This window comes from Vanellus vanellus (assembly GCF_965231255.1).
Source record: "Vanellus vanellus genome assembly, contig: HAP1_SCAFFOLD_53, whole genome shotgun sequence".
NCBI classification, from domain to species: Eukaryota; Metazoa; Chordata; class Aves; order Charadriiformes; family Charadriidae; genus Vanellus; species Vanellus vanellus.
The window spans coordinates 1,073,401-1,144,425 of record NW_028128477.1 but is presented as its reverse complement, the minus strand read 5'-3'; the positions used below and the strand labels follow the sequence as shown (position 1 = coordinate 1,144,425).

Here is a 71,025-nt window from a genome sequence, read left to right as displayed (position 1 = left end):
GTCCTTCTCCTCAGGGCTTCTCTCTATCCATTCTGCACCCAGCCTGTATTTGTGCTTTGGTTGACTTCCTCTTGCAACTCTAAACTTCAAACATTTTTGGTGTTGTTATTCTCTTTGCTTTGTTTTGTCTTGTTTTAATAAGTGATTTCTCAGCGATTTTGTGTGCTGCCTTTGTTTGCAAAGGCAAGTGATCATAAAATTGGGGTGGGATGCAGTGGCAGGGACACGGGAGCGCAGTGCCAGTGTAGGTGCCTGGGACCCTCTGCCCAGGCTCCAGCTGCAGCTTCCCAGGGAGTCTGGTCTCCAGCAGCTCCTCTGGGACAGTGGCCAGGCCCAGGCATGTGCTTCGGAGACACAGGGTCCTCTGGAGGTACCACTGGGTACTGATGGTCAGACAGCGGAGCGCTGCCTGGAAGCCTGAGACATTTTGACATGTGTATGAGCACGACCTCATCAGCTAAAACAAGAGAATAATTTTAATAAACATTTGGTGTTCTCCCATGAGATGTAAATGAGGAGTTTTCAGGATGTCCATTGACAGAAAGACGAGAGCTACTGACCTTTCCCTCTCTTTGCATTGTCAGGACTCTCTCTCAGCCTCTGAATTTAATCTCCCTCATCTTTCACGTATTTCCACCTCTCCTAAACGAAGTGGCCATGTCTGAAGGCACCTTTCCAGCAATGCACGTGCACAGAAGCACTTGCGATTTCTCTCTACATTCCCCTTCCCCTTCCTCTTTCATCATTCAGACACCTCTCAACAATCCCACTGCTGCTTTGAGCTTCAGGCAGTTAAAATTTGACTTTCAGTAGTCTGTTGAATTCTGGTTTTAGGAAACTCTTCATTTGTGCTTATTTCCATAAGAACAGGTTCAACAAGGCTTTAGGTTCAACAAGGTTTCAGGTTCAACAAGGCCAAGTGCCAGGTCCTGCCCTTGGGTCACAACAACCCCATGGACACTACAAGCTTGGGGCAGAGGGGTTGGAAAGCTGCCTGGGGGAGAAGAACCTGGGGCTGTTAGTTGACAGCTGCCTGAATATGAGCCAGCATTGTGCCCAGGTGGCCAAGAAGGCCAATGACATCCTGATTTGTATCAGAAATAGTGTGGTGAGCAGGACTGGGGCAGTGATCATCCCTCTGTACTCAGCACTGGTGAGGACCCACCTCGAGTACTGTGTTCAGTTTTGGGCCCCTCACTACAAGAAGGACATTGAGGTGTTGGAGCGTGTCAAGAGAAAGGCAATGAAGCTGGTGAGGGGTATGGAGGACAAGCCTTATGAGGAGCGGCTGAGGGACCTGGGGTTGTTTAGCCTGGAGAAGAGGAGGCTGAAGGGATACCTTGTTGCTCTCTACAGTTCCCTGAAAGGAGCTTGTAGAGAGGTGGGAGCTGACCTCTTCTCCCTGGTGACAAGTGATAGGACAAGAGGAAATGGGTTCAAGTTATGCCAGCAAGGTTTAGATTGGATATTAGGATTTTTTTTTTTTTTCACTGAAAGGGTTATCAAGCATTGGAATAGGCTGCCCAGGGAGGTGGTGGATTTGCCATGCCTGGAGGTGTTTAAAGAAAGGGTAGATGTGGTACTTGGGGACATGGTTTAGAAGTGGTTCTGCCAGGGTAGGTTAATGGTTGGATTTGATGATCTTAAATGTCCCTTCCAACCTCAACAATTCTATGATTCTGTGATTCTATTCTATGAAATCCATGCTGATGGTTCTTGGACACATTCTTCTGCTGCTGGTGCCCAGAAATGTCACCACGGAGGACTCTGATGGCACAACACTCCTCACCAAAGTGAGCTTGTACAGCCTGTGGCTCCCTGGGTTGCACATTTGGACTCTTTCAAAGACAGGTGCTACACTTGCTTGTCCTCTTTCACCAGAGACCTCTGCAATCCCATGACCTTTCAAAAGGGATATTCCAAAGAAATATTGATCTTCCCCTGTAACCTCATTACCACTCTTCTCCCTGTTACACACTGTGTGTACTTTCTCTAATCTTTCGGATGTATACCCTTCTCCTGAGACAATGTTCATTTCTAAAGTCATCTTTGCAGATGCAGACTCTCTGGGCAAAGGCCCTTTCCATTCTTCGCCAGTTTTCTCCTCCCCTTACTCTTTCTTCGCTCAGATACCTCTCACCTGTGCTGCTGCTTTGACTTTCAAGGAGTTCAAAGCTTGCCTGTCTTTCAACAATCTAATTGTCTCCTCAGCCAACTCCTTAATTGTGTTTATATCTGTCTTGTCTATCTACCTTCCTAAACTTTTTCTCATAAGAACTCCCTTGTAGAAAGGCAGCCTCATTAGAGGTAGCTTGTCCTGAGCGTGTGATTGCGGACTGTGTGTTATTGTTTAGGAAAACTGATTATGCTTTACTTTTCTTTTCTTACAAACAGGAAAAGGTCTCCTGCGCCTGGGTGCAGCCAGGGCTCTGAGGAGCGCAGGTGGGAGATGGGGCAATGGGGCTGTGACATCCAGCTGCAGACTTCAGTGGAGAAGTCTGATGCAAGGACCAGGGGTGCCAGTCCCAGGTGGCCAATGTCAGAAATGGGGAGGGTGGGGAGGTGAGGAGCAAAGCTGTCCTACAGTGTCAGACCTCCAGGGACTGCTTCTCCTCCCTGTCCAGACCCCCTGAAGGGACACCCTGTATCCAGAACAATCAGGGAATGCTTCTATCCTAATCATAAGTGATAATCAGGAGTAATATAGTATATCCTTTAAAATAAAAAAGACATTTTTCTTAGGTGCGCTTTGAAATCTCCTCCTTAACTACACTCTGAAACCTCTCTAATTGGCTGTACAAGTCTTGAAGATTTGAAGAAAATTACAAGAACGATGAACACCTTGTTAGGGCTTTCTGTCTTTTAATGAGCCCCACGGTGTATTTGGTGCTGAGTCCATGAGCCTCAGGCACTGAGAGAAGATTGAACAAAGTGCTCCAGAAGTCCAAGTCAGAAGCAAAGTACCTTGAAGCCTTGATTGGCCCCACGGAGGGTCCTTACTGCCAAAGCCTCCCCAGGGACTCGTTAGAGGAGATAACTGGAGATTGTGGTTGCAGGTAGGCAAAGGCACTGTGCAGGTGGCTGTAATGCTGAGGAACCCCTTGGCTTGGTTTGATGCAGCAGAAAGGCCAACCCCTGACCCCCAGGCCCTGGGAAGGCAGGTCCTGCCCCTCACTGGTGGCTCAGGGCTCTTCCTGGGGGCCGTGGGGTGTGAGGGTGAGCGAGGCTGAGTGTAAGAAAATTCTGTGACACCTCCTGGCCTCCCAAAAAGGGGCAAGGACTAAACAAAATCCAGAGTCCCAAAAGAATCATAGAATCATTTCGAATTGCAAAAGACCTTTAGGATCATAGAGCCCAACTGTAAACCTAACACTGCCGAGTCCACCACTAAACCATGTCCCTGTGTGCCACATCTACACATCCATTAAATACCTCCAGGGATGGTGACTCAACCACTTCCCTGGGCCGCCTGTTCCAGTGCTCGAAAGCCCTTTAGCTGAAGAAATTTTTCCTAATACGCAATGTAAATCTCCCCTGGAGAAACTTGAGGCTATTTCCTCAAGTCCTCTCTCTCATTACTTGGGAGAAGAGACCAACCCCCACCTCGCTACAACGTCTTTTCAGGGAACCGGAGAGAGCGAGAAAGTCTCCCCTCAGCCTCCTCTTATCCAGGCTAAACAACCCCAGTTCCCTCAGCCGCTTCCCACAAGACTTGTCCTCCAGACCCCTCACCAGCTTCATTGCCTTTCTCTGGACACGCTCCAACACCTCAATGTCCTTCTTGTAGTGAGGGGCCCAAAACTGAACACAGTATTTGAGATGGAGCCTCACCAGTACTGAGTACATGGGGACGATCACTTTCCTAGTCCTGCTCACCACACTCTTACTGGTACAAGCCCGGATGCTGTGGGCCTTCATGGCCACCTGGGCACACTGCCAGCTCATATTCAGCCACCAACATCCCCAGGTCCTTTTCTGCTGGGCATCTTTCCAGCCACTCTGCCCCAAGCATGTAGCGCTGCGTGAGGTTGTTGTGACCCAAGGGCAGGACCTGGCTCTTGGCCTTGTTGAACCCCACACTATTTGGGACCCATGGATCCAGCTTGTCCAGATCCCTCTGTAGAGCCTTCCGACACTCAGGCAGATTAACACTCCCACCTTAATTGGTATCATCTGCGAACTTACTGAGGGGGCACTCCACCCCCTTGTCTAGATCGTTGATAAAGATATTAAAGAGAACCGGTCCCAGTACTGAGCCCCGGGGAACATCACTTGTGACCGGCCGCCAAATGCATTGAACTCCATTCAGCACCACTCTTTGGTCCCGGCCGTCCAGCCAGTGTTTTACCCAGCAGAGTGTACACCTGTCCAAGCCATGAGCAGCCAGTTTCTCCAGGAGAACGCTGTGGGAAAAAGTGTCAAAGGCTTTAATGAAGCGCAGGTAAACAACATCCAGAGCCTTTTCCTCATCCACTAAGCCGGTCACCTTGTCATAGAAGGAGGTCAGGTTTCTCAGGCAGGACTTGCCTTTCATAAACTCATGCTGGCTGGGTCTGATCGCCTGGTTGTCCTGTATGTGCTGCATGATGGAACTCAGGATGATCTCCTCTGTAACCTTTCCCAGCACCGAGGTCGGACTGATAGGCCTGTAATTCCCCAGGTCCTCCTTCTGGTCCTTCTTGTAGATGGGCGCCGCGTTTGTTATCTTCCAGTCAACTGGGACCACCCCAGTTAGCCAGGAATGCTGATAGATGATGGAAAGTGGCTTGCTGAGCACTCCCGCCAGTTCCCTCAGTACCCTTGGGTGGATCTCATGCGGCGCCATAGACTTGTGTATTTCTAAGTGATGTAGCAGGTTCCTCACCATTTCCCCTTGGATTGTGGGGGCTTCATTCTGCTCCCCAACCCTGTCTTCCAGCTCAGGGGGCTGGGTACCCAGAGAGCAACTGGTCTTACTCTTAAAGACTGAGGCAAAGAAGGCATTAAGTTCGTAAGCCTTTTCCTCATGCCTGGACACCGTCTTTCCCTCCACATCCAATAAAGGATGGAGATTCTTCTTAGCCCTCCTTTTGTTGATGGTGTATTTACGAAACATTTTTCATTGTCTTTTATGGCATGGCCAGATTAATTTCTAGTTGTGTTTTAGCCCTTCTACTTTTCTCCCTGCATAACCTCATGACATCCTTGCAGTCCAACCGAGTTGCCTGCCACTTCTTCCAACTGTCATAAACCCCTTTTTTCCCCTCAGTTCCAGCCAAAGCTCTCTGTTCAGCCAGGTCTTCTTCCCTGATGGCTCGTCTTTCGGCACATGGTGACAGCCTGCTCCCGTGCCTTTACAAGTTCCTTCTTGATGAATGTCCAGCCTTCCTGGACTCCTTTGCCCTTCAGGACTTCCTCCCAAGGGACTCTGTTAACCAGACCCCTAAACAGGCCAAAGCCCGCCCTCCGGAAGTCCCAGGTGGCGGTTCTGCTGACCCCCCTCCTGACTTCTCCAAGAATTGAAAATTCTGTCATTTCATGATCACTATGCCCAAGACGGCCTCCAATCCTCACATCCCCCACAAGCCCTTCTCTGCTGGCAAACAACAGGCCCAGTGGGGTGCTTCCCTCCTTTGCTCCCTCCCCAGATGTGTCAGGAAGTTATCCTCAACACACTCCAGGAACCTCCTGGGCTGCTTCCTCTCCACTGTATTGCATTTCCAGCAGACATCCAGTAAGTTGAAGTCCCCCACGAGGACAAGGGCTGACTATCGTGACACTTGTCCCAGCTGCTTCTAGAATATTTCATCTGTCTCTTCATCCTGGTTGGGTGGTCTATAACAGACTCCCACCATGACATCTGCCTTGTTGGCCTTTATTTAACACCTCCCAGTACAGACAGGGTCCTGTCCAGTACAAAGTGGGTTATTTTAACGTGTCCCAGTATAGACTGGGCCGAATCCCAGTAGCAGGGGGATCCCCTGATCCCCTCAGAATGCAGACTGGGCACCATCCAAGTACAAACTGCATCTCCTGGCAACCTCCCAGCACAGACTGGGCCCTTTCAAGTCCAAAATGGGTCCCTTTGAACCAAGCCCAAGAAGACTGGGCCTTGTCTCTGTACAAACTGGATCCCCAATCCTGTACAGACTGAGCCTTCTCACAGTATAAACTGCACCCCTTTAACCCCTCCCATGACAGACTGGTCCCTGTCCCACTAGAAAGTGGATCTCCTCAACCCCTCCCAGCAGAGACTGGGCCCTGACCCACTATGAAGTGGATCCCCTCAACCTCTGCCAGAACAGATGGGGCCCTCTCCTAGTACAAACTGGATCACTCGATCCCCTCTTAGTAAAAACTAGTTCCTGTCCCAGTACAAACTCCACCACCTCACCCCCTCCACACAGAAACTGGGTCAGGTGCCAGTACAAACTGGATCCCATGGCCCCCTCCCTGTAACCCCTGGGCCCCATTCCACTAGAAATTTTATCCCTTTAAACCCTCCTGGTATACACTGCGCCCTTCCCAGTACACTCCAAATCCCTTAACCCCTCCCACTACCGACTGGTCCCCGTGGCAGTACGAACTAGATGCTGTGGCCCCCTCCCAGTACAGACTGGGTCCCCTCCTGGTACAAACTGGATCCCGTGCTCCCCTCCCAGTACAGAACTGACTGTCAACAAATAGAGATTACTCCATTTTACCCCTCCAAGTACAGACTGTGTTCTGTCCCTTTATAAACTGGATCCCTTAAACACCTGACAGTAAAGACTGGGCTCCGTCCAAATAGAAACTGGATCCCTTTAACCCCTCCCAGTACAGACTGGGCCAATGCCGAGTCCAAAATGGACTCCCCGGTCCCCACCCACTACCAACTGGCCACCTCTAATACAATCTGGATCCTCTAACTTATGTCAGGACAGACTGGGCCCTGTCCCAGTCCAAACTGCATCCCCTGATTCCCTCCCAGTACAGAAGGGGCCTTGTCCCAGTATGAAGAGAATCCCTTTAATTCCTCCCAGCGGAGAAAGAGCCTCTTCCTAGTCCAAAGTGGATCCCAGCCCAGCTCCCAGTGCAGACTGCTCTGTGTACCAGTACAAAATGGATCGCTTTAACACTGCCCTGTACAGACTGGGCCTCATCTCAGTACAGACTGGATCCCCCACTTTCCTCCCAGTACAGACTGGGCCCTCTCCACGTAGAAACGGGATCCTCTGAGCCAATCCCAGCAGAGTCTGGGCCTCGTCTCAGTACAAACAGACTGGGTCCTGTCCCAGTACAAACTTTATGCCTTTAGACCCTCCCAGGGTACACTGGGCCACCCTCCCAGTCCAAACTGGAGCCCGTGGCCCCTTCCCACTACAGTCTGGGCTCTATCACAGTACAAACTGGGTTGCTTTAACCCCTGCCAGTACAAACTTGGCCCCTCCCACTACAAACTAGTCCTCTTTAACCCCTCCAAGTACAGGCTGAGCACGCTCCCAGTATAAACTGGATCCTCTCATCCCCTCCCAGTACGACTGGGCACTGCCATTTCAAACTGGATTTCATTAAACCCTTCCAGTACAGACTTGGTCCCCTCCCAGTAAAAACAGGCTCTGTTTAGAATCATGGAATGGTTTGGGTTGGAAGGGACCATTAAAGGCCATCTAGTGCAACCCCCCTGCCATGAGCAGGGACACCTTCAACTGGATGAGCTGTCTCCAAGCCCCGGCCAACCTGGCCTGGAATGTTTCCAGGGATGGGGCATCTCCTGTCTCTCTGGGCAACCTGGGCCAGTGTCTCACCATCCTCATTGTTAACAGGTCTTTATATCGAGTGTAAATTTCCCCCCTTTTAGTTTAAAGCCCTCACCCTTTGTCCTATCGCAACAGGCCCTGCTAAAAACTCTGTCCCCAGCTCTCCTGTAGGCCTCCTTTAGGTACTGGAAGGCCCAAATAAAGTCTCCCCAGAGCATTCTCTTCTCCAGGCTGAACAAACCCAACTCTCTCAGCCTTTCCTCACAGCAGAGGTGCTCCAGCCCTCGGAGCATCTTTGTGGCCTCCTCTGGACCCACTCCAATAGGTCCATGTCTCTCTTGTGCTGAGGGCTCCAGAGCTGGAGCAGCACTGCAGGTGGGGTCTCACCAAAGCAGAGCAGAAGGGCAGAATCCCCTCCCTCGACCTGCTGGTAATGCTTCTTTTGATGTATCCCAGGATACCGTTGGCTTTGTGATCTGCGAGCGCACATTGCCAGCTCATGTCCAGCTTTTCATCCCCAAGTATACCCAAGTCCTTCTCGGCAGGGCTGCTCTCCATCCCTTCATCCCACAGGCTGTATTGATATCACAGATTGCCCCAACCCACGTGCAGGACCCTTCACTTGGCCCTGTGGAACCTCATGCTGTTTATACGGGCCCACTTCTTGAGCCTTTCCAGGTCCCTCTGGATGACATCCTGTCCGCTGGGAGTTTCAATTGCACCACTCAGTGTGGTGTCATCAGCATACTTGCTGATGGTGCACTCGATCCCACTGCCTATGTCATTGATGAAGATATTGAACAGTACTGGTCCCAGTACGGACTGCTGAGGTTCACCGCTTGTCACCAGTCTCCATCTGGACATGAGGCCGTTGACCACTACTGGATGGGACCATCAAACCAGTTCCTCATCCACCGAACAGTCCACCCTTCAAATCCACATCTCTCCAGTTTCACAGAATCACAGAGTGGTCAGGGTTGGAAGGGTCTTCTCGAGATCATCTAGTCCAAGCCCCCTCCAAGAGCAGGGTCACCTACAGCAGGTTGCACAGGATGGCAACCAGGCGGGTTTGGAATGTCTCCAGAGTGGGAGACTCCCCCACCTCTCTGGGCAGCCTGTGCCAGTGCTCTGCCACCCTCAAAGGAAAGAACTTCCTCCTCATGTTAAGATGGAACTTCCTACATTCAAGTTTGTGCCTGTTCCCTATAGTCCTATCACTGGGCACCACTGACAAAAGACTTCCCACCCCCCTGGCACCCTCCCTTTAAGTATTTATAAGCATAGATAGGGTCCCCCCTCAGCCTCTTTTTTTCTCCAGACTAAAAAGCCCCAAGTCCCTCAGCCTTTCCTCATAAGAGAGATGTTCCAATCCCCTCATCATCTTCGTAGCCCTTTGCTGGACCCTCTCCAGCAGTTCCCTGTCCTTCTTTAAGTGGGGATCCCAGATCTGGACACAGTACTCCAGATGAGGCCTCACCAGGGCAGAGTAGAGGGGGAGGATGACCTCCCTCGACCTGCTGGCCACACTCTGCTTGATGCACCCCAGGATGCCATTGGCCTTCTCGGCCACCAAGACACATTGCTGGCTCATCGTCATCCTGTTGTCCACTGGGACATGCTGCTGCATGTTCCCGCAAGATCTTCCTTCCTTCCAGCTGGACAAGCCCAGCTTTTTCAGCTTCTTCTCACAGCACAAGTGCTCCAACCATGACCTTGGTGGCCCTCCACTGAACGGGCTCTTTTAACAGTGTCTCTCAGGCATTGCAGCGGGTCAGAACCTGGGGGAGTATTCTGGATCAGTTCTCAAATGTGCGGAGCCCAGGGCGATAATCACTCCCACTGGCTGTGCTCCTGCTCATACTGCCCAGGATGCTTTTGGCGTTTGCAGATGGCTCCATGTTTTGCCTAATGAAACAGAAGTACCACCAGAGCCTTTCCTGCAGTGCTGATACCAACCTAGGCAGTCCCTGCCCTCTGTCACTTCAGGCCCTTAGTCAACCTCAGCAAAAAAACTTTAGATCTGTCTTTGTTGGATAACATGATGTTACTAGTGGCCTGTCCTTGTCTAAGTCCCTTGGGATGGCAACCCTGCCTTCTAATATAGTGTCTGCTCTCCTCATTGAGGTGTCATCTACAAATGGTATAAAAAAAGGATTTTGTCATCTCCTTTGTGTAATTAAAAGCCCTTGAAACATGGTGGAACCCGACTAGATACATCCCTCTGGGCAGAACACTATGCGTTCACCAAGTTCCTTCAAGCCCGAGTACTGATCTCAGTTATTACCCATCTACTTATCCACCCAATCAGACCATAATGTTGTAACTGGACACAAGAATACTGTGGGGAATGAGGCTGATAGCATAGTGTTCGGCGCAGAGTCTAGTTGGAGGCCTGTAAGTAGCAGTGCTCCCCAGGGGTCAGTACTGGCCAGTCTTGTTCAACATGTTAATCAACGTCCTGGATGAGGGCACAGAGTGTACCCTCAGCAAGTTTGCTGACATCTGTTGGAAGGGTAACACAGCAGGGCATAGGCAGTCCAGGAGGTTCTTGGATTGTATTGACAACGTTTTTCTCCCAGTGGTAGAGGAGCAAACGAGGAGAGGAGCTCTGCTGGACCTTGTCCTTACCAACAAGGAGGGGCTGGTAGGCAGTGTCAAGCTCAAGGGCAGCCTGGGCTGCCGTGACCATGAAATGGTCAAGTTTGAGATCATCAAGGCAGCGAGGAAGGTGCGCAGCAAGCTGACCACCCTGGGCTTTAGCAGAGCTGACTGTGTCTTCTTGAAGAATCTGCTCAGTATAGTGCCATGGGATGAAGTGCTGGAGGGAAGAAGGGCCCAAGTAAGCCAGTTAATATTCAAGGCTCACCTTCTCCAAGCTCAGGAGTGATGCATCCCTACAAAGAAGAAGGCAGGCAGAAAAGCCAGGAGGCCTGCATGGATGAACAAAGAGCTCCTGGACATGCCCACAAGTGAAAAGGAGGCCTACAGGGGGTGGAAACAGGGGCGGGAAGCCTGGGAAGAATACAGAGAAATTGTTCAAGCAGCCCCGGATCAGTTTAGGCAAGCTAAAGCCCAGATTGAACTAAATCTGGCCTGGGGCATCAAGACAAACAAAAGTCCTTCTTTAAGTATGTCAGCGAGAAAAGAAAGACTAGGTAAGAGCATGCAATATTTGGATGCTGCCAGTCATCAGGGAGTTCCCTCCCTCAACCTCCATGGCCTTTCAATGATTACGGAGTGTCATTGGACACGCTGGGACATTGGCTTACCCTGTCATCTCCCTCAGCTGCCACCCCTCCTGTCCCATAGACTGGTAAGGATTGTCTTAGTTAAGGTGACTTGGGAACAATCCACTGCTGGTGGCGTTCCTCCAGATTCCTGCCCCTTGTCTCAGAGCCCTGGGAGACCTTGCTGGGGCAGAGTGAGGCAAAGAGGATGTATAGAATCTCCCATATAGCTCCACCCGCTCTCTGAAACTCAGCAGTGGCCACACAGTGGCTTTGTTTCTCCTTGAACACTTCCGGAAGGAGTAAACACTCATTCTGGTGCCCTTGAATTGCCTTTCAGGGTTAGATTGAATTGTGATCTGGACTATAGCTGAGCTTGGAGGAGGCTGTCCTTGAAGACCAGCTGGACTGAGCTCTGCCACCATGTCACAGCTCTGTCTGCCACAGGAACGGCTCCAGCTCGTCCTGTCTGTGCCCCTGGCTGAGATCATTGCTGCACGTTTGGGCTGAAGCCCCCCAGCTGTGGCACCAGTCAGCTGGGGGCTTGTCATAAGGACTCCTGGTACCAAGAATCCAAGAACCCGTGTGTGCTACTGATTGGACAAGAAGAGGGGTTACTCATGGCCAGGTCTTCTTCTGCTGGGAGAAATACCACTGGTGGAAGTAAGTGTCTCTGCGCAGCTGAGGGAGGGAACATCAGAGATTGCATCAGCCTTTTTCACAGGCGGTTCCCCTGGAGCCTCAGGGACACCTCCAGGGAGCCCAGAGGGGACAGAGAGAGTGTCACCGTGGGCTGGTCCTCTGCTGCTGAGCTGGGCCGGGCTGCTGGGCCAGAGGGAGCTCCTGGCAAGCGGGCAGCGCTGCAGAGAGACAGCTCTGCCCAGGAGCAGCTCCTCTGCACGGCACAGCAGGGCTGAGGGCACTGCCTGCAGGCAGCGAGGGCAGAGCAGGGAGGCAGAGAGAGGTTAAGGGCAGTCTGGAGAGGGAGGATGCTGAGAGCTTACTGCGGGAGAAACCTTCATAGCCCGTGACATGGTAAGTCTCTGGGTTAGGGCAATTGCAGCTGCAGTTCTTGGAAAGATGTCCAAAAGCTGCTCCTCCCATGGCCTATGGGATCTTTCAGGAGGACTCTGACACTTCCTCTAGTGTAGAGGTGAAGAATGTGCTCCAGAGGAGGAATGCCCTGCAGTGCCTTCAGAGGGAGAGGGCACGACGGCTGCCTTCTCCTTAGGACCACTGCCATGTGTGATGGTGGGTGTGCAGGCAGGGGTGGGCAGGGCTGTCCTTGCCAGCAGGGTCCCTGCACCCCAGGGGCTTTGTGCTGGGGCAGGGACTCTGCCGCCTGCCAGGGTCAGCTCTCCGCCTGCCCAGGGAGCTCCCACGGAGGTGCTGTGGGGAGAAGGTGTGTGTGGAAGGAGCAACTCCTTGCATGGCAGGGTCCTGGTGTTGCCGAGAGAGAACTGCGTGGGTCAGGGCTGCTCACAGCTGAAGGGCAGTGGCAGAGGAAACTTTTCAAGAAGAACCTCAAGGCAGGGGCTACCTGAAAGCGAAGGAGTTTGTGCTTTCAGTCTTCTGCTTTTTTTTTTTTTTTTTTTGTGTGGGGAGTGAGACGTGGAGATTTGTCTCCCCGTTCTTCAGAAGGCACAGAGCCTCCAAATCTTTTTCACTTAGAGGTGAATAAATCAGGGAGTAAGAAAAATCCATATGCTACAGCTTACAGAGAGCACCCAGCATCACCTTTCCAGCCTTATCAGCGTTGGTCAGATGTTCCTGTCAGAGCCTGCACCCACAGAAATGCTCCTGGGCAGTGTTCTGCTGCCAGGAGGTGTCTGCGGGACAGAGCTGAGCACACAGCATCTGTGATGGGTTCTGTGTGCACTGCCGGCGAGGAGACGCGCTGCCAGAGAAAGAGCTCCCAGCAGGGACAGCTCCAGGCAGCAGAGCCCTGGGCTGGGAAAGAGAGGGAACAGCTCCCATGTGCCTTGGGAGGGTGATTCGGGCACCTTCCTGCCATCTCCTGTAATGAGGGCGCCTTCTACTGGCCTCCTCTCTCGCCCAGCAGAGCTTCTGACATCAAGGCTGTGGGGTTTCTGGCTGAGGTGCCTCCTCAGCAGCCACACACCAAGGAGGAGAAACTCCTTAGTTCTATGGGTCTCTGTCTTCTCTCAGCAGGAGCATTTCTCCACCTTCCCCTCCTGTCCATGCTGCTCTTGTTCTTACATCCATACTCTCTAGTAAGAGGGGGTTCAGGTGTGGCTCACACGCCAACATTGCCATGCAGCTGTGTCCGTGGGACCAAAGTCCTTCAAACCACCCAAACCTGTGGGGCTGTGGAAAATGCAGTGTGGAGCTGGGGGGTGAGCTGGCTCTGCTGAGATCACTGCACTTTGAGCACTTGTGGGAGTTTCCCTGGCATTCTCCTGCTGGAAAATGCTGACCAGCTTGTCTTCATGACACAGGGATTACCGATGAGGCAAACGGCGACTTTCAGAAGCTGCCCCACCTTTCCCAGATGCCCACTGCTGTCGAGCAGGGGTGACTGCTCCGGAGACCATGGGCAGAAGCCTCCTCCTCATGTCGTGTTTGGCCAGCACAAAGCAGAGCTCAGAACTTGGGGTAGTCAAAAGGAAGTCCTAAAAGGAAGGAGGAAGGCAATGTGTGTTTGGGAAGGACAGAGGAGAATGGGACACAGGAATGTGAAGAGATGTGCTCAGAGCAGTCCTAACCTGTGAGTGTGTTTTCCTCCTTTGGCAGAACCTCATGAACAAAGGGATCAGATGTCCAACAGCAGCTCCATCACCCACTTCCTCCTCCTGGCGTTCGCAGACACACGGGAGCTGCAGCTCTTGACCTTCTGGCTCTTCCTGGGCATCTACCTGGCTGCCCTCCTGGGAAACGGCCTCATCATCACCGCCATCGCCTGTGACAACCGCCTGCACACCCCCATGTACTTCTTCCTCCTCAGCCTCTCTGTTCTGGACCTGGGCTGCATCTCCACCACTCTCCCCAAAGCCATGGCCAATTCTCTGTGGGACACCAGGGCCATCTCCTATGCAGGATGTGCTGTCCAGCTCTTTTTCTTTGTCTTTTTCATTTCAGCAGAGTTTTCTCTTCTCACCATCATGGCCTATGACCGCTACATTGCCATCTGCCAACCCCTGCACTACGGGACCCTCCTGGGCAGCAGAGCTTGTGTCCGCATGGCAGCAGCTGCCTGGGCCAGTGGGTTTCTCTATGCTCTCCTTCACACGGCCAATACATTTTCACTCCCCCTCTGCCAGGGCAATGTTATGAACCAATTCTTCTGTGAAATCCCCCACATCCTCAGGCTCTCCTGCTCAGATGCTTACCTCAGGGAAGTTGGGCTTCTTGTTGTTAGCACCTGTTTAGCCTTTGGGTGTTTTGTTTTCATTGTGGTGTCCTATGTGCAGATCTTGAGGGCAGTGCTGAGGATCCCCTCTGAGCAGGGAAGGCACAAAGCCTTTTCCACGTGCCTCCCTCACCTGGCCGTGGTCTCCCTCTTTCTCATCACTGCCATGTTTGCCTATCTGAAGCCCTCCTCTGTCTCCTCCCCATCCCTGAACCTGTTGGTGTCATTCCTGTACTCAGTGGTGCCTCCAGCTATGAACCCCCTCATCTACAGCATGAGGAACCAGGAACTCAAGGATGCTCTAAGAAAATGGATGACTGGTTTCTTTTCAGAAGCAGCAATGAACTGCACATTTTCTTCTACATATCACTCATCATGTAACTCATTACAGGCCCAGACTTTCTTTGCTAGGTTTTTTTCCTTTCATTTCTTTGGGTTTTAGCTTTTCTGGGCTATACTAATGCTGTCAACAAAAGAACAGAGTCATCCTTTATCTTATTTCTATGTCAGGATCTGCCTGTCTTGTTTGATCCAGAGACTTTGTATAAATAAGGAGCTCCTCTCTCTGTGTGTTTAAACAAAATAAAGGACTCTGCACTGAGTTTTGTGTCTGAGATCCCTTCTCTGAGACCTTCTCTGGAGCTGCAGGGGCCTCATCTGTGTGCTGAGGTGGAGGGGGCAGGAGCCATCTGAGCTGGGTCTGCCTCCCAGCCTGACCAGCATGGCCCTGGGCACCACAGCCCCCGGCTCTGCAGAGACGCACCACCAGCTCGGGGGCTGTGGGACGCCTGGGGAGGGGGTGCAGGAGTGGCTGGCCAGGCCAGCACGGATGAGCTCTCTCGGGAAAAGGCTCTGAGGGGAGATGGGCTGTGGTGGGAGAAGAGCAGGGCACCACGTGTGTGCAGGGCAGCCATGGCAAGAGGAACCCTTTGCTGCGGTGGGGCAGCTCGGGGCAGGCTGCCTGTCCCTGGGGCCAAAGGGCCTTCCTGAGGGTGCCCTGGGCCAATTCTCTCATGCCATCCTGGGAGGACGTTTGGCAGCTGGGGCTGCAAGCTGCCTGGGGTGGAGGTCTCCTCAGCATGCCGGCTGGGTGGACAGTCTCACTGGCCTGCACATCCTGCTGTGGGACCATTCCCAATGGGGTTGTCTCTGCTGGTCTGTGCTGGGGAGAGGGCAGGAGGTGGCCAGATTCAGGGAGGGTGTGGGCTGGCGGGGCTGGCAAGTGCCTCAGAGAGGAAAACCCCAGGGAAGAGCTGAAGTGTGGGAGTGTGCAGGGTGGGGGCACACAGCAGTGTCCTGGCGCATCTGGGCTCCTGCGCGAGACATGAGGGACCAGCAGAGCAGGGTCTGGGCTGTGCCTGTGCCCACTGGACGCCCCGGGGAAGTTGCCCCAGGGCCACCATCATGGGCCAGCCAAAAACAACCTCCATTTCCAGCACTGGACTCTCATCCCACCTCAGAGAGGTTCTTTGTCCCTCCACAGAGGGACACCAAAGACAAGGTCCATCTTTGCATTGTACAGATGAGACTTAAGCATGCACATCTTGTGCGTGTGGGGAGATGGACACGTGTGAGCACAAATGCCATCAGCTATTCCTGGGGCTGCCATGAAGGCGTGTGGGACAGACGAGGTCACTTCACTTGGAGTGTAACATCCCCTGGGGAAACAGCTGGATGCAGCACTGGGATGTGCTTCCTTGAACCGAGGTCCCCGTGTCCATTCCTCATGAGGAGTGCAGAGCATGGCGACACACTGCAGGGCTGTGGTGCCTCCCAGCCTCTAGGGTTGACTGCAGGAGGTCAGAGAGACACTGTGACCTCTGCAGTGCATTGCTTCTGCACGGGCAAGGGAAGGACTCGTGTCTCTGATCACCCATGTGTGTATGAGAAGTGCCCGAGGCCAGCTGAGGTGTGGGCACCCGACAGAGCTCTGACATTTCTGTGTGTGACCTCACAAACAAATCCCCACTGTCCCAGGGACAGTCATCTCAGCTGCCGTGGACAGGCTCATTGCAAGTGCTCCTCTCTGCTCCATCACCCTGTCCTGTGACTCTGGATTGTGCCCTCAAAAGTGCCAGAGCAGCCAGACAGGTTCCGGGGTCCTTGGAAAAAGCAGATGTCAAACCCATCTTCAAGAAGGGCAGGGGTGAGGATTGGGAGAATTACAAGGTGGTGTGCCTTCCTCAGTCCCTTAGAAGGTGGTGGGGTATGTCCTCCCGCAGCCGTCTCCAGGCACTGGAAGGAGAAGAAAGGCATTGCTGGACCAGGATGGTTAGGGGAAACAAGGGCATGTTGTGTACCTGGCCTTGTGCACGGCCTTTGACATCATCTCCCACAGTCTCCTTATGGCCAGATTGATGCTCTCTGGACTGAAGCAGTGGATGGTCTGGTAGGAGGGAAGTTGGCTAGATGATCAGGCACAAAAGTCAACAGCGGTACAAAGTCCTGCCTGAAGCCAGTCATAACAAGAATCCCTCAGTGATTAGCATTTGGGCCAACGTTGTTGAATGTCCTTATAATCCCCCTGTACGGTGGAGCCCCATCCAAGAAGAGGACGTGGATGTGGGCTGGCATGTCCCTTCTGCCTGAGTACCTGATGGGACAGCAGCAGGCAGATGGCTTGTTTGTGTCTTTCCAAGAAGCTGAAAGGCCAGCAGTAGTCACATGGTTTAGAAGATCATGGTGAGGTTACTTCTGTCTGGTCAAGTGAAAGGCCACAAGAAGGCTGATGAGTGAGGTCACCTGCCTGGAGGGTGCTTCCTCAGATTTTTGAGCTTTCCTTGGAAGTGGGACAAAGCAGGAGAGAGCAAAACTGCTACAAAGTGCAGCTGGGAAAGTGGAGACTGGACATAAGGAAGAAGCAATTTCCCTGGAAAGGTAGAGCTGTGATGCAAGAGGTCACCCAGAGAGAGCTGGTGTCCCGGTTTGAGGTATAACAGGGACCATTTTCTTCAGTAACTTTGCTTCTTAGCCGGGTCTCTTCTAACTGCTGAAATTAACAGCGTATTGTGCAGACACTATTTGCTCTCATAGTGATCAGACCTTTATAGTTGATGCCCAGGCATGGTGTGCAGAGAGGATCTTGCTTATACTTATTGCTATAACAACCAAGGCCAACCAACGTTGTTATTTGCCCCGTTGGAGGGTCAGAAGTGGAAAAGCGCGGTGGGGTCCAACCAAATATACCAATACCAATACAAAATATACCAGGATTATACTCAGCCAACTATAACCGTAGGAAGCTGTGCACTCCCAGCAGTGGACAGCAAATGTGGGACACTGTGGGCGCTGCGGCTTCAGGAGGAAGGGAAGGGCTCAGGGCTCTGGCACCAGGGCATGAAGTTCTCAGGATGGCAGCCATCAAGGGAGAGAGGGCACTTCACAACAAACTTTATATTGAATGTGACAATGCTCATGGTATGAAATAATCCTGTTGGCAGCTCGGGTCAAGTGCTCGGGACTCGCTCCTCCTCATCCCTGCACCCGGCAAGCTCGAAAACATTGAGACCTTGAAACCCCCACACCATAGTTGGCTATAAAGTATATATATTGACAAATTCAGAACCCAGAGCCTTCTAAAAGTGCAGTCTTCCCAAGTATTAAAAGAGAATTTAGTCCTGTCTCACTCAAACCAGGAGAACGGATCACAAGGTTGACCTCTTTGCTTAATCCAAGGAGAAAGAGGCCTATTTGAGGTGAGCCTCTTCTTGGCACCAGCTTTGAGAGCAGAGCTGAGATTTCAGGCAGTGCACTTGGGAAATCACGTTGTATTACAGACCAACGAAGAGAACTTCAGCTCTTCCACAGTGTTAGATGTACATATATATGGGCTCCAGGTGAGACAGCGTGGGTTCATTCCTTGCTAGAAGTACGCTGAATCTAAACAATTGTGGGGGATCATCATAACCACCGATTATCACAAAAGATTATTCATGGCAAAAATAAAAATGCTGATAATGATAATGAAAATGATGCCAATAATGGCAAGGTAGATAAGGGAAAGGATAAGCCACACAAACAACAAACAGGTCTGGAATGGGATAACCCAGGATTCATTCCTGGACTGTGGGTGAAATGTTACCACTCTTGACAAACATCCGTGAAATCACTTTCCTACTGCCCTGCTTCAGCTTCTCATTCCTCATGCTGTAGAAAAGGGGGTCACAGCTGGAGGTACCACAGAGTACAGGACTGCCACCACCAAATCAAGGGATGGGGAGGGCCTTCTGGTCAGCAAAGTGCTGACAGAGAGAGCACGACCAGGTGGGGCAGGCACCTGTACAAGGCTTTGTGCCGTCCCTGCTCAGAGGGGATCCTCAGCACATCCCTCAAGATCTGCATACAGAAGAAAAGAATGAATATAAAACACCCAAAGGCCATACAGAGGCCATCCACAAGTACCAAAACTTCCCTGAGGCAGGAGTCTGAGCAGGAGAGCTTGAATGTCTGGGGGATGCTCTTACTGCTCCAGGGACAGGGCAGCCTTCCCCAGGCTGGTACAGCCAGAAAGGTGTTTTCACTTCCCATTCCTTCCTGCTGTGTTAAGAAGGGTTCTTAGGCAAAGAAGTTGATGCAAGGTAATTATTATTTTTTTTTTATTAAATGCAATGAGACACTGGATCCCCATTTACAGAAGTCTCTGGGTCAAACAAGATGTGTGGATACGTAAGTAGGAAGAGATTAATAATGACATTTCTTTGAATACAAAATCATCACAAGTGGAAAAAAAATATAAAGAAACAGTCTTATTTGGTCATGACATACAGTGGGAATCCTTTGTAGAAGCACATAGGTAGTCTATGGCTACCGAAAAATTTCCAGTCAGTTTCCTAAGGTCATCCTTGAGCTCCTGGATCCTCACACTCTTGATGAGGGGCTTCAGTGTTGGAGGTACCACCAAATGACAACCAGCCATCACCACATGCAGGGCTGGGGAGGAGATGGAGGGGGACTTCAGGCAAAGATGGCAGTACTGACAGACAAACAGCCAGGTGACAGAGGCATGTGGAGAAGGCTTTGTGTCGCCCTTGCTCAGAGGGCATCCTCAGCACCACTCTCAAGATCTGCACATAAGAAAGCATGAGGGGGAAAAAAAAAAAGGCACCAAAAATAGAAAGGCACTAAAAGCAATAAGCCAACTTCCCTGAGGTAGGAACGTGAGCAGGAGAGCTTGAGGATGTGGGGGATTTCACAGAACTGGTGCAGGGCATTGCCCTGGCAGAGGGGCAGTGAAAGTGTATTGGCCGTGTGCAGCACAGCATAGGGAAAAACACTGCCCCAGGCAGCTGCTGCCATGTGGACACAAGCTCTGCTGCCCAGGAGGGTCCCGTAGTGCAGGGGATGGCAGATGGCAACGTAGCGGTCATAGGCCATGATGGTGAGGAGAAAATACTCAGCTGAAATGAAGAAACTGAAAAGTAAGGTTTGATCAGCACATCCTGCATAGGAGATGGCCCTGGTGTTCCAGAGGGAATTGACCATGGCTTTGAGGAGAGTGGTGGAGATACAACCCAGGTCTATGAGGTAGAGGTTGAGGAGGAAGAAGTACATGGGGGTGTGGAGGCGGTGGTCGCAGGTGATGGCGGTGATGATGAGGCCGTTTCCCAGGAGGGCAGCCAGGTAGCTGCCCAGGAAGAGCCAGAAGTACAATAGCTGCAGTTTCTGTGTGTTCAGGAACGTCAAGAAGATGGAATCTGTCATGGAATTTCCATTGCACATTTGGTCCATCAGGATATGGAGGGCTCTTCATAGAGGAAAACGCATCAATACATTTGGACAGACTTCTCATTTCTCTCTATTCCCTTTGTCATGGGGCTGCTGGATATCAGAGAGATGCCATGGGTGAGCTGTGCTCTTCAGGAGCCCAGCTGGATTCAGCCCAGTAGGACCTCATTGGAAAGAGTGGAATGTCCTAAAGATGGGATGTCCTGAAGGGCGACTTAGCTCATTTGTATCACCCTGACTGTGCAGATTAGGAGGACATTTTACTCCCATGGAAGCATCCGCATAGCAGCAACCACAGATATTTTTCACGGCTGAATCCAACCCAACCCCAGAAACTCCGGTGATACCAACAAGGGGAGCAGAGGCAGAAGGGGAAATGTGGAGAAATGCCAGGAGTGTTTCTGTGAGGAGGCAATAGAAGGACAGAGGGTTGGGCTGTGCTGGGTGGAAGAGGAGACCAGGGCGTTCCTTCAGAGTGGGTGTCTGCGCTGCAGGGGATGGCAGGGAGGGTGCCCAAGTGCCCTCTCCCAGGGTGTTTGTGGGAGCAGGTCCCTCCGACTCCCTGCCCACGTCTCTGCTGCCTGGAGCTGTCCCTGCCGGGAGCTGTTTCTCTGTCCCAACATCTCCTCCCTGCCAGTGCTCACTGACCCCATCCCTCCCGCTGTGTGCTCAGCTCTGCCCTGCAGATCCCTCCTGGCAGCAGGGCACTGCCCAGGGACATCTCTGCATGCCAAGGGGATAAGAAGAGGCTCAGACAAATGCTAACGAGAACTGGGGTCTTTGTGCCTGCTCCAGAGTGGAGAAAACAAATTCCCATCTCCCACTGTCAGGGATGTCACAGTCAGGGATGAGAAGGTAGAGTTGAGGCTCCTGAAAGAAGGGAACAAGGCCAAGAGGGGGACTTCAGGAGAGCAGGCTTTGGCCTTCTGAGGGACCTGATCAGAAGAATCCCATGGGATAGGGCCCTGTGGAGAAGAAAGCTCTTTGCTAGTCAAGGATGGACTCTTGCAGCTCCAGAACAGTCCACCCCATCATATAGGAAGTCTGTCAAAGCTGTCAGGAGCCTGGCATGGGTGAGAAAGGAGGTCCTGACTAAAATGGAGCATGAAGGGGCAGCCCAGAGAAGTTGGACGCTGACTGGTTTCTGGCCTCAATGATTCTTTGACTCTGTGCTGGAGAGAGCCATTTGTGTGAGCATGTGCTTGTCTGTGCCTGAGGTCGAGCAGGGGGACGAGGGGATCCCGGGGCCAGGTTCTGGATACATGGAAGGTGTCAGACCAGCTCTTGGAAGGATCCATTTTTGCTGTGTGTCTATATGGGTAGATATCTTACACTAACATAATACAGCACACAAAGAGCCCACCCTTGTTTCCCTCTCTCCACTGAGCATGGTTTTGATTGCCCTAGAAACCTCTTTGTGTACCACAAGTCTTCCCGTGATGATAATGCATTTGGGGGCGGGGGTGGGTGCAGGGAGGCTGGGTGAGTAGAGGGACGAGGCTGGCTCTGACAGGGGCCATGAAGCAGCTGCCCGGAGGTGACAGCAAGGACATTACAAGGAAGAAACTTATCTCTGTTGACGTCATTGTTTTTAGGAAGGCAAAGCTCCCCTTGAGCCAGTGGTTGCAAGGAAGGTCAAGAGCAGAAAGAAGGGTTACGGGGACCTCCTTGCAGCCTGTCAGAACCTAGGAGGAGGTCAAAAAAATACAGAGATTGGCTCTCCACCTCTGGTGCATATTAAGAGGATGAAAGAGAAGTGTTGGGTGAAAGAGGGGATGTTCAACCTGGAGATAAGGAGAAGATTTTCTGCCAGTGTCAGGGCTCGTCCTGAGCCAGGTGGCCATGAGCCCCACCTGCCCTTCCGTCTGCCATGGTTGGTCAGGTTGCTGTAACAGAGGTGCCCCCAGGATCAGAACCCAGGTGGGCCTCTTCCACCTGCCTCACCCCCTCCCCTCCCCAAGGATGGGGTTCCTCTCGGGTGGGGACTCTGATGCGCTGGATAACCTCAGAATGACTGCTGGCCAGCATGTCTCCTGAGGGCCAACCAGGCTGCTGCTGTGGAAGTGCCCTCAGAATCATCACCATGCCAGCCATCTCCCCTTGGCCTGCCACTCCCCTTTCCCTCTGCCCCTATCTTGGCTCTGCTGGGAAGAGCGGTTTTGTGATAAACCTCTTGTCCCCAAACTGCTGGGGCCAGCTGCTGCACAGTCATGCTCCTACAACTGTAGTGGCCTCACAATCAAGATCAGAACTTGTCTCACCTTTGCCTATCTCTCCCCATCCACTCCCTTGACTCCTCATCTCTGCTGGACCCCACCTTCAACATCCAAACCCCGTTACTGGCTTTTGCCTCTCCTCTGCCCCACGGGTTGCCAGAGACAGGGTGGCACATCTTACATTTAGGATTTGCAGTGCTCATGCATAATTCTTGTGGTAAAGTCAGTACTGAGATCAGACTCTATGGTGTGGAGCAGTTAAAGCAGCAGATTGGCAGTGGTGACCAACCATGTTGGTTTTGCAAGGGGGGGCTTCTGTCTGTTTTAGAAAAGGAAAATTTGCTTTCCCTTATGATGCAGGTTGACTTGATGGGTCTTTTCACATTAATTCCTTTCATTGCCCTGGTTGGAAGATGACATTTTCCCACCTTGGGTCAAGACGATGGGCTCTCTCATAGCCACTCAAAGTGACTATAACAAAGTGACTCTACTCTGGAGTTATTTAGCCTGAGTTTGCCATACATGAAGAGGGTCCGTGCATGTTCATGCGTCCTCTAATAATAGGGCCAAGTTTCTCCTATTCCCAATGGCCACTTCAGCTGTGCGTTATCCCCAAGAATCTGCTGGCAAGCACTCCAGGATCCCTGGTGCCAGCCCACAAGAACCTGGGCCTTCCCAGTAGACCCTATGGATCTTGTCCAAGACATACTCTTGAATTCCCAGACTGAGGGGAGTGCGCTGCATTGATTGTGACTTCTGTTCATGACTATATGTTACTCTGCTGGAAGCTGAGCTGCTGTTCCAGCTTTCTGTAGCTCAGTTTCTAAAACCTTTAGTTCTGTTTCTAAATCTTGTGCTTGTCCAACTTGTAAGTCCAGCTGTTTGATTTGTAACCAGGGTCTATGTCTGTTTACCCTGAGATCTTCCTATCAAACTTTGATTAAGATGATTGTCTTTATTTTGGGAAATTCCTCCTCCTTCAATTTACGGGTGTCTTTTTTTCACATTCTTTACCTCGTCATCCATTTCTCTCAGGAGATCCTGTGAATCATACATGGCACACCACAGGGTTCCAATGGCACCGGCTTCCTTTTTCACTTTGCCATGACTAACGTAAACTTGACAGGCTGGAGAAGTAGGATCTGCTACTTTAAGACAGTGGGATCTCCTAGGGCATTGCCCTGGTTCAATCACCTGCTTATTGAGTTTGTAACATCCTTTTCCTCCTTAACGCATATTTTAGCTCAAGCTGCATGGTCTGTTTTATGCTGTGCACTTCCCATACAGCCTTTACACAGGCAAACACTAACAGGAATTTTGCTGCTCCAAGCGACTCAGTAGAAAAGAGTTTTAAATGTGTTTTCTGTAAGCTCCAATTCCAGATTGACTTTCCTTCAGAGGTCCATTGGTTCTGAGCATCCAGAAAGCCACACCAAAGATGCATTGTGGGTCATTTCAGTCACCACCATCACCCACAAACCTTCCACTTTGACTGCAGGGCTTGCCTCTCCATTTACAGACCACGCAATGAAGTTGGGATGAGGCTGTTCATTAGGAGAGCTTCCCAGACAAAATGCTGTTTGAGCCCAGCCAAGGGTGTGTCAGGGGCAATTCCTCGAGGCAGCCAACCAAATATTAAATGAGCACAGAGCTACTTGTGGCTGGAATTCTGTGTGCAGGAGCAAGGACTGCCTTCATTCCAACAGTGCAGTTCCTTCACCCTTGTCGTGGTTTGGGCCGGCCTGGCCACTGCAACAAACGACAGATGCTCTCCCTCACCTCTCTTTCCAAGGAGAGGAGGGAGAGAGAGAAAGGACTTGTCAGTTTAGATAAGTTAGTCAGTTTTGGGTCACTTCTCATCTCCGCTCCTATCCAAAGGTGTGACCCCTCTACACTTTATGGCTTCCGACCCTCCAACGGGGCATATAACAAAGTGAGCTGCCCTTGGTTGTTATAGCAAAAAGTCTAAGCAAGAGCCTCTCTGCATACCATGCCTTGGCATAAATTATAGATGATCAGGTTTTGTCACTCTGAGAGCCAACAGCTTATGGACAATATGCATTAAATTTCAGAGAGTTCAGTTAGTTCGAGGAGGCTTGGCTGCAAAGTCAAATTACTGAACAGAAAATGGGTTCTGTTTCGCCTCAAACCAGCACAGGTGGGCTGTTCTTTTGGGAGGGCATAAGGAGAATAAAAGAGAAGCACTCGGGATTTCAGGGAATGGAAAGAGAAGCAAAGGATGCTGTTGGCCTTCTTTGCCCCCTGCTCCTGTTTTGCCTAATGAAACTGAAGGACCAGCAGAGCCTTTCCCGCAAAGCTGCCACCCAGCCACACCGCCCCTGCCCTCTGTCATTGCTCGGGGTTAGTGCACCTCAAGGGCAGGACTTCAGAGTTCTCTTTATCGGACATCATGATATTACTTTTGGCCCATCCCTCTGGCCTGTCTATGTCCTTTGGCATGCCAGCCCTTCCCGCCAGAGTAGTGTCTGCAAATCCTATGAAAAAGAACACTTGAGTCTTCTCCAGGTCCTTAAAAACATGATAAACAGGGCAGGTGGCAGGACAGACCCTTGCAGGAGCTTTCAAGCTAGATGCCTCAAGGCAGAGTACCACACATTGACCACACACCTCTGAGCCGAAACAGCGGTCTGGTTAGTTACCCATCTCCTTATGCACCCATGCAAGCCATGACATCCTAATTCGGGCACAAGCATATTGTGGGGGAAGATGCTGAAAACTATGCTGACTTCCAACTTAAAAGACCAGCACTGCTCTCCCTGCGCTGAGCAATCCTGTTCTTCCATCACAGGAAGCAGAGAACGGTGGGACACAAGCTGTCCTGGGTAAATCCAGGGTTTCAGACACCCACAAATGGGTTCTGAGCGGACACACTCTGGGGCACAACTTCCCCTATTTATCGGTTGGCCGTTTTTTTAAAAGAGCATGCAATATTTGGATGCTGCCAGTCATCAGGGAGTTCCCTCCCTCAACCTCCATGGCCTTTCAATGATTACGGAGTGTCATTGGACATGCTGGGACATTGGTTTACCCTGTCATCTCCCTCAGCTGCCACCCCTCCTGTCCCATAGACTGGTAAGGATTGTCTTAGTTAAGGTGACTTGGGAACAATCCACTGCTGGTGGCGTTCCTCCAGATTCCTGCCCCGAGTCACAGAGCCCTGGGAGACCTTGCTGGGGCAGACTGAGGCAAAGAGGATGTAGAGAATCTCCGATATAGCTCCACCCGCTCTATGAAACTCAGCAGTGGCCACACAGTGGCTTTGTTTCTCCTTGAACTGTTCCTGAAGGAGTAAACACTCATACTGGTGCCCTTGAATTGCCTTTCGGGGTTAGATTGAATTGTGATCTGGACTACAGCAGAGCTTGGAGGAGGCTGTCCTTGAAGACCATCTGGACTGAGCTCTGCCACCATGTCACAGCTCTGTCTGCCACAGGAACGGCTCCAGCTCGTCCTGTCTGTGCCCCTGGCTGAGATCATTGCTGCACGTTTGGGCTGAAGCCCCCCAGCTGTGGCACCAGGCAAGCGGTGACTTGCCATAAGGACTCCTGGTACCAAGAGTCCAAGACCTCGTGTGTGCTACTGATGGGACAAGAAGAGGGGGTACTCATGGCCAGCTCTTCTTCTGCTGGGAGAAATACCACTGCTGGAAGTAAGTGTCTCTGCGCAGCTGAGGGAGGGAACATGAGAGATTGCATCAGCCTTTTTCACAGGCGGTTCCCCTGGAGCCCCAGGGACATCTCTGAGGGAGGCCAGAGGGGACAGAGAGAGTGCCACCGTGGGCTGGTCCTCTGCTGCTGAGCTGGGCCGGGCTGCTGGGCCGGAGGGAGCTCCTGGCAAGAGGGCAGCACCGCAGAGAGACAGCTCTGCCCAGGAGCAGGGCTGGGGGCACTGCCTGCAGGCAGAGAGGGGAGACCTTCGAGGCAGAGAGAGCTTAACGGCAGTCTGGAGTGGGGGGCGCTGAGAGCTCACTGGGGCAGAAATCTTCACCGCCCTCTGCGTGGTAAGTCTCAGGGTGCCGGGCAATGCAGCTCCAGTTCCTGGAGGGTTCTCCTCAAGCTGGTCCATCTGAGAGCTCTGGGCTCTGTCAGGAGGACTCTCTCAGTTTCTGTGCTGTAGAGGAGGAGGATGTGCTCCAGAGCAGGGCTTCCCTGCTGCCCGGTGAGAGGGACAGGGCCTGAGGGCTGCCTTCTGCCGGGGATGGTTGTGGAGGTGTGCATAGGGGTGTGCAGGCAGCGGTGGGCAGGGCTGTCCTTGCCATCAGGGTCCCTGCATCCCGTGGCTGTGTGCCGGGGCAGGGACTCTGCCAGGGTCAGCTCTGCACCTGCCCGGGGAGCTCCCACAGAGCTTCTGTGGGGAGAAGCAGTGGGTGGAAAGAGTGATGGCCAGCAAGGCAGATGCCTTCTGTTGCTGAGATGGACCTGTGTGGGTCAGGGCTGCTCCCGGATCCCCATCACCCCCAGGACATTTGCACAGAGTCCTTTTGAAGAAGGACATCGAGGCACCTTTCCCCTGAAGGGGAAGAATTCTGTGCTGTGGGATTTCTCCTCTCGGCTGCTGGGTGAGCAGTGGGGGGTGGGAATGGAGTTCTCCTTTGTGGAGAAGGCACAGAGACCCCCGTTCTCGATAGCACTTCCCTGAAGCCCTCCTGAGCCCCCGCACACCCAGAGACGCCCCTGGGCAGCGCTGTGCTGCCAGGAGGGGTCTGCAGGGCAGAGCTGAGCACACAGCGGGTGGGATGGGCTCTGGGGCACTGGCAGGGAGGAGACCCGTTGGCAGAGAAGCAGCTCCAGGCAGGGGCAGCTCCTGGCAGCCCAGACATGGGCAGGGACAGAGAGGGAGCTGCTGCCAGACATGCCCAAGCAGGGGGAATCCCGGCACCTCCTGCCATACCCTCACCTTCAGACAACTTCTCCGCAGCAAGCCTCTGCTCTCCTCTCCCACCCGCCTCACAGCCAGAGGGTCCAGAGCCCGAGATGCCTTCTCGGCAGCTGCACCTCCAGTCAAGGAGACGTGTGATTGTCCTACAAGTGATGCACAACATAAAAGCAAGTGCCCTGCAGTTTCTCTGTCTGGAGACACTGTCACTGAGGAGAAGGCTTCACTGCACGCCTGTCTGACTCCCTCTCCTCGCTTCCTTTTTTCAGAGCACAGACACATTTCTCCTCTTTCCCCATCCTTCTGTTGAACTCTGCATCTCAGGAGTTGGGAGGGGGTGCGGGTCAGCTTCTCTTCTGCCTCTGACTCTGGGAGTCCTGCCCCAGACGTGTCCTCATGGAAAGTAGGTGTCGAAGTAGTATTTTACCTGATAAGGGAGTGTGTCATTGAGTTTGTGGGGTTGGGAATGAGCTGGGTCATTCCTCATTCAGCTGTGGGAGGGGGATTTCTGTGAGGAATGGCATGGGGATTTCCTCAGAGAAGTCTCCGAGTTTGTCACTGCCTTTTCCTCCTTGGACAGGTCCCCCTGCCCAGAAGCAGCAAATGTCCAATGGCAGTTCCATCACACAGTTCCTCCTCATGGAGTTTGCAGAAACACGAGAGCTGCAGCTCTTGACCTTCGGGCTCTTCCTGGGCATCTACCTGGCTGCCCTCCTGGGAAACGGCCTCATCATCACCGCCATCGCCTGCGACCACCACCTCCACACCCCCATGTACTTCTTCCTCTTCAACCTCTCTGTTCTTGACCTGGGATCCATCTCCACCACTCTCCCCAAAGCCATGGCAAACTCCCTCTGGAACACCAGGGCCATCTCCTATGCAGGATGTGCTGTCCAGCTCTTTTTCTTTCTCTTTTTTATTTCAGCTGAGTATTTTCTCCTCACCATCATGGCCTATGACCGCTACGTTGCCATCTGCCATCCCCTGCACTACGGGACCCTCCTGGGCAGCACAGCTTGTGTCCGCATGGCAGCAGCTGCCTGGGGCAGTGGGTTCCTCAATGCTGTGCTGCACACGGCCAATACATTTTCACTGCCCCTCTGCCAGGGCAATGCCCTGCACCAGTTCTTCTGTGAAATCCCCCACATCCTCAAGCTCTCCTGCTCACACTCCTACCTCAGGGAAGTTGGGCTGATTGTGGTTAGTGCCTGTTTAGTCTTTGGGTGTTTTGTTTTCATTGTGGTGTCCTATGTGCAGATCCTGAGGGTGGTGCTGAGGATCCCCTCACAGCAGGGACGGCACAAAGCCTTTTCCACGTGCCTCCCTCACCTGGCCGTGGTCTCCCTATTTATCATCACTGGAGTGTTTGCCCACCTGAAGCCCCCCTCCATCTCCTCCCCATCTCTGGAACTGGTGGTGTCATTTCTGTACTCGGTGGTGCCTCCAGCAGTGAACCCCCTCATCTACAGTATGAGGAACCAGGAGCTCAAGCATGCCGTATTGAAACTGACCCAATGGACGCTGTTACACCGACAATAACCTGCCACCCCTTCTCTGCACACTGCCCAGGGGTTATCTTAGATCATGAGCCTAATTTTCCTCTTGTCATAACCCTGCTGATTGATATTTTTCTGGGTTTATACTACTTGTTCTAAGGCTTGATCCTACTGTGTCTGACCCTTGCACAACACTGAGTCAGATGTGGCCGGTCTGGTAACAGCTCTTAAATGAAACGGGATGTCTCAGGTAGAATAGCAAGAAAAGGGAAAAGCAGGGAAAAAAAAAAAAAACAACCATGGGCTGAGATAAATATCGTTTAATAGAACAGTAACAGAAAATAAAAGCATTAGCAGTAACAACATCAATAATAATAATAATAATAAGTATATATAGAATAAAGTGATGCAAAATATATTACTGTCACCACCCAATGATCATTTGCCCCGCCTGTCTGGAGAAGTGATCACCGATTCCTTCCCTCAAGCCAACTCCCATTTATATACTGAGCATGACGTCTATGAGATGGAACATTCCTTTGGCCAGCTTGTCTTGTCTGTGCCCCCCCACCTTCTACGGGATGTTGAAAAAGTCCGTGACTTAATATAAGCATCACTCAGCAACAACTAAAACAATATGAGTTAGCAATGTTATTCTCATAGTCAATCCAAAACAGAGCAGCTACCAGGAAGAATATTAACTCTATCCCAGGCAAAACCAGGACAGCGTCCGCCCCTTATTCTATACCATCTACCTCATGCCCAGGTCTTACACTTTTCCATAAATCACCACCATTTTCCTGTCTTTGATATATGTATATATGCACACAGATAACATGCCCTTAGTCCATGGGCCATCCCACTGAAATGTCCCTTGAGTTCATTTAGTCCATGACTTTGGGCTCCATCTCTTGTAACTGTCTTTCCCGGCAGAAGACGTGGTGTGTGATGTTGAATTGTTGCGTGCTGCATCTGGAGCTCGCAGCTGGTGTAGCCGGCAGGGCCCATGCCCATCATCTGTGGGTTGAAGATGTCGATCTCAAGACAATTCCCGAGTGCCAGTTGCTGCAGCCACTTCTGGTTCCATCACTTCTGCACTTTGCTCAGTTTCATCAAAGTTCATTCTTCATTAATTTAGGTCACTTTCACTGCAATGCCATAGATAGAGCATATAGCACCTGTAGTAGTGATGACATAGAGTGGTAATTTAGCAATAAATATCATATAATTTGATTCATTGGCCATTCTCACCAAAATCAAATCCCCTTGAGGAACACATCGATCATCCCCATCCTCCCGCATCACCCACCAAGTGCACTCAGGGCCTTACAAAAAAGCTATCCCACAGATAGTTTTGCCTTTGCTTGTGTCAGGAATAATCCAGACTCTCTTCCCGAACATATTCAGATCCTCAAATGTTCCCTAACCAGGTGGCCTTTGCCAAATGTGTATCCCGACTTTTGAAGGTCCCACCACCCATGGCTCTCAGTGTAGTTTATAACAGACCGTTGTATTGTTTCATTTTCCCGGAGGCTCGTGCATGGTAGGGGATGTGATACACCCGCCCAATGCCATGCTCTTTGGCCCAGGTGTCTATGAGGCCTTTTGGAAATGAGTCCCACTGTCTGACTCAATTCTCTCTGGGGTGCCATGTCGCCATCAGACTTGCTTTTCAAGGGCCAGGATAGTTGTTCAGGGCGGTGGCATGGGGCAGAGGGTGTGTTTCCAGCCGTCCGGTGTTTGCTTCCACCGTTGTGAGCACGTGGCGCTTGCCTTGGCGGGTTTGAGGGAGTGTGATAGAACCAATCTGCCAGGCCTCCCCGTATTGATATTTCAGCCAACGTCCTCCATATCAAAGAAGCTTTAACCGCTTGGCTTGCTTAAATGCAGCACACGTTTCACATTCGTGGATAACCTGTGCAATAGTGAACGTGATCAAGTCCACCCCCTGGTCACAAGCCCATCTATATGTCGCAATCTCTTCCTTGATGGCTTGAGGCGTCATGGGCCCACCAAGCTATGAATAGTTCACCCTTACGTTGCCAGTCCATGTCCACCTGAGCCACTTCAATCTTAGCAGCCTGATCCACCTGCTGGTTGTTTTGATGTTCCTCAGTGGCCTGACCCTTGGGTACGTGGTCATCTACATGATGTACTTTCACAACCAGATTCTCTATCTGGGCAGCAATGTCTTGCCACAGTTCAGCAGCCCAGATGGGTCTACCTCTGCACTGCCAGTTGCTCTGCTCCCACTGCTGTAACCACCCCCACAGAGCATTTGCCACCACCCATGAATCAATATAGAGGTAAAGCACCAGCTGCACGGGGGCTCACAGCCGGTCCTGGGTCACCCCTGCGCCTGTGATTTCACTTTGGGACACATTCCAGAGCCACCAGACAGGCAGGGGTTGGGAGACGGTGTTGGAGGGAGGGCACAGACAAAGTGCTGTAGCACCTCCAGGAGAAGCACCTTCCACTGCCACAGGCTGTGACGTGGGCGATAGCTTGGCTCCCAGCGACACATCCTCACCCAGGGAGAGGAAGATGAGTGCTGTGCTTTGCACCATCTTCAGTGAGCTTTGCCTGGAGGAGAGACTCTTTGATGGGTGGCATTGAGTTCAGTGCTCACAAGAACATCCTCTGTAGCTGCAGTCAATAGTTCAGGTCAGTGCTTGGAACAAGAGGGGATGGGGACACACAGCATTTCCCAGGCTGTGTCACGCTGCCTTAGTGTCTCTCCAGTGTTTCCCTCGGCAGTGAACCTCTTTTCCAGCACTTCCCCACAGTCCTGGTGCCTTCCTGGACACCGGAATTCATCCCCAACCCAAGATCTCACAGCAGCGCTGGAAGCGGTGTCTGACGAACCCCCCGATGCGGTGCAGGGCTGGAGCATGGCCAGCCGGGCTTGTCTGCCGTGGGGCGGGAGGTGTTCCTTCCCCACACAGCGCCATTCTCTGGTGGTCTTGTTGAAGCAAGGAGGGCACTGGCCCTGTGGCTCTCTGTGCACAGCCGGAGGCGGTGACTCCTTGTTAAAACAACCGGCTCGTAACACATGAATTAATAAGCCCCACGGCCTCCCAGCGTGGCTCCTGCGTGTGCCCAAATTGGTGCCCCGGAAAGGAGGCACAGGGGATAATAGGGTCCGGGTTTAATGCAGCAAAGCTGCTTTTTCCCCCAGCACTGCTTTGCTTTTTTCAGGGCTTTGTTTTCCACCCACTGGAGCAATGCCGGGAACGATGTCTATAAAATCCCCGGCACTTCACCTGAAATGATGCGGCTCATTACCAAGTACGCCTACACCGGCACAGTACCGGTCAAGGCCATCAACGTTGAACATTTGCTGATAGCGGCCGACCAGTTCAACGTCATGGGCATCGTCAGACTGTGCTGCGAGTTCTTAAAGTCCCAGCTGTGCTTGGAGAACTGCGTCGGCATCTGGAGATTCACCGAGTATTACTACTGCCTTTATTATTGACTTTATTATTGACCTGCGGGAAGCAGCCCACGCGTTCATCTCCCATCACTTGGAAAGGGTGACCAGGGTGTTGAGAGAGTTTCTGGAGCTCTCCATCAATGACCTCCTGTGTGTCCTGCAGAAGGAGGATCTCCGTGGGAAAGAAGAGGCCGTGTTCAAGGCCGTTCTGCAATGGATGGCTCACGACCCGCAGAACAGGAGGCAGCAGGTTGCAGTCTTGCTGGGCAAGGAAGAGTGGAAGGGGGGACAGAGGGCATTTATTTAAAACAAAGAAAGTCTAGGTTATTCTTACCTTAGAAAAAATAAACTCAGCATTTTTGACAGTAAGGACTTTGCTTGAAACTTTTGAAATCCTGCCTTCACAAGGGTATAAATTTGTAGTTCATATTCACTGGACATACACACCACTCACCCAAATCCCATTGATTGTTAGCACGTGCATGGTTTCCGAAGGCACACACACTGACACTATGGAAATGATCAGGTATGTGTTGTCTATGAGTGCCCAGGCCACAGTTGTGTGAGGCATTGCACAAGCATCGGAAATCCTTGCCCAAAAGAGTTTGCAAACCACCCGTTCCTTTCGACTGGGCTCGAAAGGGGGACCATCTTGCATAGGGGAGGATGGCACATCGCTCTCATGTTCTTGAGGCAGTCCTATTCGAGTCATGGTTTCAGTCAGAGTCCTTCCTGAATGATCATTGCCTGGGAGGACAGCACCATAAAGGCAGTCAAGTGCCTTCTGGGCCACCTCTGGGGACAATTCTCGGCCTTCGAGGATAACATCATGAAAACTTTCCAACTGCCCATGCTGTCCCAGGAGAGAGATTGGGACACAAAGTATGGAATTACACGAGTGATTCTCTGTTCACGAGCACGAGTGGTCCCAGTCAAATTGGGACACCCCAAATGCAGTTTCACACATGGTTCTTATACCTTTAGAGCATTCAGGTACAACACAATTTGAGTGATCGCTACTTAACACGCACACGCAGGCTGCTGTTTGGCAAAGCAACTCTCATGCTGTGGCATCATCATCCACCTGCTGCTCTCCTAATGGAGACGTCCCTGGAGTCGGTCTTGCTGCAGTTCCTTATCTCTGATGCCAGATCAGGGGAGGGTTTCACAGGGGTGTCAGAGGGGCTGGGAGGATGGTGTCATCCGCTCAGTGCTGGAGCATCCTTTCTTCTTCAGGCTGGGGGCTGTCTTCTCCTCCCGACAATGAGCTGGGTCCTGTAGTCATGCTGACTGAACCATGGCTATGCAGTACGCAATAGAAACGCTGTATATCTTAAGACAGTTCATACAATTTCATACTCTAAAGAGTAATTGTTACAATAGTTCTGGAATGAGATTTTCCTAACAGTCCCTCCTTTTCCTTTCACCGTCAGGGTCACACTATACTCTTCATTATTTAAGTCGTAAGTCAAGTTCATAAGGTAATACTACACTGTAAACACACCCATCTAATTAGAAAGCAAAACAAGAGAGTGAATACAACAACCCAAATCCTTTCAGTTCACAGTCCTGTTCCTAAGTCTGGGAGCCAAGAGGTTAGCCACCCAAAGAGATTTAGGGGAGATCCCTGCCCTATTTCGTGTAATATTTTTAAATGAGTCTTTCTCTTGTTTCTCTCAGTTTTGTTTTTCTGATCTTGACTGACATAAAAACCCCAGCAGCTCTTATTCAAGAACGCACCTACTCTGTCCTGTACTTCTAAAGGGTGCTCTAGAGCTAAGCCATTCTATATTACCATTTTTGATAATAATTTGATTTCTTTCTCTAAGGCTGTCATACTGCCTGCCCTCATTAATGGCTTTTTCTAATTCTCTTGGCACATTTGCAGTAGCCCTTTCTAGTTTTGCGGTCCTTCGCTGTGGGATAAAATCTGCTATAGACAGGTGGAACTCAGTGCCACATTATCAAAGGCATTTATGAAAGGCAGGTCCTGCTTGACTAACCTGATCTCCTTCTACAACGTGGTCACGCACTCAGTGGATGAGGGAAAGACTGTGGATGTTGTCTATCTGGACTTTAGTAAAGCCTTTGACACTGTTTCCCACAGCATTCTCCTGGAGAAACTGGCTGCTCATGGCTCGGATGGGCACACGCTTTACTGGGTAAAAAACTGTCTGGAAGGCCGTGCCCAGAGAGTGGTGGTGAACGGAGTTAATTGCAGTTGGCGGGCGGTCAGGAGTGGTGTCCCCCACGGCTCAGTGCTGGGGCCAGTCCTGTTTAACATCTTTATCAATGATCGGGATGAGGGGATGGAGTGCTCCCTCAGTCAGTTTGCGGATGACACCAAGCTGGGTGGGAGTGTTGATCTGCCTGAGGGTAGGGAGGCTCTGCAGAGGGATTCGGACAGACTGGACCCATGGGCCAAGGCAGACTGTAGGAGTTTCAATGAGGCCAAGTGCTGCGTCTCACACTTTGGCCACAACAACCCCCGCCAATGCTACAGGCTTGGGGAGGAGTGTCTGGAAAGCTGCTCAGCAGAGAGGGACCTCTGTTGTTGGTTGATAGCAGCTGAACATGAGCCAGCAGTGTGCCCAGGTGGCCAAGAAGCCCACCGGCTTCGTGGCCTGTATCAGGACTAGTGTAGCCAGTAGGACCAGGGAGGAGATTTCCCCCCTGTACTGGGCACTGGGGAGGCCGCATTTTGAGCACTGTGTTCAGTTTTGGCCCCCTCACCACAAAAAGGACACCAGAGCGTGTCCAGAGAAGGGCAACGAAATGGGTGAGGGGTCTGGAGCACATGTCTTATGAGGAGCGGCTGAGGGAACTGCGGTGGTTTAGCCTGGAGAAAAGGAGGCTGAGGGGAGACCTTATTGCTCTCTAAACATATCTGAAAGGAGGTGGCAGAGAGGTGGGTGTCGACGTGTTCTGTCAGGTAACGGGTGTTAGAACAAGAGGAAATGGCTTCAAGTTGCGCTAAGGGAAGTTTCAACTGGATATTAGGAATAATTTCTTTACTGAAAGGGTCATCAGGCATTGGAATGCGTTTCCCAGGGCAGTGGTGGAGTCCCCATCCCTGGAGGTGTTTAAGGGTTGTGTAGATATAGTGCTGAGGGATATGGTTTAGTGGTGGGCTTGTCTGTGTTAGGATAATGATTGGACTATGTGATTTTACAGGTCTTCTCCAATCTAGGAAATTCTGTGATACTGTGATTCTGTGATGATGGCGCTGGGACAACTTCCCCGGGGTGTCCAGTGGGCACAGGCACAGCCCAGACCCTGCTCTGCTGGTCCCTCATGTCTCTCGCAGGAGCCCAGCTGTGCCAGGACACTGCTATGTGCCCCCACCCTGCACACTCCCACACTTCAGCTCTTCCCTGGGGTTCTCTTCTCTAGGGCACTTGCCAGCCCTGCCAGCACAGACCCTCCCAGAATCTGGCCACCTCCTGCCCTCTCCCAGCACAGACCAGCAGAGCAGCCCCATTGGGACTGGTCCCACAGCAGGACACAGAGGCCAGTGAGAATTTCCACACAGCCAGCATGATGAGGAGATCTCTGCCCCAGGCAGCTTGCAGCCCCAGCTGCCAAATGTCCTCCCAGGATGGCATGAGAGAATTGGCCCAGGGCACCCTCAGGAAGGTCCTTTGGCCCCACGGACAGGGCAGCCTGCCCCGAGCTGTCCCACCAGAGCAAAGGGTTCCTCTTGCCATGGCTGCCCTGCACACACGCGGTGCCCTGCTCTTCTCCCGCCACAGCCCATCTCCCCTCAGAGCCTCTTCCCGAGAGAGCTCATCCGTGCTGGCCTGGCCAGCCACTCCTGCACCCCTCCCCAGGCGTCCCACAGCCCCCGAGCTGGTGGTGCGGGTCTGCAGAGCTGGGGGCTGTGGTGCCCAGGGCCATGCTGGTCAGGCTGGGAGGCAGACCCAGGTCGGGTGGCTCCTGCCCCCTTCACCTCAGCACACAGACGTGGCCCCTGTAGCTCCAGAGAAGTTCTCGGAGAAAGGATGTCAGACAAACAAGTCAGTGCAGGGTCCTTCAGTTTTTCAAAAACGAAGAGAGAACAGTTTCTTATTTACACAAAGTCTGTGGCTCCCACAACACAGATCCTGACATAGCAATAGGATAAAGGATGATTCTTCACTTTTATTGACAGCATTAACAAAACCCAGAAAAGCTAAAAAACAAAGAAATGAAAGGAAAAAAAGTACTAAAGACAATCTGGGCCTGTAATGAGTTACATCATGTGTGATATGTAGAAGATGGGCAGTTCATTGCTGCTTCTGCCAAGATACCAGTCATCAGTTTCCACAGGGCATCCTTGAGCTCCTGGTTCCTCATGCTGTAGATGAGAGGGGTCACTGCTGGAGTCACCACTGAGTACAGAAATGACACCAACAGGTCCAGAGATGGGGAGGAAATGGTGGGGGGGTTCAGGTAGGCAAACATGGCAGTGCTGTTAAACAGGGAGATCACAACCAGGTGAGGGATGCCCGTGGAAAAGGCTTTGTGCCATCCCTGGTCCGAGGGCATCCTCAGCACAGCCCTCAAGATCTGCACATAGGAAAACAGAATGAAAGCAAAAGCCCTGAATGCTAGTAAGACACTAAGCACCAGAAGCCCAACTTCCCTGAGGTAGTCTGAATGTGAGCAGGAGAGCTTGAGGATGTGGGGGATTTCACAGAAGAACTGGTGCAGGGCATTGCTCTGGCAGAGGGGCAGTGAAAATGTATTGGCCGTGTGCAGGAGAGAATTGAGGAACCCACTGCCCCAGACAGCTGCTGCCATGCGGACACAAGCTCTGCTGCCCAGGAGGGTCCCGTAGTGCAGGGGATGGCAGATGGCAACGTAGCGGTCTTAGGCCATGATGGTGAGAAGAGAAAACTCTGCTGAAATGAAAAAGACAAACAGCAAGGCTCGTGTAGGACGTGCTGCATAAGAGATGACCCTGGTGTCCCAGAGGGAATTGGCCATGACTTTGGGGAGAGTGGTGGAGATGGAGCCCAGGTCAAGAACAGAGAGGTTGAAGAGGAAAAAGTACATGGGGGTACCAAGAAGACCAAGTGGATAAGGCCCTCTATAGACAGATTGGAGTAGGCTCACATTCACAAGCCCTGGTCCTCAGAGGGAACTTTAGCCAGCCTGATAGCTGTTGGAAGGAAAGCACAGCAGCGCATAGGCAATCCAGGAGGTTCCTGGAACACCTTAACGATTACATCCTTCTCCAAGTGACAGCAGAGCCAATGAGGAGAGATGCTATGCTGGACTTTGTCCTGACCAAGAAAGAGGGGCCCATGGGGAATGTCATGGTCTAGGGCAGCCTTGGCTGCAGTGACCTTGAGGTGGCAGAGTCTGGGATCTTTAAGGTGGCTAGGAGAGCACACAGTAAGCTCGCTATCCTGGACTTCAGGAGATAGACATTGGCCTCTTCAGGGACCTGCTTGGTGAACTACATTGGGACAAAGCCCTGGAAGGAAGAGGGACCCATGAAAGTTGGCTATTATCCAAGGGCTACCTCAGCCAAGCTCAGGAGCAATACATCCCGGCAAAGAGGAACTCAGGGAAAGACAGCAGGAGGCCTGCGTGGATGACCAAGGAGGTCCTGGTCAATCTCAAAAAGGAAAAGGAAGCCTACAGAAGGGTTGAAGCAAGGACAGGTATCCTGGAAAGAATTGTCCGAGCAGCGAGAGATCAGGTTAGGAAAGCTAAAGACCAGGTAGAAGTGAATCTGGCCAGGCGCATGAGGGCACAGCAGTCCTGGCCTTGGGGTCCCCTCAGGCACCTCATGCGTCTCCCCACTCTCCCCTCCCTGTGCCTGATGAGGCCCTGCTGACTCCCTCGGCACTGCAGCGTCCTTGTGCGTGGACACATTGATTCAGTGCTTTATATTGGTGGACTTCACCTTGGAGGGTGTTTCACCTTCGGAGTCTCCATCCGTTCCAGTCCAAGGGCAAGTGTTGAGTCCCTAATCCCGCCTCTCCTCCCCCCTAAAAAATGCATTTCCAGAATGTCCGGTATATGCCGTCAGTCCTGTCATACATGAAGAAGACTGAGGAGATAATGGGAGCTCATGGACGGTCTCCCCTTCTATTGGGCACCAAGAGCGCTTTTAAATCCAGAATATTTGGTGCAGTGGAACCCAATAGTACCGTGAGCTTGGCTCCAGAAACATTGAAAAAACAAGAACAGACTCCTTAAAATATTGATTCCTTGAACATGTTCTTGGAAGGAACTTTGGAGGAACAGCCCATCCTGCCCTTGGGAGGTGCCCTTTTACTGAAGAGCTGTTATCTGTCAGGCCACACCTGACTCAGTGTTGTGCAAGGGTCAGACACAGTAGGATCAAGCCTTAAGACAAGCAGCGTAAACTCAGAAAATTATCTATAAGCAGGATTATCACGAGAGGAAAAAGCAGAATTGCAGCCTAAGATGAGCCTTTGGCAATGTGCAGAGAAGGGGCAGAAGGTTATTCTCAGCGAAACAGTGTCCATTGGGCCTGTTTCCGTACGGCATCCTTGAGCTCCTGGTTCCTCATGCTGTAGATGAAGGGGTTCATTGCTGGAGGCACCACCGAGTACAGAAATGACACCACCAGGTCCAGAGATGGGGAGGAGATGGAGGGCGGCTTCAGGTGGGCAAACACTCCAGTGCTGATCAAGAGGGAGACCACGGCCAGGTGAGGGAAGCATGTGGAAAAGGCTTTGTGCCGTCCCTGCTCCGAGGGGATCCTCAGCACTGCCCTCAAGATCTGCACATAGGACACCACAATGAAAACAAAACACCCAAAGGCTAAACAGACACCAACCACAAGAAGCCCAACTTCCCTGAGGTAGGAGTGTGAGCAGGAGAGCTTGAGGATGTGGGGGATTTCACAGAAGAACTGGTGCAGGGCATTGCCCTGGCAGAGGGGCAGTGAAAATGTATTGGCCGTGTGCAGGAGAGAATTGAGAAACCCACTGGCCCAGGCAGCTGCTGCCATGCGGACACAAGCTCTGCTGCCCAGGAGGGTCCCGTAGTGTAGGGGATGGCAGATGGCAACGTAGCGGTCATAGGCCATGACGGTGAGGAGAGAACACTCTGTTGACATAAAAAAGAAAAAGAAAAAGAGCTGGACAGCACAGCCAAAGTAAGAGATATCCTGGGTGTCCCAGAGGGAATTGGCCATGGCTTTGGGGAGAGTGGTGGAGATGCAGCCCAGGTCTATGAGGGAGAGGTTGAGGAGGAAGAAGTACATGGGGGTGCGGAGGTGGTTGTTACAGGTGATGGCAGTGATGATGAGGCCGTTTCCCAGGAGGGCAGCCAGGTAGATGCCCAGGAAGAGCCAGAAGGTCAAGAGCTGCAGCTCCCGTATGTCTGCCAATGCCAGGAGGAGGAAGTGGGTGATGGAGCTGCCGTTGGACATTTGCTGTGTCTGGGCAGGGGGACCTGTCCAAGGAGGAAAAGGTAGTGACAAACTGGGACAGACTTCTCTGAGGAAATCCCAATGCCATTCCTCACAGAAATCCCCCTCCCACAGGTGAATGAGGAATGACCCAGCTCATTCCCAACCCCACAAACTCAATGACACACTCCCTTATCAAGTAAAATACTACTTCGACACCTACTTTCCATGAGGACACCTCTGGGGCAGGACTCCCAGAGTCAGAGGCAGAAGAGAAGCTGACCCGCACCCCCTCCCAAACTCCTGAGATGCAGAGTTCAACAGAGGGGTGGGGAAACGAGGAGAAATGCCTCTGTGCTCTGAAAAAAGGAAGTGAGGAGAGGGAGTCAGACAGGCGTGCAGTGAAGCCTTCTCCTCAGTGACAGTGTCTCAAGACAGAGACACTGCAGGGTACTTGCTTTTATGTTGTGCATCACTTGTAGGACACAAACACTTCTCCTGGACTGAAGGTGCAGCTGCTGAGAAGGCATCTCGAGCTCTGGACCCTGTGGCTGTGGGGTTGGCGGGAGAGGAGAGCAGAGGCTTGCTGCGGAGAGGTTGTCTGAAGGTCAGGGGATGGCGGGAGGTGCCGGGATCCCCCCTGCCTGGGCACTTCTGGCAGCAGCTCCCTCTCTGTCCCTGCCTGTGTCTGGGCTGCCAGGAGCTGCCCCTGCCTGGAGCTGCTTCTCTGCCCCCGGGTCTCCTCCCTGCCAGTGCCCCAGAGCCCATCCCACCCGCTGTGTGCTCAGCTCTGCCCTGCAGACCCCTCCTGGCAGCACAGCGCTGCCCGGGGGCATCTCTGGGTGTGCTGGGGCTCAGGAGGGCTTCAGGGAAGTGCTATCGAGAACGGGGGTCTTTGTGCCTTCTCCACAAAGGAGAAATCCACTCCCACCTCCCACTGCCCACCCAGCAGCAAAGAGGAGAAATCCCACAGCACAGACTTGTTCTCTTTCAGGGGAAAGGTGCCTCGATATCCTTCTTCAAAAGGGCCCTCTGCAAATGTCCTGGGGGTGATGTGGATCTGGAGCAGCCCTGACCCACACAGGTCCATCTCAGCAACAGAAGGCATCTGCCTTGCTGGCAGTCACTCCTTCCACCCACTGATTCTCCCCACAGAAGCTCCGTGGGAGCTCCCCGGGCAGGTGGAGAGCTGACCCTGGCAGAGTCCCTGCCCCAGCACACAGCCCCCAGGGTGCAGGGACCCTGCTGGCAAGGACAGCCCTGGCCACCCCTGCCTGCACACCCCTACGCACACCTCCACAACCAACCCCAGCAGAAGGCAGCCCTCGGGCCCTGTCCCTCTCACCGGGCAGCAGGGAAGCCCTGCTCTGGAGCACATCCTCCTCCTCTACAGCACAGAAACTGAGAGAGTCCTCCTGACAGAGCCCAGCAGCTCTCAGATGGACCAGCTTGAGGAGATCCCTCCAGGAACTGGAGCTGCATTGCCCGGCACCCCGACACTTACCACGCAGAGGGCGGTGAAGATTTCTGCCCCAGCGAGCTCTCAGCACCCCCTACTCCAGACTGCCTTTAAGCTCTCCCTGCCTCGTAGGTCTCCCCTCTCTGCCTGCAGGCAGTGCCCCCAGCCCTGCTCCTGGGCAGAGCTGTCTCTCTGCAGCGCTGCCCACTTGCCAGGAGCTCCCTCCGGCCCAGCAGCCCGGCCCAGCTCAGCAGCAGAGGACCAGCCCACGGTGGCACTCTCTCTGTCCCCTCTGGGCTCCTCCTTGGAGGTGTCCCTGGGGCTCCAGGGGAACCGCCTGTGGAAAATGCTGATGCAATCTCTCATGTTCCCTCCCTCCGCTGCGCAGAGACACTTACTTGCAGCAGTGTTATTTCTCCCAGCAGAAGAAGAGCTGGCCATGAGTACCCCGTCTTCTTGTCCCACCAGTAGCACACACGGGTTCTTGGACTCTTGGTACCAGGAGTCCTTATGGCAAGTCACCGCTTGCCTGGTGCCACAGCTGGGGGGCTTCAGCCCAAATGTGCAGCAATGATCTCAGCCAGGGGCACAGAAAGGACAAGCTGGAGCCGTTCCTGTGGCAGGCAGAGCTGTGACATGGTGGCAGAGCTCAGTCCAGCTGGTCTTCAAGGACAGTCTCCTCCAAGCTGTGCTATAGTCCACATCACAATTCAGTCTAAGCCTGAAAGGCAATTCAAGGGCACTAGAATGAGTCTTTACTCCTACAGGAACAGTTTGAAGAGAAACAAAGCCACTGTGTGGCCACTGCTGAGTTTCAGAGAGCGGGTGGAGCTATATCGGAAATTCTCTACATCCTCTTTGCCTCAGTCTGCCCCAGCAAGGTCTCCCAGGGCTCTGAGACTCGGGGTAGGAATCTGGTGGAAGACCATCAGCAGTGGATTGTTCCCAAGTCACCTTAACTAAGACAATCCTTACCAGTCTATGGGACAGGAGGGGTGGCAGCTGAGGGAGATGACAGGGTAAGCCAATGTCCCAGCATGTCCAATGACACTCCGTAATCATTGAAAGGCCATGGATGTTGTGGGAGGGAACTCCCTGATGACTGGCAGCATCCAAATATTGCATGCTCTTTTAAAAATTGGCCAACGGATAAGCAGGGGAACTCAAGGCTGTGCCCCAGAGTGTGTCCACTCAGAACCCATTTGTGGGTGTCTGAAACCCTGGATTTACCCAGGGCAGCTTGTGTCCCACCGTTCTCTGCTTCCTGTGATGGAAGAACAGGATTGCTCAGCGCAGGGAGAGCAGTGCTGGTCTTTTAAGTTGGAAGTCAGCAAAGTTTTCAACATCTTCCCCCACAATATGCTTGTGCCCGAATTAGGATGTCATGGCTTGCATGGGTGCATAAGGAGATGGGTAACTAACCAGACCGCTGTTTCGGCTCAGAGGTGTGTGGTCAATGTGTGGTACTCTGCCTTGAGGCATCTAGCTTGAAAGCTCCTGCAAGGGTCTGTCCTGCCACCTGCCCTGTTTATCATGTTTTTAAGGACCTGGAGAAGACTCAAGTGTTCTTTTTCATAGGATTTGCAGACACTACTCTGGCGGGAAGGGCTGGCATGCCAAAGGACATAGACAGGCCAGAGGGATGGGCCAAAAGTAATATCATGATGTCCGATAAAGAGAACTCTGAAGTCCTGCCCTTGAGGTGCACTAACCCCGAGCAATGACAGAGGGCAGGGGCGGTGTGGCTGGGTGGCAGCTTTGCGGGAAAGGCTCTGCTGGTCCTTCAGTTTCATTAGGCAAAACAGGAGCCGGGGGCAAAGAAGGCCAACAGCATCCTTTGCTTCTCTTTCCATTCCCTGAAATCCCGAGTGCTTCTCTTTTATTCTCCTTATGCCCTCCCAAAAGAACAGCCCACCTGTGCTGGTTTGAGGCGAAACAGAACCCATTTTCTGTTCAGTAATTTGACTTTGCAGCCAAGCCTCCTCGAACTAACTGAACTCTCTGAAATTTAATGCATATTGCCATAAGCTGTTTGCTTACCAGGCCAGGTTGGCCAGGGCTTGGAGACAGCTCATCCAGTTGAAGGTGTCCCTGCTCATGGCAGGGGGGTTGCACTAGATGACCTTTAATGGTCCCTTCCAACCCAAACCATTCCATGATTCTAACCAGAGCTCGTTTTTACTGGGAGGGGACCAAGTCTGTACTGGAAGGGTTTAATGAAATCCAGTTTGAAATGGCACAGTGCAAATCGTACTGGGAGGGGATGAGAGGATGCAGTTTATACTGGGAGCATGCTCAGCCTGTACTTGGAGGGGTTAAAGAGGACTAGTTTGTAGTGGGAGGGGCCAAGTTTGTACTGGCAGGGGTTAAAGCAACCCAGTTTGTACTGTGACAGAGCCCAGACTGTAGTGGGAAGGGGCCAGGGGCTCCAGTGTGGACTGGGAGGGTGGCCCAGTGTACCCTGGGAGGGTCTAAAGGCATAAAGTTTGTACTGGGACAGGGCCCAGTCTGTTTGTACTGAGACGAGGCCCAGACTCTGCTGGGATTGGCTCAGAGGATCCCGTTTCTACGTGGAGAGGGCCCAGTCTGTACTGGGAGGAAACTGGGAGATCCAGTCTGTACTGAGATGAGGCCCAGTCTGTACAAGGCAGCGTTAAAGCAATCCATTTTGTACTGGTACACAGAGCAGTCTGCACTGGGAGCTGGGCTGGGATCCACTTTGGACTAGGAAGAGGCTCTTTCTCCGCTGGGAGGAATTAAAGGGATTCTCTTTATACTGGGACAAGGCCCCTTCTGTACTGGGAGGGAATCGGGGGATGCAGTTTGGACTGGGACAGGTCCCAGTCTGTCCTGGCATAAGTTAGAGGATCCAGATTGTATCGGAGGTGGCCAGTTGGTAGTGGGTGGGGACCGGGGAGTCCATTTTGGACTTGGCATTGGCCCAGTCTGTACTTGGAGGAGTTAAATGGAGTAATCTCTATTTGTTGACAGTCTGTTCTGTACTGGGAGGGGAGCACGGGATCCAGTTTGTACCAGGAGGGGACCCAGTCTGTACTGGGAGGGGACCACGGCATCTAGTTCGTACTGCCACGGGGACCAGTCTGTAGTGGGAGGGGTTAAGGGATTTGGTGTGTACTGGGAAGGGCGCAGTGTATACCGGGAGGGTTTAAAGAGGTAAAGTTTCTCATGGAATGGGGCCCAGGGGTTACAGGGAGGGGGCCATGGGATCCAGTTTGTACTGGCACCTGACCCAGTTTCTGTGTGGAGGGGATGAGGTGGTGGAGTTTGTACTGGGACAGGAACTAGTTTTTACTAAGAGGGGATCGAGTGATCCAGTTTGTACTAGGAGAGGGCCCCATCTGTACTGGCAGAGGTTGAGGGGATCCACTTCATACTGGGTCAGGGCCCAGTCTCTGCTGGGAGGGGTTGAGGAGATCCACTTTCTAGTGGGACAGGGGCCCAGTCTGTCATGGGAGGGGTTAAAGGGGTGCAGTTTATACTGGGACAAGGCTCAGTCTGTACTGGGAGGGGATTGGGGATCCAGTTTGTACAGGGACGAGGCCCAATCTTCTTGGGCTTGGTTCAAAGGGCCCCATTTTGGACTTGAAAGGGCCCAGTCTGTGCTGGGAGGTTGCCAGGAGATGCAGTTTGTACTTGGATGGTGCCCAGTCTGCATTCAGAGGGGATCAGGGGATCCCACTGACACTGGGATTCGGCGCAGTCTATACTGGGACACGTTAAAATGATCCACTTTGTACTGGACAGGACCCAGTCTGTACTGGGAGGTGTTAAATAAAGGCCGACAAGGCAGATATCATGGTGGGAGTCTGTTATAGACCACCCAACCAGGATGAAGAGACAGATGAAATATTCTAGAAGCAGCTGGGACAAGTGTCACGATAGTCAGCCCTTGTCCTCGTGGGGGACTTCAACTTACTGGATGTCTGCTGTAAATGCAATACAGTGGAGAGGAAACAGCCCAGGAGGTTCCTGGAGTGTGTTGAGGATAACTTCCTGACACAGGTGGGGAGGGAGCAGAGGAGGGAAGCACCCCGCTGGACCTGTTGTTTGCCAACAGAGAAGGGCTTGTGGGGGATGTGAGGATTGGAGGCCGTCTTGGGCATAGTGATCATGAAATGACAGAATTTTCAATTCTTGGAGAAGTCAGGAGGGGGGTCAGCAGAACTGCCACCTGGGACTTCCGGAGGGTGGGCTTTGGCCTGTTTAGGGGTGTGGTTAACAGAGTCCCTTGGGAGGAAGTCCTGAAGGGCAAAGGAGTCCAGGAAGGCTGGACATTCATCAAGAAGGAACTTGTAAAGGCACGGGAGCAGGCTGTCACCATGTGCCAAAAGATGAGCCATCAGGGAAGAAGACCTGGCTGAACAGAGAGCTTTGGCTGGAACTGAGGGGAAAAAAGGGGTTTATGACAGTTGGAAGAAGTGGCAGGCAACTCGGTTGGACTGCAAGGATGTCATGAGGTTATGCAGGGAGAAAAGTAGAAGGGCTAAAACCCAACTAGAAATTAATCTGGCCATGCCATAAAAGACAATGAAAAATGTTTCGTAAATACATCATCAACAAAAGGAGGGCTAAGAAGAATCTCCATCCTTTATTGGATGTGGAGGGAAACACAGTGACCAGGGATGAGGAAAAGGCTGACGTACTTAATGCCTTCTTTGCCTCAGTCTTTAAGAGTAAGACCAGTTGCTCTCTGGGTACCCAGCCCCCTGAGCTGGAAGACAGGGTTGGGGAGCAGAACGAAGCCCCCACAATCCAAGGGGAAATGGTGAGGAACCTGCTACATCACTTAGAAATACACAAGTCTATGGCGCCGCATGCGATCCACCCAAGGGTACTGAGGGAACTGGCAGGAGTGCTCAGCAAGCCACTTTCCATCATCTATCAGCATTCCTGGCTAACTGGGGTGGTCCCAGTTGACTGGAAGATAACAAATGCGGGACCCATCTACAAGAAGGACCAGAAGGAGGACCTGGGGAATTACAGGCCTATCAGTCCGACCTCGGTGCTGGGGAAGGTTACGGAGGAGATCATCCTGAGTTCCATCATGCAGCACATACAGGACAACCAGGCGATCAGACCCAGCCAGCATGAGTTTATGAAAGGCAAGTCCTGCCTGAGAAACCTGACCTCCTTCTATGACAAGGTGACCAGCTTAGTGGATGAGGAAAAAACTGTGGGTGTTGTTTACCTGCGCTTCATTAAAGCCTTTGACACTTTTTCCCACAGTGTTCTCCTGGAGAAACTGGCTGCTCATGGCTTGGACAGGTGTACACTCTGCTGGGTAAAACACTGGCTGGACGGCCGGGACCAAAGAGTGGTGCTGAATGGAGTTCAATGCATTTGGCGGCCGGTCACAAGTGATGTTCCCCGGGGCTCAGTACTGGGACCGGTTGTCTTCAATATCTTTATCAACGATCTAGACAAGGGGGTGGAGTGCCCCCTCAGTAAGTTTGCAGATGACACCAATTAAGGTGGGAGTGTTGATCTGCCTGAGTGTTGGAAGGCTCTGCAGAGGGATCTGGACAAGCTGGATCCATGGGCCCCAAATAGTGTGGGGTTCAACAAGGCCAAGTGCCGGGTCCTGGCCTTGGGTCACAACAACCTCACGCAGCGCTACAAGCTTGGGGCAGAGTGGCTGGAAAGATGCACAGCTGAAAAGGACCTGGGGGTGTTGGTGGCTGAATATGAGCTGGCAGTGTGCCCAGGTGGCGAAGAAGGCCCACAGCATCCGGGCTTGTACCAGTAAAAGTGTGGTGAGCAGGACTAGGAAAGTGATCGTCCCCCTGTACTCTGCACTGGTGAGGCCCCACCTCGAGTACTGTGTTCAGTTTTGGGCCCCTCACTACAAGGAAGACATTGAGGTGTTGGAGCGTGTCCACAGAAGGGCAATGAAGCTGGTGAGGGGTCTGGAGGACAAGTCTTGTGAGGAGCGGCTGTGGGAACTGGGGTTGTTCAGACTGGAGAAGAGGAGGCTGAGGGGAGACTTTCTCGCTCTCTACGGTTCCCTGAAAGGGCGTTGTAGCGAGGTGGGGGTTGGTCACTTTTCCCAAGTAACGAGAGAGAGGACTTGAGGAAATGGCCTCAAGTTTCTCCAGGGGAGATTTACATTGCGTATTAGGAAAAATTTCTTCAGATAAAAGGGCTTTCGAGCACTGGAACAGGCGGCCCAGGGAAGTGGTTGAGTCACCATCCCTGGAGGTATTTAATGGATGTGCAGATGTGCCAAACAGGGACGTGGTTTAGTGGTGGACTCGGCAGTGTTAGGTTTACAGTTGGACTCTATGATCTTAAAGGTCTTTTGCAATTCTCAATGATTCTGTGATTCTTTTGGGACTCTGGATTTTGTTCTGTCCTTGACCCTTTTTGGGAGGGCAGGAGTTGTCACAGAATTTTCCTACACTCAGCCTCGCTCACCCTCACACCCCACGGCCACCAGGAAGAGCCCTGAGCCACCAGTGGGCAGGACTTGCCTTCCCAGGGCCTGAGGGTCAAGGTTTGGCCTTTCTGCTGCATCAACCAAGCCAAGGGGTTCCTCAGCATTACAGCCACCTGCACAGTGCCTTTGCCTACCTGCAGCCACAGCCTCCAGTTATCTCCTCTAACGAGTCCCTGCGAGACTTTGGCAGTAAGGACCCTCCGTGGGGCCAATCAAGGCTTCAAGGTACTTTGCTTCTGACTTGGACTTCTGGAGCACTTTGTTCAATCTTCTCTCAGTGCCTGAGGCTCATGGACTCAGCACCAAATACACCGTGGGGCTCATTAAAAGACAGAAAGCCCTAACAAGGTGTTCATCGTTCTTGTAATTTTCTTCAAATCTTCAAGACTTGTACAGCCAATTGGAGAGGTTTCAGAGTGTAGTTAAGGAGGAGATTTCAAAGTGCACCTAAGAAAAATGTCTTTTTCATTTTAAAGGATATACTATATTACTCCTGATTATCACTTATGATTAGGATAGAAGCATTCTCTGATTGTTCTGGATACAGGGTGTCCCTTCAGGGGGTCTGGACAGGGAGGAGAAGCAGTCCCTGGAGGTCTGACACTGTAGGACAGCTTTGCTCCTCACCTCCCCACCCTCCCCATTTCTGACATTGGCCACCTGGGACTGGCACCCCTGGTCCTTGCATCAGACTTCTCCACTGAAGTCTGCAGCTGGATGTCACAGCTCCATTGCCCCATCTCCCACCTGCGCTCCTCAGAGCCCTGGCTGCACCCAGGCGCAGGAGACCTTTTCCTGTTTGTAAGAAAAGAAAAGTAAAGCATAATCAGATTTCCTAAACAATAACACACAGTCCGCAATCACACGCTCAGGACAAGCTACCTCTAATGAGGCTGCCTTTCTACAAGGGAGTTCTTATGAGAAAGAGTTTAGGAAGGTAGATAGACAAGACATATAAACACAATTAAGGAGTTGGCTGAGGAGACAATTAGATTGTTGAAAGACAGGCAAGCTCTGAACTCCTTGAAAGTCAAAGCAGCAGCACAGGTGAGAGGTATCTGAGTGAAGAAAGAGTAAGGGGAGGAGAAAACTGGCGAAGAAAGGTAAGGGCCTTTGCCCAGAGAGTCTGCATCTGCAAAGATGACTTTAGAAATGAACATTGTCTCAGGAGAAGGGTAAGAATCTGAAAGATTAGAGGAAGTACACACAGTGTGTAACAGGGAGAAGAGTGGTAATAAGGTTACAGGGGAAGATCAATATTTCTTTGGAATATCCCTTTTGAAAGGTCATAGGATTGGCAGAGGTCTGTGGTGAGAGAGGACAAGCAAATGTAGCACCCGTCTTTGAAAGAGTCCAAATGTGCAACCCAGGGAGCCACAGGCTGTACAAGCTCACTTTGGTGAGGAGTGTTGTGCCATCAGTCAGAGCCCTCCTTGGTGGCATTTCTGGGCACCGATAACAGAAGAACATGTCCAAGAAACATCAGCATGGATTTCATAGAATAGAATCATAGAATCATAGAATTGTTGAGGTTGGAAGGGACCTTTAAGATCATCAAATCCAACCATTAACCTACCCTGGCAGAACCACTTCTAAACCATGTCCCCAAGTACCACATCTACCCTTTCTTTAAACACCTCCAGGCATGGCGAATCCACCACCTCCCTGGGCAGCCTATTCCAATGCTTGATAACCTTTTCAGTGAAACAAAAATTCCTAATATCCAATCTAAACCTTGCCTGGCATAACTTGAACCCATTTCCTCTTGTCCTATCACTTGTCACTAGGGAGAAGAGGTCAGTTCCCACCTCTCTACAAGCTCCTTTCAGGGAACTGTAGAGAGCAATAAGGTCTCCCCTCAGCCTCCTCTTCTCCAGGCTAAACAACCCCAGTTCCCTCAGCCGCTCCTCATAAGATTTGTCCTCCAGACCCCTCACCAGCTTCGTTGCCCTTCTCTGGACACGGTCCAACACCTCAATGTCCTTCTTGTAGTGAGGGGCCCAAAACTGAACACATTACTCGAGGTGGGGCCTCACCAATGCCAAGTACAGGGGTATGGTCAGTTCCCTAGTCCTGCTGGCGACACTATTCCTGATACAGGCCAGGATGCTGTTGGCCTTCTTGGCCACCTGGGCACACTGCCGGCTCATATCTGCCGGTCCTTTTCTGCCGGGCATCTTTCCAACCCCTCTGCCCAAGGCCTGTATTGTCCATGGGGTTGTTGTGACCCAAGTGCAGGACCTGGCACTTGGCCTTGTTGAACCTGAAACCTTGTTGAACCTAAAGTCTTGTTGAACCTGTTATTACGGAAATAAGAACAAATGAAGCGATGTCCTAAACCCAGAATTCAACAGACTACTGAAAGACAAATTTTAACTGCCTGAAGCTCAAAGCAGCAGTGGGATTGTTGAGAGGTGTTCCTAATGATGAAAGAGGAAGGGGAAGGGAAATGTAGAGAGCAATCACAAGTTCTTCTGTGCACGTGCACTGCTGGAAAGGTGCCTTCAGACATGGCCACTTCGTTTAGGAGAGGTGGAAATACGTGAAAGATGAGGGAGATTAAATTCAGAGGCTGAGAGAGAGTCCTGACAATGCAAAGAGAGGGAAAGGTCAGTAGCTCTTGTCTTTCTGTCAATGGACATCCTGAAAACTCCTCATCTACATCTCATGGGAGAAGACCGAATGTTTATTAAAAGTATTCTCTTGTTTTAGCTTATGAGGTCATGCTCATACACATGTCAAAATGTCTCAGGCTTCCAGGCAGCGCTCCGCTGTCTGACCATCAGTACCCAGTGGTGCCTCCAGAGGACCCTGTGTCTCCGAAGCACCTGCCTGGGCCTGGCTGCTGTCCCAGAGGAGCTGCTGGAGACCAGAGCCCCTGGGAAGCTGCAGCTGGAGCCTGGGCAGAGGGTCCCAGGCACCTACACTGGCACCGCACTCCCGTGTCCCTCTCACTGCATCCCACCCCAATTTTATAATCACTTGCCTTTGCAAACAAAGGCAGCACACAAAATCGCTGAGAAATCACTTATTAAAACAAGACAAAACCAAGCAAAGAGAATAACAACACCAAAAATGTTTGAAGTTTAGAGTTGCAAGAGGAAGTCAACCAAAGCACAAATACAGGCTGGGTGCAGAATGGATAGAGAGAAGCCCTGAGGAGAAGGACTTGGAGGTGTTGGTGGATAAGCTCAACATGAACCAGAAATGTGTGCCTGCATCCCAGAAAGCCAAGCACATCCCGAGCTTCATTAAAAGCAGCATGGCCAGCAGGTCGAGGGAGGTGATTCTTCCCCTCTACTCTACTCTTGTGAGACTCCACCTGGAGTACTGCATCGAGCTCTGGAGCCTCCAACAGAAAAAGGACACGGAACTGTTGGAGTGAGTCCAGAGGAGGGTCACAAAGATGATTAGAGGGCTGGAGCGCCTCTCCTCTGAAGACAGGCTGAAAGAGTTGGGGTTGTTCAGCCTGCATAAGAAAAGGCTTCAAGGAGACGTTATAGACCCTTCCAGTACCTAAAGGGGGCCTACAGGAGAGCTGGGGGGGCATTTTTTTCAGGGAGAGGAGGAGTATATAAACATTGTGAGAGTACGTAGGGATGCAACGAGGAAGGCTGAAGCCCACTTGGAATTAAACCTGGCCAGGGATGTCAAGGACAATAAGAAGGGCTTCTCCAAGTACCTCAGTAGTAAAAGGTAGACCAGGGAAAATGTGGGCCTGCTACTGAATGAGGTGGGTGCCCGCCCTGGTGACGGAAGATGCAGAGAAGGCAGAATTACTGATACCTTCTTTGCTTCAGTCTTTACTGGTAAGGCCGGCCCTCAGCAATCCCAGACCCAGGAGCGAAGAGAAAGAATCTGAGAAAATGAAGACTTTCCCTTGGTCGAGGAAGATCAGGTTAGAGATCATTTAGGCAAACTTGACACCCACCGCCCTGATGGGTCACTCCCAGGAGTGTTGAGGGACCTGGCAGATGTTATTACAAAGGCGCTCTCCATCATCTTTGAAAGGTCACGGGGACAGGAGAGGTGCCTGACGACTGGAGGAAAGCCAAAGTCACACCAGTCTTCAAAAAGGGCAAGAAGGAGGACCCAGGAAATGGCAGGCCGATCAGTGAGACCTGGAAAGGCTGGAGAGTTGGGTGGAGAGGAAAATAATGAAGTTCAGCCAGGGCAAGTGTAGGGTCCTGCACCTGGGGAGGAAAAACCCCATGCACCAGTAAAGGTTGGGGGTTCACCTGCTGCAAAGCAGTTTGCTGAGAGGGACCTGGGATTCCTGGTGGACAATAAGTTGACCATAAGCCAGCAATGTGCCCTGTTGGCCAAGAAGGCCTATAGTCTCCTGGGGTGAATTACAAAAGAGCATGACCAGCAGGTGAAGGGGGGTCATCCTTCCCCTCTGCTCTGCCCTTCTGAGGCCGAATCTAGAGTAGTGTGGCCAGTTCCAGGTACACCAGTGCAAGAAACACAGGGAACTGCTGGAGAGAGTCCAGTAGAGGGCTACAAAGATGTTCAGGGGACTGGAGCACCTCTCTTATGAGAAACAGCTGAGAGAGCTGCGTCTGTTGAGCCTGGAGAAGAGAAGGCTGAGAGGGGATCTCCTCAATGCTTATCAATATCTAAAAGACGGGTGTCAAGAGGATGGGGCCAGACTCTTTTCTGTGCTGCCCAGCAAAAGGACAAGGGGAAATGGGCACAAACTGGAACACAGGAAATTCCATCTGAACACAAAGAAAAATGTCTTTACTTTGAGGGCAACAAAGCACTGGAAGAGGCTGTCCAGAGAGGCTGTGGAGTCTCCTTCTGTGGAGATATTCAAAAGCCGCCTGGCTTCATTCCTGTCCAACCTGCTGAAGGTGACCCTACTTTGGCAGGGGTGTTGCACTAGACTATCTCTGAGGGTTCCTTCCAACCCCTACCGTTCTGTGATCCTGTGATTCTGTGGTCTTCTATGTTTTTGTTGGCCAAAGGGATTCCCCACCAGCATCCAGGACAATGCCCCCAGATGCTGCCCTGTCTCTCACAATTGCTCCATTAGAGCTTGCAGTTCCCTGCACGTGTCCTGAACCACCTCTGGCACCTCAGATGTCACCCGGTGTTTGCATTGGAAAAGCTCCCTCCTGGCCTCTGTCTCCATTACTCACAGGGCAGCTCAGAGAAGGAGCTCACACTGATTTAGGGCAGCTGAGCTGAGGCAAGAGGAATCCCTCCTCTGGTGGGTCTGTGGGGTGCACTGGAGAAACTGAATGCCCCTCCGGCCTCAAGAATACTGCTGAGGAACACTGAACATTGATGCCTCCTGTAGGTCCACACACCCTGGCAGAGCAGAGATTCCTTCCCACCACAGGGATCGATCCGTCCAGGGTTCAGAGAGGGACAGTCAGTGATGACTTCCTTGTGCTTCAAACTCTGCTCCCCAGGAGAGACCCCGCTGTTTTGGAGGAGCTGTCAGCCCTGGAGGCGCAGGGACACCTCGAGGGATTGGGGCAGCGCGGGGAGGAGGCAGAGAAAGTCAGAGCAGGTCCTCTGCTGCTGAGCTGGGCCGGGCTGCTGGGACGGAGGGAGCTCCTGGCAAGCGGGCAGCGCTGCAGAGAGACAGCTCTGCCCAGGAGCAGCTCCTCTGCACAGCGCAGCAGGGCTGAGGGCACTGCCTGCAGGCAGCGAGGGCAGAGCAGGGAGGCAGAGAGAGGTTGAAGGCAGTCTGGAGAGGGAGGATGCTGAGGGCGAGTTGGGGGAGAACTCTTCCCAAAGCAGAGCAGCTGCAGTAGATGGAGAGATCTCCAACAGCTGGCACCTTCCACAGTCTGTGGGATCATTCAGGAGGATGCTCACACTTCTCTGCTGTGGAAGAAGAGGACATTCTCTAGATTGGGGCTTCCCTGCTTCACCATCAGAGGCACAAGCATGACGGCTGCCTTCTCCCAGGAATGGTCAAAGGGCTGTGAAGGTGGGTGTGCAGGCAGGGGTGTGCAGGGCTTTCCTTGCCAGCAGGGTCCCTGCACCCCGGGGGCGTTGTGCTGGGCAGGGACTCTGCTGCCTGCCAGGGTCAGCTCTCCGCCTGCCCAGAGAGGTCCCACGTAGCTTCTGTGGGGAGAAGCTGTGGGTGGAAGGAGCAACCCCTGGCAGGGCAGGGTCATTCTGCTTTGAAGAGGGTGCTGTGTGGGTCAGGGCTGTTTACACCTCCAGATGACCTCTGGTCATTCCTGGAGGGACTTTTCAAGATGGAGTTCCCTTAATATGAAGGTAAATTTCTTTTGCTGTTTCTTCTCTTGGTTGGCTGGGTGGGCAGTAGCACATGTCCAAGAGGACTTTCAAATGAAAGATCAAAGGAGGGCTCATGTAGAGATAAGGAGCTTTCCTGAGTCTGTGTCTTCGGTTTCCAGCTCTGGGGGCTACAGACAGCACCAGCATCCCCTTTCCAGTCTCACCAGGGTCTGTGGCACCTGCTCTTTAGCCCCTGCACACACGCAGAGGCTGCAGGGCAGAGCTGGGCACACGGGGGCTGCCATGGGGTCTGCGAGCACTGGCAGGGAAGAGACGTGGGGGCAGGGAAAAGGCTGCTGGCAGGGAGAGCTCCAGGCAGTGGAGATGGGCAGGGAAGGAGGGAGCTGCTCCTGGAAGCCCTGCTGCAGGGGAGATAGGGGCACCTCCAGCCACCCCTGCAGTGCAGATGCCTTCCCTGAGCCACCCAGCACAGCCCTCAGCCCTCACGGCCATGGGCTCTGGGGTGGGAGTCAGCTCTGTGCCCGGCAGAGCAGCAGGAGAGGCGAGGTGCATCACTCCTGCCACGTGCCCCATTGCTGCTGCCCAGCGGTGGGGCTGAGGGCACCTGCCCTGCATGATCAGTGTCTGGGTGGTGGCGTGCCCAGCAGGGTGAGGGTAATGCTGTCCTGAGTGCCCGGCTGCCTCTCCCCGTGCCTCGCCCAGTCAGACCCTCATGGGATGTCTCCTGGTTTCTTCATGTGTCTCCTTTAAAGTTATCTTTTTATTGCTGTCAGCGTACTTGGGGATGGGAATTTCAGCTGCAGAGTCCCACACTGATCTTCTTCCACTCCTGCCGGTGTGTCCATGGGAACCAGTGTCCCAGCTTTCATCTGACCTGTGGGGCTGTGGGCAATGCAGGCTGTGGGGGTGGGGAAGGAGTCCATTTTCTCTCACTGAGATCCCATAAATTGGGTATGTCCTTTGGGTGTCCATGGAAGCTGTGAGCTGCCCTCCAGGATGCCAACCTGTCCCATAGCACCTTTGTGTTATCGCAAAGCCCCACAGAGAAACACAGAGACTCTGTGACTGAGGAAATGCTGTTGGGTGGGTGAAATGAGCCGTGTGTGTCCTTGGCTAGAGGTGGGCTGCTGAGACCTTGAGAAAGGGTGAGACATTTCATAGTCTGAGATGGATCCTTCTGCTCTCAGCACTGTCTGATGGCATAATAGAAGAGGGAATCCCCCTCCATCTCATGACGGTGCAAGATGGAGGGACAAACCATCTCCCTTGACTCTGCTCTCTGCCCCAGGCAATCCTCACGTCGCACAGCACTAACTCTGTTCTCCTGGAGTGCAGCAGAAATGCTGAGGGTTTCTGACATCCCAGAACAGTGCCCAGGGGAGGTAGGGGAGCTGTAAAATACCCAAAGCCTCTCCAACTGCCTTCTGCCATCCTGGTTCCTTAGCAATGCATGTGCAGATGCTGACAAGCCCTTCTGCATTGTAGGTGGTTCCATCAGAACAGGCAGAACATCGGCACGGACCCCGGTCCTCACTCTTCCCAGGAACTCTTCCCTCCTCACAGCACAATCAGCAAGAGTAAACCAGAGCTCGAGTCAGGAAGCTGTGGAATGTCTCCTGGAAAAGGAAAAGGGCGTATTACAGGAGGGGCAAAGTCTATGGGAAATGGCTTTCATTTTCCTTAGGAAAATCTCTGGTAACAGACCTCGACCACGTCCCCCTGCCCAGAAGCAGCAAATGTCCAACAGCAGCTCCATCACACAGTTCCTGCTCCTGGCATGTGCAAACACTCGGGAGCTGCAGCTCTTGACCTTCGGGCTCTTCCTGGGCATCTACCTGGCTGCTTTCCTGGGAAACGGCCTCATCATCACCGCTATCGCCTGTGACCACCGCCTTCACACCCCCATGTACTTCTTCCTTCTCAACCTCTCTGTTCTGGACCTGGGTTGCATCTCCACCACTCTCCCCAAAGCCATGGCCAATTCCCTCTGGAACACCAGGGCCATCTCCTATGCAGGGTGTGCTGCTCAAGTCTTTCTGTTTGGCTTCTTCATTTCAGCAGAGTTTTATCTTCTCACCGTCATGGCCTATGACCGCTACATTGCCATCTGCCATCCCCTGCACTACGGGACCCTCCTGGGCAGCAGAGCTTGTGTCCGCATGGCAGCAGCTGTCTGGGGCAGTGGGTTCCTCAATTCTCTCCTGCACACGGCCAATACATTTTCACTCCCCCTCTGCCAGGGCAATGCCCTCAACCAGTTCTTCTGTGAAATCCCCCACATCCTCAAGCTCTCCTGCTCACACTCCTACCTCAGGGAAGCTGGGCTTCTGGTGGTTAGTGTCTGTTTAGCCTTTGGGTGTTCTGTTTTCATTGTGGTGTCTTATGTGCAGATCTTGAGGGCGGTGCTGAGGATCCCCTCTGAGCAGGGACGGCACAAAGCCTTTTCCACGTGCCTCCCTCACCTGGCCGTGGTCTCCCTCTTTATCAGCACTGGTATGTTTGCCTACCTGAAGCCCCCCTCCATCTCCTCCCCATCCCTGGACCTGGTGGTATCATTTCTGTACTCGGTGGTGCCTCCAGCAGTGAACCCCCTCATCTACAGCATGAGGAACCAGGAGCTCAAGCATGCCCTATCGAAACTGACCCAATGGAGGCTGTTTCACCGACAATAACCTGCCGCCCCTTCTCAGCACATTGCCCAGAGTTTATCTTAGATCAGGAGCCTAATTTTTCTCTTGTCATAACCCTGCTGATTGATATTTTTCTGGGTTTATACTACTTATTCTGAGGCTTGATCCTACTGTGTCTGACCCTTGCACAACACTGAGTCAGATCTGGCCGGTCTGGTAACAGCTCTTAAATGAAACGGGATGTCTCAAGTAGAATAGCGAGAAAAGGCAAAAACAGGGAGAAACAAAACATGGGCGGAGATAAATATTTTTTAATAGAACAGTAACAGAAAATAAAAGCAGTAGCAGTAACAACAACAACAACAACAACAACAATAATAATAATAATAATAATAATAATAATAATAATAATAATAAGCATATATAGAATAAAGTGATGCAAAATATATTACTGTCAACACCCAATGATCATTTGCCCCGCCTGTCCAGAGAAGTGATCACCGATTCCTTCCCCCAAGCCAACTCCCATTTATATACTGAGCATGACGTCTATGGGATGGAATATTCCTTTGGCCAGCTTGTCTTGTCTGTGCCCCCCCACCTTCTACGGGAAGTTGAAAATGTCCGTGACTTAATATAAGCATCACTCAGCAACAACTAAAACAATATGAGTTAACAATGTTATTCTCATAGTCAATCAAAAACACAGCAGCTACCAGGAAGGATATTAACTCTATCCCAGGCAAAACCAGGACAGCGTCTGCCCCTTATTCTATACCATCCACCTCATGCCCAAGTCTTACACTTTTCCATAAATCACCACCATTTTCCTGTCTTTCATATATGTGTATATGCACACAGATATCATTCCCTTAGTCCATGGGCCATCCCACTGAAATGTCCCTTGAGTTCATTTAGTCCATGACTTTGGGCTCCATTTGTTGTAACTGTCTTTCCCGGCAGGAGACGTGGTGTGTGGTGTTGAATTGTTGCGTGCTGCATCTGGAGCTCGCAGCTGGTGTAGCCGGCAGGGCCCATGCCCATCATCTGTGGGTTGAAGATGTCGATCTCAAGACAATTCCCGAGTGCCAGTTGCTGCAGCCACTTCTGTTTTCATCACTTCTGCACTTTGCTCAGTTTCATCAAAGTTCATTCTTCATTAATTTAGGTCACTTTCACTGCAATGCCATAGATAGAGCATATAGCAACTGTATCAGTGATGACATACAGTGGTAATTTAACAATAAATATCATATCATTTGATTCATTGGACATTCTCACCAAAATCAAATCCCCTTGAGGAACAAATCGATCATCCCCATCCTCCTGCATCACCCACCAAGTGCACTCAGGGCCTTAAAATAAAGCAATCCCACAGATAGTTTTGCCTTTGCTTGTGTCAGGAATAACCCAGACTGTCTTCCCGAACATATTCAGATCCTCAAATGTTACCTAACCAGGTGGCCTTTGCCAAATGTGTATCCCGACTTTTGAAGGTCCCACCCCCATGACTCTCAGTGTAGTTTATAGCAGTCCGTTGTATTGTTTCATTTTCCCAGAGGCTCGTGCATGGTAGGGGATGTGATACACCCGCCCAATGCCATGCTCTTTGGCCCAGGTGTCTATGAGGCTGTTTGGAAATGAGTCCCACTGTCTGACTCAATTCTCTCTGGGGTGCCATGTCGCCATCAGACTTGCTTTTCAAGGGCCAGGATAGTTGTTCACGGCGGTGGCATGGGGTAGAGGGTGTGTTTCCAGCCGTCCGGTGTTTGCTTCCACCGTTGTGAGCACGTGGCGCTTGCCTTGGCGGGTTTGAGGGAGTGTGATAGAACCAATCTGCCAGGCCTCCCCGTATTAATATTTCAGCCAACGTCCTCCAGATCAAAGAAGCTTTAACCGCTTGGCTTGCTTAAATGCAGCACACGTTTCACATTCGTGGATAACCTGTGCAATAGTGAACGTGATCAAGTCCACCCCCTGGTCACTAGCCCATCTATATGTCGCAATCTCTTCCTTGATGGCTTGAGGCGTCATGGGCCCACCAAGCTATGAATAGTTCACCCTTACGTTGCCAGTCCATGTCCACCTGAGCCACTTCAATCTTAGCAGCCTGATCCACCTGCTGGTTGTTTTGATGATCCTCAGTGGCCTGACCCTTGGGTACGTGGTTATCTACACGATGTACTTTCACAACCAGATTCTCTATCTGGGCAGCAATGTCTTGCCACAGTTCAGCAGCCCAGATGGGTCTACCTCTGCACTGCCAGTTGCTCTGTTCCCACTGCTGTAACCACCCCCACAGAGCATTTGCCACCACCCATGAATCAATATGGAGGTAAAGCGCCAGCTGCACGGGGGCTCACAGCCGGTCCCGGGTCACCCCTGCGCCTGTGATTTCACTTTGGGGCACATTCCAGAGCCACCAGACAGGCAGGGGTTGGGAGACGATATTGGAGGGAGGGCACGGACAAAGCGCTGTAGCACCTCCAGGAGAAGCACTTTCCACTGCCACAGGCTGTGACGTGGGCGATAGCTTGGCTCCCAGCGACACTCATCCTCACCCAGGGAGAGGAAGATGAGTGCTGTGCTTTGCACCGCCTTCAGTGAACTTTGCCTGGAGGAGAGACTCTGCGATGTGGTTCTCAGCGTGGGTGGCATTGAGTTCAGTGCTCACAAGAACATCCTCTGTAGCTGCAGTCAATAGTTCAGGTCAGTGCTTGGAACAAGAGGGGATGGGGACACACAGCATTTCCCAGGCTGTGTCACGCTGCCTTAGTGTCTCTCCAGTGCTTCCCTCGGCACTGAACCTCTTTTCCAGCACTTCCCCATAGTCCTGGTGCCTCCTTGGACACTGGAATTCATCCCCAACCCAAGATATCACAGCAGCACTGGAAGCGGTGCCTGACGAACCCCCAGATGCGGTGCAGGGCTGGAGCGTGGCCAGCCGGGCTTGTCTGCCGTGGGGCGGGAGGTGTTCCTTCCCCACACAGCGCCATTCTCTGTTGGTCTTGTTGAAGCAACGGGGGCACTGGCCCTGTGGCTCTCTGTGCACAGCCGGAGGCGGTGACTCCTTGTTAAAACAACCGGCTCGTAACACATGAATTAATAAACCCCACAGCCTCCCAGCGTGGCTACTGCGTGTGCCCAAATTGGTGCCCCGGGAAGGAGGCACAGGGGATAACGGGGTCCGGGTTTAATGCAGAAAGATGCTTTTCCCCCAGCACTGCTTTGCTTTGAAAAAAGCCCTGAAAAGGGCTTTGTTTTCCACCCACTGGAGCAATGCCGGGAACGATGTCTATAAAATCCCCGGCACTCCACCTGAAATGATTCGGCTCATTATCGAGTACGCCTACACCGGCACAGTACCGGTCACGGCCGACAACGTTGAACGTTTGCTGATAGCGGCCAACCAGTTCAACATCATGGGCATTGTCAGACTGTGCTGTGAGTTCTTAAAGTCCCAGCTGTGCTTGGAGAACTGCGTCGGCATCTGGAGATTCACCGAGTATTACTACTGCCTTTATTATTGACTTTATTATTGACCTGCGGGAAGCAGCCCACGCGTTCATCCCCCATCACTTGGAAAGGGTGACCAGAGTGTTGAGAGAGTTTCTGGAGCTCTCCGTCAATGACCTCCTGTGCGTCCTGCAGAAGGAGGAGCTCCGTGGGAAAGAAGAGGCCGTGTTCAAGGCCGTTCTGCAATGGATGGCTCACGACCCGCAGAACAGGAGGCAGCAGGTTGCAGTCTTGCTGGGCAAGGAAGAGTGGAAGGGGGGACAGAGGCCATTTATTTAAAACAAAGAAAGTCTAGGTTATTCTTACCTTAGAAAAAATAAACTCAGCATTTTTGACAGTAAGGACTTTGCTTGAAACTTTTGAAATCCTGCCTTCACAAGGGTATAAATTTGTAGTTCATATTCACTGTACATACACGCCACTCACCCAAATCCCATTGCTTGTTAGCACGTGCATGGTTTCCGAAGGCACACACACTGACACTGACACTATGGAAATGATCAGGTGTCTGTTGTCTATGAGTGCCCAGGCCACAGCTGTGTGAGGCATTGCACAAGCATCTGAAATCCTTGCCCAAAAGAGTTTGCAAACCACCCGTTCCTTTCGACTGGGCTTGAAAGGGGGACCATCTTGCATAGGGGAGGATGGCACATCGCTCTCATGTTCTTGAGGCAGTCGTATTCGAGTCATGGTTTCAGTCAGAGTCCTTCCTGAACGATCATTGCCTGGGAGGACAGCACCATAAAGGCAGTCAAGTGCCTTCTGGGCCACCCCTGGGGACAATTCTCGGCCTTCGAGGATAACATCATGAAAACTTTCCAACTGCCCATGCTGTCCCAGGAGAGAGACAGGGACACAAAGTATGGAATTACACGAGTGATTCTCTGTTCACGAGCACGAGTGGTCCCAGTCAAATTGGGACACCCCAAATGCAGTTTCACACATGGTTCTTATACCTTTAGAGCATTCAGGTACAACACAATTTGAGTGATCGCTACTTAACACGCACACACAGGCTGCTGTTTGGCAAAGCAACTCTCATGCTGTGGCATCATCATCCACCTGCTGCTCTCCTAATGGAGACGTCCCTGGAGTCGGTCTTGCTGCAGTTCCTTATCTCTGATGCCAGATCAGGGGAGGGTTTCACAGGGGTGTCAGAGGGGCTGGGAGGCTGGCGTCATCCGCGCAGTGCTGGAGTATCCTTTCTTCTTCAGGCTGGGGGCTGTCTTCTCCTCCCGACAATGAGCTGGGTCCTGTAGTCATGCTGACTGAACCATGGCTATGCAGTACGCAATAGAAATGCTGTATATCTTAAGAAAGTTCATACAATTTCATACTCTAAAATGTAATTGTTACAATAGTTCGGGAATGAGATTTTCCTAACAGTCCCTCCTTTTCCTTTCACCGTCAGGGTCACACTATACTCTTCATTATTTAAGTTGTAAGTCAAGTTCATAAGGTAATACACACCCATCTAATTAGAAAGCAAAACAAGAGAGTGAATACAACAACCCAAATCCTTTCAGTTCACAGTCCTGTTCCTAAGTCTGGGAGCCAAGAGGTTAGCCACCCAAAGAGATTTAGGGGAGATAGCTTCCCTATTTCGTGTAATATTTTTAAATGAGTCTTTCTCTTGTTTCACTCAGTTTTGTTTTTCTGGTCTTGACTGACATAAAAACCCCAGCAGCTCTTATTCAAGAACGCACCTACTCTGTCCTGTACTTCTAAAAGGTGCTCTAGAGCTAAGCCATTCTATATTACCATTTTTGATAATAATTTGATTTCTTCCTCTAAGGCTGTCATACTGCCTGCCCTCATTCATGGCTTTTTCTAATTCTCTTGGCACATTTGCAGTAGCCCTTTCTAGTTTTGCAGTCCCTCACTGTGGGATAAAATCTGATACAGACAGGTGGAACTCAGTTCCACATTATCAAAGATATTTGTGAAAGGCAGGTCCTGCTTGACTAACCTGATCTCCTTCTACAACGTGGTCACCCGCTCAGTGGATGAGGGAAAAACTGTGGATGTTGTCTATCTGGACTTTAGTAAAGCCTTTGACACTGTTTCCCACAGCATTCTCCTGGAGAAACTGGCTGCTCATGGCTCGGATGGGCACACGCTTTGCTGGGTAAAAAACTGTCTGGAAGGCCGTGCCCAGAGAGTGGTGGTAAACGGAGTTAATTGCAGTTGGCGGGCGGTCAGGAGTGGTGTCCCCCAGGGCTCAGTGCTGGGGCCAGTCCTGTTTAACCTCTTTATCAATGATCGGGATGAGGGGATGGAGCGCACCCTCAGTCAGTTTGTGGATGACACCAAGCTGGGTGGGAGTGTTGATCTGCCTGAGGGTAGGGAGGCTCTGCAGAGGGATTCGGACAGACTGGACCCATGGGCCAAGGCAGACTGTAGGAGTTTCAATGAGGCCAATTGCCGCATCTCACACTTTGGCCACAACAACCCCCGCCAATGCTACAGGCTTGGGAAGGAATGTCTGGAAAGCTGCTCATCAGAGAGGGACCTCTGTTGGTTGACAGTAGCTGAATGTGAGCCAGCAGTGTGCCCAGGTGGCCAAGGCGGCCACCATCATCCTGGCCTGTATCAGGACTAGTGTAGTCCTGATTTTCCCCCTGTACTGGGCACTGGGGAGGGCGCATCTGGAGTGCTGTGTTCAGTTTTGGGGCCCTCACCACAAGAAGGACATTGAGGCACTGGAGCATGTCCGGAGAAGGGCATCGAAACAGGTGAGGGGTCTGGAGCACATGTCTTATGAGGAGTGGCTGAGGGAACCGGGGTTGTTTAGCCTGGAGAAAAGGAGGCAGAGGGGAGACCTTATTGCTCTCTAAAACGATATGAAAGGAGGTTGCAGAGAGGTGGGGGTCCACCTGTTCTGTCAGGTAACAGGTGTTAGAACAAGAGGAAATGGTTCAATTTGCACCAAGGAAAGTTTCAACTGGATATTAGGAATAATTTCTTTATTGAAAGGGTCATCAGGCATTGGAATGCGTTACTCAGGGCGGTGGTGGAGTCCTCATTCCTGGAGGTGTTTAAGGGTCATGTAATTATAGTGCTGAGGGACATGGTTTAGTGATGGGCTTGTCTGTGTTAGGGTAATCATAGAATCATAGAATCATAGAATTAGTGAGGTTGGAAGGGACCTTTAAGATCATCAAGTCCAACCGTTAACCTACCCTGATAAAAACACCACCACTTCTAAACTATGTCCCTAAGCACCTCATCTACCCTTTTCTTAAACACCTCCAGGGATGGTGAATCCACCACCTCTCTGGGCAGCCTATTCCAATGTTTAATAACCCTTTCAGTGAAAAAATGCTTCCTAATATCCAATCTAAACCTGCTCTGACATAACTTGAACCCATTTCCTCTTGTCCTATCACTTGTCACCAGGGAGAAGAGGTCAGCTCCCATCTCTCTAAAACCTCCTTTCAGGTAGTTGTAGAGGGTGATAAGCTCTCCCCTCAGCCTCCTCTTCTCCAGGCTAAACAACCCCAGATCCCTCAGTCGTTCCTCATAAGGTTTGTCCTCCAGACCCTTCACCAGCTTTGTAGCCCTTCTCTGGACACGCTCCAACACCTCAATGTCCTTCTTATAGTGAGGGGCCCAAAACTGAACACGGTACTCGAGGTGAGGCCTCACCAGTGCCGAGTACAGGGGGATGATGACTTCCCTAGTCCGGCTCACCACACTATTCCTGATGCAGGCCAGGATGGTGTTGGCCTTCTTGGCTGCCTGGGCACACTGCTGGCTCATGCTCAGCTGGCTGTCCACCAACACCCTCAGGTCCTTTTCTGCCACGCAGCTTTCGAGCCACTCCGCCCCCAGTCTGTAGCGCTGCATGGGGCTGTTGTGACCCAAGTGCAGGACCCGACACTTGGCCTTGTTGAACCTCATACCATTGGCCTCTGCCCATCTGTCCAGCCTGTCCAGATCCCTCTGCAGAGCCAATCTACCCTCAAGCAGATCAACACGCCCATCTAGCTTAGTGTCGTCTGCGAACTTACTGAAGGTGCATTCGATCCCCTCATCCAGATCATTGATAAAGATCTTAAAGAGAACGGGCCCCAGCACCGATCCCTGGGGGACACCACTTGTCACTGGACACCAACTGGATTTAATTCCATTTACCACCACTCTCTGGACACGGCCATCCAGCCAGTTTTTTACCCAGCGAAGAGTACACTTATCCAGGCCATGAGCAGCCAGTTTCTCCAGGAGAATGCTATGGGAAACGGTGTCAAAAGCCTTGCAGAAATCCAGGTAGATAACATCCACAGCTTTTCCCTCCACCACTAAGTGGGTCACCTTGTCATAGGAGATCAGGTTTGACAGGTTTTAATGATTGGACTGTGTGATCTTACAGGTCTTCTCCAATATAGGAGTTTCTGTGATACTGTGATTCTGTGATGATGGCCCTGGGGCAACCTCGCCGGGGTGTCCAGTGGGCACAGGCACAGCCCAGACCCCGCTCGTCTGGTCCATCATGTCTCTCGCAGGAGCCCGGCTGTGCCAGGACACTGCTGTGTGTCCCCACCCTGCACACTCCCACACTTCAGCTCTTCCCTGGGGTTGTCCTCTCTGGGGCACTTCCCATCCCCACCAGCCCAGACACTCCCTGAACCTGGCTATCTCCTGCCCTCTCCCCAGCACAGACCAGCAGAGCAGCCCCATTGGGACTGGTCCCACAGCAGGATGTGCAGGCCAGTGAGGCTGTCCACCCAGCCGGCATGCTGAGGAGATCTCCACCCCAGGCAGCGTGCAGCCCCAGCTGCCAAATGTCCTCCCAGGATGGCATGAGAGAATTGGCCCAGGGCACCCTCAGGAAGGTACTTTGGCCCCACGGACAGGGCAGCCTGCCCCAAGCTGCCCCACCGCGGGTAAGGGTTCCTCTTGCAACGGCTGCCCTGCACACACTCGGTGCCCTGCTCTTCTCCCGCCACAGCCCATCTCCCCTCAGAGCCTTTTCCCGAGAGAGCTCATCCGTGCTGGCTTGGCCAGCCGTTCCTGCACCCCCTCCCCAGGCGTCCCACAGCCCCCGAGCTGGTGGTGCGGCTCTGCAGAGCCGGGGGCTGTGGTGCCCAGGGCCATGCTGGTCAGGCTGGGAGGCAGACCCAGCTCAGATGGCTCCTGCCCCCTCCACCTCAGCACACAGATGAGGCCCCTGCAGCTATAGAGAACATCTTGGAGAATGGGTCTCAGACAAACAAGTCAGTGCAGGGCCCTTTATTTTGTTTAAACACACAGAGAGAGCAGCTCCTTATTTACAGAAAGTCTCTGCCTCACACAAGACAGGCAGATGCTGACATCGAAAAAGGATAAAGGATGGCTCTGGTCTTTTGTTGACAGCATTCATACAACCATGAAATCCAAACACCAAAGACACAAAAGGAAAAACTCTACCAAAGAGAGTCTGGGCCTGTAATGAGTTACATTATGAGTGATATGCAGAACAAGATGGGCAGTTCATTTCTGCTTCTGAAAAGAAACCAGTGATCCATTTCCTTAGGGCATCCTTGAGCTCCTGGTTCCTCATGCTGTAGATGAGAGGGTTCACTACTGGAGGCACCACTGAGTATAGAAATGACACCAACAGGTTCAGGGATGGGGAGGAGACAGATGGGGGCTTCAGATAGGCAAATATGGCAGTGCTGACAAAGAGGGAGACCACAGCCAGGTGAGGGAGGCACGTGGAAAAGGCTTTGTGCCGTCCCTGCTCAGAGGACATCCTCAGCACAGCCCTCAAGATCTTCACATACGAAAAAAGAATAAAAGCAAAACAAATGAATCCTAGTAAGATGCTAACTACCAGAAGCCCAGCTTCCCTGAGGTAGTCTGAATGAGAGCAGGAGAGCTTGAGGATGTGGGGGATTTCACAGAAGAACTGGTGCAGGGCATTGCCCTGGCAGAGGGGCAGTGAAAATGTATTGGCCGTGTGCAGGAGAGAATTGAGGAACCCACTGCCCCAGACAGCTGCTGCCATGCGGACACAAGCTCTGCTGCCCAGGAGGGTCCTGTAGTGCAGGGGATGGCAGATGGCAACGTAGCGGTCATAGGCCATGATGGTGAGAAGAGAAAACTCTGCTGACATGAAAAAGCCGAACAAAAAGACCTGAGCAGCACATCCTGCATAGGAGATGGCCCTGGTGTTCCAGAGGGAATTGGCCATGGCTTTGGGGAGAGTTGTGGAAATGGAGCCCAGGTCAAGAACAGAGAGGTTGAGGAGGAAGAAGTACATGGGGGTGTGGAGGTGGTGGTCGCAGGCGATGGTGGTGATGATGAGGCCGTTTCCCAGGAGGGCAGCCAGGTAGATGCCCAGGAAGAGCCAGAAGGTCAAGACCTGGAGCTCCCGTGTGTCTGCGAACGGCAGGAGGAGGAAGTGGGTGATGGAGCTGCTGTTGGACATCTGATCCCTTTGCTCATGAGGTTCTGCCAAAGCAGGAAAGCACACTCAGAAGTTAGGACTGCTCTGAGCAAATCTCTTCTCATTCCGTGTGTCCCATTCTCCCCTGTCCTTCCCAAACACACATTGCCTTCCTCCTTCCTTTTAGGACTTCCTTTTGACTACCCCAAGTTCTGAGCTCTGCTTTGTGCTGGCCAAACACGACATGAGGAGGAGGCTTCTGCCCATGGTCTCCGGAGCAGTCACCCCTGCTCGACAGCAGTGGGCATCTGGGAAAGGTGGGGCAGCTTCTGAAAGTCGCCGTTTGCCTCATCGGTAATCCCTGTGTCATGAAGACAAGCTGGTCAGCATTTTCCAGCAGGAGAATGCCAGGGAAACTCCCACAAGTGCTCAAAGTGCAGTGATCTCAGCAGAGCCAGCTCACCCCCCAGCTCCACACTGCATTTTCCACAGCCCCACAGGTTTGGCTGGTTTGAAGGACTTTGGTCCCACGGACACAGCTGCATGGCAGTGTTGGCGTGTGAGCCACACCTGAACCCCCTCTTACTAGAGAGTATGGATGTAAGAACAAGAGCAGCATGGACAGGAGGGGAAGGTGGAGAAATGCTCCTGCTGAGAGAAGACAGAGACCCATAGAACTAAGGAGTTTCTCCTCCTTGGTGTGTGGCTGCTGAGGAGGCACCTCAGCCAGAAACCCCACAGCCTTGATGTCAGAAGCTCTGCTGGGCGAGAGAGGAGACCAGTAGAAGGCGCCCTCATTACAGGAGATGGCAGGAGGTGCCCGAATCACCCTCCCAAGGCACATGGGAGCTGCTCCCTCTCTTTCCCTGCCCAGGGCTCTGCTGCCTGGAGCTGTCCCTGCTGGGAGCTCTTTCTCTGGCAGCGCGTCTCCTCGCCGGCAGTGCACACAGAACCCATCACAGATGCTGTGTGCTCAGCTCTGTCCCGCAGACACCTCCTGGCAGCAGAACACTGCCCAGGAGCATTTCTGTGGGTGCAGGCTCTGACAGGAACATCTGACCAACGCTGATAAGGCTGGAAAGGTGATGCTGGGTGCTCTCTGTAAGCTGTAGCATATGGATTTTTCTTACTCCCTGATTTATTCACCTCTAAGTGAAAAAGATTTGGAGGCTCTGTGCCTTCTGAAGAATGGGGAGACAAATCTCCACGTCTCACTCCCCACACAAAAAAAAAAAAAAAAAAAGCAGAAGACTGAAAGCACAAACTCCTTCGCTTTCAGGTAGCCCCTGTCTTGAGGTTCTTCTTGAAAAGTTTCCTCTGCCACTGCCCTTCAGCTGTGAGCAGCCCTGACCCACGCAGTTCTCTCTCGGCAACACCAGGACCCTGCCATGATAGGAGTTGATCCTTCCACACACACCTTCTCCCCACAGCACCTCCGTGGGAGCTCCCTGGGCAGGCGGAGAGCTGACCCTGGCAGGCGGCAGAGTCCCTGCCCCGGCACACAGCCCCTGGGGTGCAGGGACCCTGCTGGCAAGGACAGCCCTGCCCACCCTTGCCTGCACACCCACCTTCACACATGGCAGTGGTCCTAAGGAGAAGGCAGCCATTGTGCCCTGTCACTCTGGAGGCACAGCAGGGCATCCCTGCTCTGGAGAACATTCTTCACCTCTACACTAGAGGAAGTGTCGGAGTCCTCCTGAAAGATCCCATAGACCATGGGAGGAGCAGCTTTTGGACATCTTTCCAGGAACTGCAGCTGCAATTGCCCTAACCCAGAGACTTACCATGTCAAGGGCTATGAAGATTTCTCCCCCACAGTGAGCCCTCAGCATCCTCCCTCTCCACACTGCCTTCAACCTCTCTCTGCCTCCCTGCTCTGCCCTCTCTGCCTGCAGGCAGTGCCCTCAGCCCTGCTGTGCCGTGCAGAGGAGCTGCTCCTGGGCAGAGCTGTCTCTCTGCAGCGCTGCCCGCTTGCCAGGAGCTCCCTCTGGCCCAGCAGCCCGGCCCAGCTCAGCAGCAGAGGACCAGCCCACGGTGGCACTCTCTCTGTCCCCTCTGGGCTCCCTGGAGGTGTCCCTGGGGCTCCAGGGGAACCGCCTGTGAAAAAGGCTGATGCAATCTCTCATGTTCCCTCCCTCAGCTGCGCAGAGACACTTACTTCCAGCAGTGTTATTTCTCCCAGCAGAAGAAGAGCTGGCCATGAGTACACCCTCTTCTTGTCCCATCAGTAGCACACACGGGGTCTTGGACTCTTGGTACCAGGAGTCCTTATGGCAAGTCACTGCTTGCCTGGTGCCACAGCTGGGGGGCTTCAGCCCAAACATGCAGCAATGATCTCAGCCAGGGGCACAGACAGGACGAGCTGGAGCCGTTCCTGTGGCAGACAGAGCTGTGACATGGTGGCAGAGCTCAGTCCAGCTGGTCTTCAAGGACAGCCTTCTCCAAGCTCTGCTATAGTCCAGATCATAATTCAATCTAACCCTGAAAGGCAATTCAAGGGCACCAGAATGAGTGTTTACTCCTTCAGGAAGAGTTCAAGGAGAAACAAAGCCACTGTGTGGCCACTGCTGAGTTTCAGAGAGCGGTGGAGATATATCGGAGATTCTCTACATCCTCTTTGCCTCAGTCTGCCCCAGCAAGGTCTCCCAGAGCTCTGAGACTCGGGGCAGGAATCTGGAGGAACACCACCAGCAGTGGATTGTTCCCAAGTCACCTTAACTAAGACAATCCTTACCAGTCTATGGGACAGGAGGGGTGGCAGCTGAGGGAGATGACAGGGTAAGCCAATGTGCCAGCGTGTTCAATGACACTCCGTAATCATTGAAAGGCCATGGAGGTTGAAGGAGGGAACTCCCTGATGACTGGCATCATCCAAATATTGCATGCTCTTTTAAAAATTGGCCAACGGATAAGCAGGGGAACTCAAGGCTGTGCCCCAGAGTGTGTCCACTCAGAACCCATTTGTGGGTGTCTGAAACCCTGGATTTACCCAGGGCAGCTTGTGTCCCACCGTTCTCTGCTTCCTGTGATGGAAGAACAGGATTGCTCAGCGCAGGGAGAGCAGTGCTGGTCTTTTAAGTTGGAAGTCAGCAAAGTTTTCAACATCTTCCCCCACAATATGCTTGTGCCTGAATTAGGATGTCATCGCTTGCATGGGTGCATAAGGAGATGGGTAACTAACCAGACGGCTGTTTGGGCTCAGAGGTGTGTGGTCAATGTGTGGTACTCTGCCTTGAGGCATCTAGCTTGAAAGCTCCTGCAAGGGTTTGTCCTGCCACCTGCCCTGTTTATCATGTTTTTAAGGACCTGGAGACTATGCAAGTGTTCTTTTTCATAGGATTTGCAGACACTACTTTGGCGGGAAGGGCTGGCATGCCAAAGGACATAGACAGGCCAGAGGGATGGGCCAAACGTAATATCATGATGTCCGATAAAGAGAACTCTGTTCTGCCCTTGAGGTGCACTAACCCCGTGCAATGACAGAGGGCAGGGGCGGTGTGGCTGGGTGGCAGCTTTGCGGGAAAGGCTCTGCTGGTCCTTCAGTTTCATTAGGCAAAACAGGAGCAGGGGGCAAAGAAGGCCAACAGCATCCTTTGCTTCTCTTTCCATTCCCTGAAATCCCGAGTGCTTCTCTTTTATTCTCCTTATGCCCTCCCAAAAGAACAGCCCACCTGTGCTGGTTTGAGGCGAAACAGAACCCATTTTCTGTTCAGTAATTTGACTTTGCAGCCAAGCCTCCTCGAACTAACTGAACTCTCTGAAATTTAATGCATATTGGCCATAAGCTGTTTGCTTACCAGGCCAGGTTGGCCGGGGCTTGGAGACAGCTCATCCAGTTGAAGGTGTCCCTGCTCATGGCGGGGGGGGGTGCACTAGATGGCCTTTAATGGTCCCTTCCAACCCAAACCATTCCATGATTCTTACCAGAGCTCGTTTTTACTGGGAGGGGACCAAGTCTGTACTGGAAGGGTTTAATGAAATCCAGTTTGAAATGGCACAGTGCAAATCGTACTGGGAGGGGATGAGAGGATCCAGTTTATACTGGGAGCATGCTCAGCCTGTACTTGGAGGGGTTAAAGAGGACTAGTTTGTAGTGGGAGGGGCCAAGTTTGTACTGGCAGGGGTTAAAGCAACCCAGTTTGTACTGTGACAGAGCCCAGACTGTAGTGGGAAGGGGCCAGGGGCTCCAGTGTGGACTGGGAGGGTGGCCCAGTGTACCCTGGGAGGGTCTAAAGGCATAAAGTTTGTACTGGGACAGGGCCCAGTCTGTTTGTACTGAGACGAGGCCCAGACTCTGCTGGGATTGGCTCAGAGGATCCCGTTTCTACATGGAGAGGGCCCAGTCTGTACTGGGAGGAAACTGGGGGATCCAGTCTGTACTGAGATGAGGCCCAGTCTGTACAGGGCAGTGTTAAAGCGATCCATTTTGTACTGGTACACAGAGTAGTCTGCACTGGGAGCTGGGCTGGGATCCACTTTGGACTAGGAAGAGGCTCTTTCTCCGCTGGGAGGAATTAAAGGGATTCTCTTCATACTGGGACAAGGCCCCTTCTGTACTGGGAGGGAATCAGGGGATGCAGTTTGGACTGGGACAGGGCCCAGTCTGTCCTGGCATAAGTTAGAGGATCCAGATTGTATCGGAGGTGGCCAGTTGGTAGTGGGTGGGGACCAGGGAGTCCATTTTGGACTTGGCATTGGCCCAGTCTGTACTGGGAGGGGTTAAATGGAGTAATCTCTATTTGTTGACAGTCTGTTCTGTACTGGGAGGGGAGCACGGGATCCAGTTTGTACCAGGAGGGGACCCAGTCTGTACTGGGAGGGGGCCACGGCATCTAGTTCGTACTGCCACGGGGACCAGTCTGTAGTGGGAGGGGTTAAGGGATTTGGTGTGTACTGGGAAGGGCGCAGTGTAT

The 71,025-nt window shown here is 52.2% G+C and overlaps 1 protein-coding gene across 1 annotated transcript; it reads left to right on the top strand.

The window, feature by feature from the left end:
• Positions 1-13,722: 13,722 nt before the first annotated feature.
• LOC309684367 (olfactory receptor 14A16-like) lies at positions 13,723-56,268 on the top strand (the record flags this gene model as incomplete). Its single annotated transcript, XM_082500291.1, has 2 exons — positions 13,723-13,867; positions 55,478-56,268. The coding sequence occupies 2 exons, from the start codon at positions 13,723-13,725 to the stop codon at positions 56,266-56,268; spliced, it is 936 nt and encodes a 311-aa protein (XP_082356417.1).
• Between the last annotated feature and the right edge of the window lie 14,757 nt (positions 56,269-71,025).